The sequence below is a fragment of the Vigna angularis genome, chromosome 6 (assembly GCF_016808095.1).
Source record: "Vigna angularis cultivar LongXiaoDou No.4 chromosome 6, ASM1680809v1, whole genome shotgun sequence".
In the NCBI taxonomy this organism is placed as follows: Eukaryota; Viridiplantae; Streptophyta; class Magnoliopsida; order Fabales; family Fabaceae; genus Vigna; species Vigna angularis.
This window is the reverse complement of record NC_068975.1, coordinates 14,482,448-14,554,536: the sequence shown is the minus strand read 5'-3', so window position 1 is coordinate 14,554,536 and position 72,089 is coordinate 14,482,448. Positions and strand designations below refer to the sequence as shown.

Sequence of the window (72,089 nt, the reverse complement as noted above, 5' to 3'; positions counted from 1 at the left end):
ATGCAAAAACAGAAAATAAAATATGAATGCAAATTGATCAATAGTAGACTAACACAGAGATGAACGTATGTTGTTTAATATGAGATGAATATGTTGTTAGGGTTAGATTTCACCAAGTTCCCTCTCATGTATAAAAGATTTCCTCTTTATGCATTAAGGTTAACGTCACTCACTAAAGTACTTAGAACCCAATCCCTTGGCGCAATAAGCTTGCCTTAGATCCCAGTTCGTGCAATTCCTAGCGTTCCTAGAAAATTAAGTCTGAAGATCAAGAGCTTAAGACGACCAAGTACTCATACCCTCATCCCTGAGAAATATTACCCTTGGGAGAATTCAACAAGAACCTGAATTGTAAGGAACCTCTCAGCACTCATGCAATTCATAAATCATGCAACTAAATGAGTTAAATAGAGCAAGCATTGAAACAGATGAATTCCATAACAATTAATGAATAAAGCATATATGATTAAGAATCAATTCAAAAACATGAGAGTTCACAAGGTTACATCATTCCCCAACAACAAATAGAGTTTAGTTCCCCACAGACATGGAGAAACTAGATGTACAATGGAAGAGCATGACATAGTAAAACCATAAGAGTAGAAGAGGAAGCTCCTGCCTCCATATTCGCCTTTAGGGAGTAGAAGAGTGTGTTTTTGTGTTGCTCAAGCCAGAGATACCAAACCTAGAGCGTCGGGATCCTTTAAATAGAGTCGGAAAAGAGTAGAAACAGGGCCCAGTCCAAAGGAGTCGAAACAGAGCAAAAAATGGGCCTATTTCACGACGCATGACGCCCGGGCGCCGCTTTTTGGCCGCCCGGGCGGTGGGCGTCGATTTTTGGCCGCCCAAGCCTCCACTGGGCGCCCAAGCTTCGCGGTTGACTTTTCTGCTTGACTTTTCTACACTCTGGTTGACTTTTCTGCATTCCACCTATTTGGTACTTTAACTCTTCCTTCAAATCATTCCAATAGCCTACAAAATCAAGGGAATTTGTTCATAAAGTCATCAAGTATAACCTCAACTCTTTTATTCACAAAACTAAAGCAAAAAACATGAGTCAAAGCAGGTTTCTAAGTCAAAAAGGGTGCATTTAGTATCAAAATTACATTATAGATAACAGTATTTTAAACTGTTATCACAACCCCAAACTTAGAACTTTGCTTGTCCTCAAGCAAAACAAATTGTAACTTAGCTTTTCAGAATAATCACTACAATGACTCAACCTTTTTCAAAAACTTTTACTTCCAGGACAAGAGATCACTTTTATCAACTCAGCATAAAGATGTCAGTCAAGATGTGAAGATGTCTTAATTCAATTAAAATTAATGTGATGCTCATATGTTTCAATAGATGCTATTCTTAAGAATGATCAATCAACCAAGCAGAGATGTAATCAGAAATTCAGAGAACTACTCTTCACCAAAGAAAGTGTTTCACTAAAACACTCAAAAGTGTATCACTGAAGCACTCAAAAGTGTATAGTGAGGTGTTGGTGTTTCTTTCACTCTGCTATCACAATGTCGCACAAATTAATTTTTCCTTTCCTTTAACCAAAATCAAACATACTCACAAGCAGGTTTTTATCACAAGGGCTTTTCTTGGCTTATAACTTGGCTGGGCTAAGAAGAAACATGGTTTTTCAGGAATGCAAAATCCTTGAGTTAAGAGAGATATTTATGAATTTAACAATTACATACAGGTTCTCTTTTCAAGAAGATCTTTTTCTTATTCCCAACCTTTTCCCTTGTAGTGAGCTTTTCTTTTTATTTTTTCTTTTCTTTTGATTTGTCTTTTTCTTTTTCTTTGTGCTCACTGCTTATTTTTTTAGCAACCCTAAACTTGAACCTTTATCAATACCTCACAAATATTCTCAACTCAACTCAAGGTAAAGAATTTAAAACAGGGTTTTCAAAGCATGCTTAAGGCTAAAGGTTCAAAGGATGGAACAAACTGTTCTCTTTTTTATTTGGAAAAATTCATGAGTAGGTTAAAAAAATTAAGGGATACCAAAAGATGGCCTTGATCATATGAAACCTGCAAACCAGTAGTTCAATCACAGAAAATTTGGGCAAAATCATTCATGCTTCCAAAGTAATAACAATTCTGAAGCCCAAAACTCACACAGGTAAACTCTCAAGTCCCAGAATTCAGAAAAACATCTTGCTCAATATCTCAATTAAATTTTACCTCAAGCACATGTTTCATACTTTTTGAGCCATCACCTGTATATCAACACATCATGCATCATCTCAACATCAATCAATACACTAGAATATCACAAAGCAATACTTATCACAAAACAATCACAATTGAATCAAAGCAATGAAGTTCATTCAAGCAAAGTACAATAAATAAAAGAAAAAAAAATAAAACAGAAACAAAATACAATCAATTAAGGCTTTCCCTCTTTCATGACTCCCAATAGAGCAGGGGATATTGGAACTTCCCGGATCTTTAGCTTTTGGAGGAAGTGCCTTCTGCAAGATCACACTACAATTGCTCTGTTCCTCAATTGTTTCTTCCTCTGGACTTTTTTTCTTTTTGTTGAATTTCTTCAGGAAGTTAACATAACCGGGTACCTATTGCAATGTCTTAGTCACAGGAATTTTAATCTCAAATTCCTCGAAGATTTCCATGGATTGCTCAAACTGTCTTTCCTTCTCTTCCTTAGAATAATTCTTTGGGTAAGGAATAGGTTTTTCATATAATTCTTTCTTTTTTTCCTTATCCTCTTCCTCTCCTTTTTTCTTTTCTTCCCTATATTTTTCCTTTTCTTTTCTCTCACTCTCTTCTTCTTCTTTCTCTATATCTTTCTCTTTTTCACTCAAACTTTCTTTTTCTTTTCTCTCTATTTTTCTCTCATCTTCTTCCTCTCTTTTTTTCTTTTCTTCTCTCTCTTCTTCTTTTTCCTTTATCTCACCCTCTCCTTTTTCTTTCTCTACATCTTTCTCTTTTTCGCTCAAACTTTCTTCTTTTCTCTCTATTTTTTTCTCATTTAAAAACTTGCCACTTTCAGTGATTATGGCGTTGCACTCCTCTTTAGGGCTAACTTCCATATTACCCCAAAAATCATCCAACTTCTGAATTATGAACCTATGATAACAGTTGAAAAACTATTATTTTTATACTTAATTTTGACCTTAAAAACAACCTTTATGACTTAGAAATTAGCTTGGAATCATGATTTTGTTTAAGTTTTGGAAATAAGAGAGTTGACTGGGTTTTATGCTTGGTTTTCCTTGTTTTCGTAGGAATTAAGATGAATTAGATGAAAGAAGTTGAAATAGTAAGGAGCTAGACTCAGCAAAGGAAGTGAAAGTGCACAAAAGAAGAGTCACAGTCACCGCTGAGCGCCAATTTTATCGCCGAGCGGCATTCTGAACTCCCGCAGTAACCGCTGAGGGCCAAAACTGCAGTTGAGCGTCAATTCTGAAGACCCGCACTTACCGTTGAGCGGAAAAAGTGTCGTTGAGCGCCATTTATTTGGGCTCTAGCCTATTTTCTGTAATTCTGAATAAACTATATAAGGGTTTAGTCGACTGATAACAGTTGAAAAACTGTTACTTTCATGCTTAAAATTGCTACTAAAAGCAACCTTTAGACTTAGAAACTAGCTTGAAATCATACTTTTATCTATATTTTCAGAAATAAGAGAGCTGGACAGGTTTATGCTTGATTTCAGTGTTTTTGTGCAGATTTTAAGGTGAATTTAGTGAAAGAAGTGAAGAATGAGAGAGAGGGAATCAGAAAAGGAATCAAAGAGTGCAAAAAGAGAAGCCGCAACTGCCGCTCAGCGGCAGTTTACCGCTGAGCGGCACTCAGAAGCTCACGGGAGGACCGCTGAGGGGCAAAATGGCCGCTGAGGGGAAGAACCGAGCTGACGCACTTACCGCTGAGCGGTAGTTTACCGCTGAGCGGCACTTTAATGGGCTTGGACCTAAATTTTTATAATTTACGAATGATATATAAGCTTTAGGGTTTCCTAGGGTTAGGCATCTTTGGCAGAAACGAGGCAAACACTCTCTCTTCGACCCCTTTGAAGGAGGATCTTGGATGCTCAGGCTACCTCTTCACCTTTTTAGGGTTTATTCTTTCATTCTTTCATTGTAATTCGTCTAGGTTCACCATGAATATGGTGAACTAAACCTTGTATGTTTGTTGGGAATCAATGTAATCTCTTGAAGCTCTCATATATGGAATTTATGCTTGCATCTTAATCTAAGATTTATGCTTTCTTTCATCATTAGTTAGGGTTTTTCCTCTTATCTTAATGCTTGCATAGTTTAACTCATTCAATGCATGATTATTGGTTTTGTCGATACGGGCACGTACGGGGAAGTCTAGATCCGGGGAATTTCTCCCAATATTATATTGGTTGTCGTTAAGCTCTTGCACTTATGAACTAATCATTAGGAATGCTAGGAATTGTATGAACTCGTGATTAGGGAGAAGCCATCTAGAATGGTACTTTAGAGAGTGGCATTAACAATGATGATTTGAATGTTGAATTCCTAAAATGTATGAGAGTGGATGAGATGAAATTGACCCCAACAACATATTCATTCATATATTCCATTGAAAGTGTTTATCTTTTGTCTTTGCCATTGATCAAACTTCATGCATACATGTTTATTTTTTTCGTCTTGCATATAAAAATCCAAATATTTCGTCTTTAAGTCTTAGCTAATCAAGAAATCACATAATTAAACTAGGCCGTGAGTCCTTTGGGAAGAACGATACTTGGTCTTACCAAGTTTATTACTTGAACGATTCGGTCATACTTGCCGATTGAAAAACAAGTTTGTGACATCATATTTTGGTGCTTACAAATTTGTCCATCAAGTTTTTAGCGCCGTTGCCGGGGACTCGTGGTTTAACTGGTTAATTTGTGTGATTATTGATTATCTTTGACTTTAATTTTGAATTTCTGTTTTTATTTTTCTGTTTTTGTTTTTTTTTCTTTATTTTATTTTATTTTATTTTATTTTCTGTTTTTATTTTTATTTTATTTTATTCTCTGAATCTTATATCTTCTCCTATATCTTTTTGTGCTAACAATTGTTTTTAGGGTTTTGTGCCTAATGTCTGCAGAATGCAATTTGGTCAAGAATTTAACTATATGGGCACTCAATTCTTCCAAAGTAATCTCAACCACTGGTGGGAACCTCACTCAAGCATGGATCAAAGCCAATTTTGGCAAGCTGCTGGACAATTTGAGAACCAACCACAACAACAATGGCAGCGAAAACCCTCTCTATCAGAAAGTTTGGAGGACACCCTTCAACGATTTTTGAAAAATTCCGACTCTACTCAGAAAAGCATTGAAGAATCATGTAAAAGGATGGAGATGCACTTTCGTTACATTAGTCAGAGATTGAATGATGAGGTTAATACTGAAGTTAACCTTAAGGAGGAAGGGCAAACCAATGTCACTGAAAGTGACAAGATTCTTGATGAGAAAAAAATAGAGGGAGATGCGGAAAAGATAGAGAGAAAAGAGAAAGAAGAGTTGAGTGAGAAAAATAAAGATGAAGAAAAAGAGAAATAAGTGGTTGAGAGAGAAGAGAGAAAGAAGATTTGTGTGAAAATAAAGAAGTTGAAAAGAAAAAGAAAAGGGAAGAAAAAAATGAAAGAAAGGAAAAAGAGAAAATTTAGGGAGAGAAAAAGGAAGAAAAAGAAGATGAGAGGAAAGAAGAAGAAATCATATGAAAAATCCCATCCTCATCTAAAGAAGAATCATAGGAAGGAAAAGAAATTTAAGTGCTTAATGGAAATCTTCAAGAAATTGGAGATTAAAGTTCCTATGATTGAAACACTGCAACAGGTTCCTGGTTTGATCAAATTTCTGAAGAAGTTCAGTAGGAAGAAGAAAAAGAAGAAGGAACTTAAGCTTTACTGGGTCAAGCTAATGACGTTAAAAGAGCGCTTGTTGGGAGGCAACCCAGTGATTTAAGAACTTTTGATTTTATTTTGGTTTTGTAATTTTTAATTTGTGGACATTATTTTTGTAACTATTTTGTTGGATCCAGCATCTACTGAAGGATGCTAGGTGGTTAAGTATCTACTGAAGGATACTAGGGTTGTAACACCTACTGATGGGTGTTAGTGAGAAAATTTTGCATCTACTGATGGGTGCTGGTGAGTTTGAAACACCTACTGATGGGTGTTGGTGGATTTTGGGTCAGGCGCGTGACGTTAAACAAGCGCTACCTGGGAGGCAACCCAGTTGATTGATTGTTTCTGTTTGTTTATTTTAGTTAGGATTTGCATAAGCATTTTAAACATTGAATTGCAGGGAACCAGTGAGGGGCATGTATGGGAGGCACGTAGGTTAAGAAAAGAAGGAGAAGAGCACATCATAAAAGTGCCGCTGAGCGGTACTCTCGCAAATGGGCTTTAGTTCCCCTTAGCGGGACCCGAGCCCATTAGGGTATTTTTAAACCCTAAGCCGCGCAAAGTCTTATACTTTCTGGCTTTTCTCTGCACAAACACTTCCACACATCTTCTCTTAGGTTTTCCACATCTTTTCACTCTTACCTCTTAAGAAAAAAATCTCTTCCATTCACTTTTTCACTAGTGTGCCATCAAAGTTTGGGGTTGGAAGAGGACATTCTAGCTTGGAAGCATTCTCATTGCATCTAGCATCTCCACCCAAGTAAGTAAAATGCATTTTGTTCATTCTAGGGTTCTTGAATTTGAATGTGATTGTCAAAGCATGAATATTTAGGGGTTTTGATTTCTATGCATGATTTGATGATATATTTGATGTTTGAACCGATTAAACTGCATGATCATGAACTGGAAAACTGAAAATTGCATTTGGGTGGAGTTAGGACAGCTTTAAAATAGGTTTTTCAAAAATCTGCAGAGTTACCGCTGAGGGGTAATCTGCCGCTGAGCGGCACTCTGCCAGATTTGGTTTTTCTGAGTTTTTGTGTGTTGGACTGTGGCACTGGTGGCGCTGAGGGGAAATTCTGGCCCTCAGCGGTGGTTTAGCTTTGAAAGGAGTTGTGTTCTGTGTTTTACTAATGATTAACATCATGTTCTATGGTTTTGTTTGTGTTTTGAATGTAGGAATGGCATCTTCATCAGGAAAAAGATTGAAAACCATGGCAACCAAGAGAAAGGAAAAGGAACCAGAGCAACCCCATTCTGGCAGGTTCCTCTCTAGGAAACATGAGAAGCACTTTAGGGTGGTTCAGGATAGGAGACTTCTGATGGAGAGAAAGGTTGGAATGATACCTAACTTTGCTCCTCAATTTGGAGAGCAAGTGTTAGGGAATGATTGGGGAAAGCTAGCCACTTATCCTGCACCTGCCAACATAGCTGTGGTGAAGGAATTTTATGCCAATGCAAAGAAGATTGGTGATTATCCAGCTGAGAATTATTTGGGCTATGTCAGAGGCCATGCTATCAGGTATGATCCTGATTCTATCAACAACTTCCTGGATACTGTGTGACTGGTGAGCAATGTCAGTTTGCTCTTTGCATGGAGGAAGGTGCTGATTTTGAGGATGTGGAGAGAGTGTTGTGTATACCTGGAGGACACTTCCAAAGGAATAGATCTGGCTCAGTGGTTAACATTAGGAGGATAGATTTGAATCCTCTTGCAAAATATTGGATGGCATTTTCTCATGCCAACATTCAGCCATGTTCACATGTGTCAGATATTACTCTCAGCAGGGCACTATTCATCTACTGTGCTATCAGAAATTTGAATGTTAATATTGGGCAGGTGATAGCTGATGAAATTAGTGTATGTGCTAACACCTCAAACAACAAAGCACCACTAGGACATCCTTCTTTGATCACTCACCTTTGCAAGCTAGCTGGGGTGGACACTTCTGTTCCACCATTTGAGAGGCCAAGAAAAGCTATTGATGAGGCTTATTATAGACAGTACTGTGGAGGTGAGGATGTAGCTCAGCCAGTTCCACCACGCCGGGCTCGTAGAGAGAGAGGGCCAGCACAGAGCCAGACATCTGCTGATACACATGAAGCAGAACCATTCCAGATGAGGGACATGTATATGTCTCTTATAGGTGCTCAGTTGCAGTCCATTCACAGAGGACAGGTGGCCACTGCTGAGATGATAGTGGGGATGTATGATACACCTCCAGCCCACAGGTGGACTATGGATGAATTCCACAATGTAGTAGCTTGGCCAGAAGAACCAGTACATGGAGGAGGAGCTGGAGCAGCTGAAGCTTCAGCTAGAGATATGGAAGAAGATGAAGCTGAGGAGGAGGATGCATTTGATGATGATGAAGATGAGGAGGAAGAGGAAGATACAGAGGACAGCTCAGACTGAAGAGGAGCTGAGATAGCATTTACTGATGAATGCTATCATATGATTATGCTTTTGTGGTTTAAGTTTTCTGAACTTATTTGTTTTTGTTTTTAGATTGGGGTTTGATGTACTCTATTGAAAACCTGGTTTGTTATGATGGTTTGCTATTAACTGTGATTGTGTGATAAGTACTGCTTGATGATGCTTATTGATTGATTGATGTTGAGATAGATGTGCACATTAAAATGCTTATACAGGTGATTCACAAGCTTTGTGAACAAATGCATGATATTATGATTGTGATTGTGAGATTAAGCAGGATGTGTATGTCAAATGTGAATGAGCTTATATGTGAGGTTTTGAGCTCCAGAGTTTTTTGTATGATTGAATGCTATTACTTTGAAAGCATGAATGATTTTGCCCAGGTTTTCTATGATTGAATCAATTGCTTGTTTTGCATCATGTGATCAAGGCCATTTGTTGGAACCCTTTTTGTTGGCCAAATTCATAAAGTTAGCCTACTAAAAGAGAACACGTTGTGTTCTATCCTTTGAACCCTTAGCCTTGAACATACACTGAAAACCTTTGATTGAAAATCTTTACCTTGAGTTAAGTAGAAGATCTTGTATGGTATTGTTAAATGTTCAAGTTTGGGGTTGTTGGGAAAACATGAAAAGAAAAGCATTGAGCTAAGAGCTAAAAAGTAAGAATATGCAAAGAGAAAAGAAAAAGAAGTAAAGCTCAATGCAAATGCAAAGGTAAAAGAAAGTTGGGAATGAATAAGATGATTGTGTTGTTATGATTCTCTTAACTCAAGGATTTTGTGATCCAGAAAAACCATTTTTCTTGTTAGCCCAGCCACATTATAAGCCATTGAAAAGTCCTTGTGATGATGCATGCTTGTGAATGTTTTTGATTGTGGTAAAATGAAAGGCAAAGTTGATCCATGTGACATTGTGATAGTAGAGTGAATGAGTGATTACCTCTTATACACTTGTGTGTTGAGTGAAACACTTTACCTAGTGAGGAAATATTCCATAAGCACATGAACATCCATGCTTAATTGATTGATCATTCATGAAAAATAGCATGTGTTGGAATTTAAATGACTTTGTGAACACTAAAGCATGTGCACATCTTGAATGAACTCGTGGTCATAAGTTTGAGTGAAGTTGTTATTTATCTTGAAAAAGAGGATTTTTGAATGAGTGAACCATCATATGAATTGGTTGGAGATTGAGTTACATTTTGTTTGCTTGAGGACAAGCAAAGTTCTAAGTTTGGGGTTGTGATAACAGTTGAAAAACTGTTATTTTCATGCTTAAAATTGCTACTAAAAGCAACCTTTAGACTTAGAAACTAGCTTGAAATCATACTTTTATCTATATTTTCAGAAATAAGAGAGCTGGACAGGTTTATGCTTGATTTCAGTGTTTTTGTGCAGATTTTAAGGTGAATTTAGTGAAAGAAGTGAAGAATGAGAGAGAGGGAATCAGAAAAGGAATCAAAGAGTGCAAAAAGAGAAGCCGCAACTGCCGCTCAGCGGCAGTTTACCGCTGAGCGGCACTCAGAAGGTTACGGGAGGACCGCTGAGGGGCAAAATGGCCGCTGAGGGGAAGAACCGAGCTGACGCACTTACCGTTGAGCGGTAGTTTACCGCTGAGCGGCACTTTAATGGGCTTGGACCTAAAATTTTGTAATTTACGAATGATATATAAGCTTTAGGGTTTCCTAGGGTTAGGCATCTTTGGCAGAAACGAGGCAAACACTCTCTCTTCCACCCCTTTGAAGGAGGATCTTGGATGCTCAGGCTACCTCTTCACCTTTTTAGGGTTTATTCTTTCATTCTTTCATTGTAATTCGTCTAGGTTCACCATGAATATGGTGAACTAAACCTTGTATGTTTGTTGGGAATCAATGTAATCTCTTGAAGCTCTCATATATGGAATTTATGCTTGCATCTTAATCTAAGATTTATGCTTTCTTTCATCATTAGTTAGGGTTTTTCCTCTTTGCTTAATGCTTGCATAGTTTAACTCATTCAATGCATGATTATTGGTTTTGTCGATACGGGCACGTACGGGGAAGTCTAGATCCGGGGAATTTCTCCCAATATTATATTGGTTGTCGTTAAGCTCTTGCACTTATGAACTAATCATTAGGAATGCTAGGAATTGTATGAACTCGTGATTAGGGAGAAGCCATCTAGAATGGTACTTTAGAGAGTGGCATTAACAATGATGATTTGAATGTTGAATTCCTAAAATGTATGAGAGTGGATGAGATGAAATTGACCCCAACAACATATTCATTCATATATTCCATTGAAAGTGTTTATCTTTTGTCTTTGCCATTGATCAAACTTCATGCATACATGTTTATTTTTTTCGTCTTGCATATAAAAATCCAAATATTTCGTCTTTAAGTCTTAGCTAATCAAGAAATCACATAACTAAACTAGGCCGTGAGTCCTTTGGGAAGAACGATACTTGGTCTTACCAAGTTTATTACTTGAACGATTCGGTCATACTTGCCGATTGAAAAACAAGTTTGTGACATCATATTTTGGTGCTTACAAATTTGTCCAACAAGTTTTTGCTTTCAACTGTTATCATCGACCTAGGGTTAGTATCTTTCGATAGAAAGAGGCAAAATCGCACTTTCTTCACCCCTTGGAGGAGGATTTTGGATGCTCAAGCTCTATTCTTCAACTTCTAGGGTTCTATCTTTCATTCTTTCATTGTTTTTCATCTAGTTTCACCATGATTATGGTGAACTAAACCTTCATTGTTGTTGGGGAACCGATGTAATCCTTTGAAACTCTCATGTATTAAATTGGTTCTATATTCTATATGCTTTCTTTCATTAATTGTTAGGGTTTTTCTTCTATACTCTATGCATGCTTTGTTTAACTCATTCAATTGCATGATCATTGATGTTATTTGTATGGACACATATAAGTAAATCTAGAACTGAAGAAATTCTCCCAAGAGCAATATTGCCTAAACATAGGGATAGGAGGATTGGTTGCCTTTAAGCTTTTGTGCGAATGTAACGCATGAATAATTGCTAGGGAGACAAGACATTGTAAACTAGTGATTAGGAGTAGGCTTTCTTCACCGAGACATCGGGTTTAAGGTAAAATAGAAAGTGGCATTAACATAAATGAAGAAAGATGAATTCTTGAATACATGAGAGTGGACAGGATGAATCGGAAACCCCAACAACATAATCATTCATATTCTATATCAACCATTTTTGCATCTTTCAATTCCATTGATCAAAACCTTGCATTCATTTTTTTTTCGTAATCCAACAACAATATTTTCGTTTACAAGTCTAATTTAATCAACAAATCACATAACTGTTTAGGCCGTGAGTCCTTTGGGAAACGATACGTGGTCTTACCATTTTATTATTACTTGCTACGATTTGGTACACTTACCGAGTGTTAACAAGTTTTTGGCGCCGTTGTCGGGGATTAAAAATTTGTTTATCAAGTTTTTGGCGCCGTTGTCGAGGACTCGTGTTTTAACTATTATATTGGTGTGATTATTATTAGCTTTGACTTGATTGTTATCTTTTTATTTTATCTTTTTATCATTTTATCATTTTATCTTTTTATCTTTTTAGTTTATCTTTTATATCTTTTTGTGCTAACAAATATTTTCTAGGGTTTTGTGCCTAATGCTTGTAGGATGCAATTCGGACAAGAATTTAACTATATGAGCACTCAATTCTACCAAGTTAATCTCAACCACTGGTGGGAACCTCACTCAAGCATGGATCAAAGTCAATTTTGGCAAGCTGCCGGGCAATTTGAGAACCAACCTCAACAATAATGGCAGCAACAAAGCTCTCTATCAAAGAAGGATGACGTCTTTCAACAATTTATGCAAGAATCCATCTCCACTCAGAAAAGCATTGAAGCATCATGTAAAAGGATGGAGATGTAGATTGGTCACTTAATTCAAAAGATTGGATGATTTTGGGGTTAATGCTGAAGTTAACCCTAACGAGGAATGTAAAGCCATTATCATTAGAAGTGACAAGACTTTAGATGAGAAAGAGATAGAGAGAAAAGAAAAAGAAGAGTTGAGTGAGAAAGATAGAGATGTACAAAAAAAAAGAGAAGTGGTTGAGAGAGAAGAGAGAAAGAAAATTTGTGTGAAGATTAAGAAAGTGAGTGGAAAAAGAGAAGGAAAAAAGAAAGTGAGAGAAAAGAAAAAGAGGACGAGAGGAGGAAAGAAAGAATCATATGAAAAACCCCTTCCTCATCCAAAGAAGTATCATAGGAAGGAGAAGGAATTTGAGCACTTTATGGAAATCATCAAGAAATTGGAGATTAAAGTTCCTATGATTGAGACATTGCAATAGGTTCCTGGTTTTATCAAATTCCTGAAGAAATTCAACAGAAAGAGGAAAAAAAAAAAGGGAATATCCAGAAAGGAGAACATCAACATTGAAGATGGAACTTGAGCTTTATTGGGTCAAGCTAGTGACATTAAAAGAGCGCTTGCTGGGAGTCAGCCAGTGATTTAAGAACTTTTAATTTTTGGTTTGGTGATGTAATTTTGAACTTTTGGTAGTTTTGTTTTGGTTATAAGTTTGTTACAGGGTTTACATCTACTGATGGATGTTAGGTTGGTGAGTATTTACTGAAGGATACTCAAAAAGTACACCTACTGAAGGGTGATGGTAAGATTTGCACCTACTGATGGGTGTTGGAGGATTTTGGGTCAGGCTCGTGACGTTAAACAAGCACTACCTGGGAGGCAACCCAATTGATTGACTTTATCTTTGTTTGTTTGTTTTAATTCTGCTTTAGTTGCATTATAGGGATTGAATGTTTGAGTGATGTGAGAAACTAAAATGCATTGGGTTAGTGAGAGGCATTGGTAAAGGACACCTAGGGCAAGCTAGGAGGAAGAAGAGTTGGTGTCGCAAATGTCGCTCAGCGGTAATTACCACCGAGTGCGACCGCTGTAGATTGGGTGGACTGTTTTGTTTTTATTGGGCTTAGCGGGATTTGGCCCATTAGGCCTCTTTTATACCCTAGGGTGCGTTTTGGCCGCCACTTTTAGATTTCACTCTTCCCACACACTCTCAAGCACTCTCCAAAAAGTAATCTACACTTTTCCCTTCTTCCCCCTTCACAAAACCCCTCTTCCATTCACTTTTGCATCAAGTTTCCATCCAAGTTTGGGGTTTGGTGAGAGCATTGTTGTTGGGGGCTGATTTCTTCACATTCCTAGAGCATTTTTCACTCATCTAGCATCTCCACCCAAGTAAGTACAAACATTTTACATTCTAGGGTTTTTGAAAGCATGAATTGGTATGAACATGGTTGTCTAAGCATGATTCTTGAGGGATTTTGATTTTTATGCATGTCTAAGCATGATTCTAGTCAGCAAAATCCTTGAGTTAAAAGAGATATTTATGACATCATCATTCAAGTACAAACTCTTTTTCTTTTTCCCAGCTTTCCCTTGCATTGAGCTTTTCTTTTCTTTTCTTTTCATCTTTTTCATTCTTTTGCTTTTGCTTTTCCTGTATTCACTGCTTAGCTCAATGCTTCTTCTTTTCCTTTTTCAATCTTTTCAGCAACCCCAAACTTGAACCTTTATCAATACCTCACAAATGTTCTCAACATAACTCAAGGTAAAGATTTTCACAAAGGGTTTTAAAACATTCATAGGGCTCAAGGTGCAAAGGTTAAAACAAATTGTTTTCTTTTCAGTGGACAAAAATCATTTGAAGGCTAAAATAATGAGGGATAATAAAAGATGGCCTTGATCATATGGAACCTGCAAGCAAATAGTTCAATCACAGAAAATTCGGGCAAAATCATTCATGCTTCCAAAGCAATAGCAATTATTCACAAAAACTCTGAAGCCCAAAACTCACACAGGTAAACTCTCAAGTCGCAGAATTTAGAAAAACACCCTGCTCAGTATCTCAGTCAAGTTTTACCTCAAGCACCTGTTTCATACACTATGAGCGATTACCTATATATCAGCACATCATATATCATCTCAACATCAATTAGCACACTAGAGTATCACAAAGCAATACTTATCACAAAACACACTATAGTTGAACCAAAGTAATGTAGTTCATTCAAGCAAAGTACAATTAACAAAAAAGTTGACTAAAAGTAAGGGTTTAGAAAGTTGGGTTGCCTCCTAGTAAGCGCTTCTTTAACATCACTAGCTTGTTAACCCTCGGCAAGTGTAACCGAATCATATCAAGTAATAATAAATGGTAAGACCAAGTATCGTTTCCCAAAGGACTCACGGCCTAAACAATTATGTTTATTGTTGATTAAATTAGACTTGTGAACGAAGTCTTGTAGATTTAAATGCAAATACTAAAAAGTAAATATGAATGCATGTATTGATCAATTGGACAAAAGAAGCAAAACGTGATTGAAAAATATGGAATGATGATGTTGTTGGGGTTTTCAAGGCACCTGATCCACACTCATGTATTCAAGAATTCATTTTCTTCATTAATGTTAATGTCACTTTCTAATTTACCATAAACCAGATGTCTCGGTGAAGAAAGCCTACTCCTAATCACTAGTTTACAATGTCTTGTCTCCCTAGCAATTATTCATGCATTACATTCGCACAGAAGCTTAAAGGCAACCAATCCTCCTATCCCTATGTCTAGGCAATATTACTATTGGGAGAATTTCTCCATGTCTGGATTTATCTATATGTGTCCATACAAATAAAATCAACGATCATGCAATTGAATGAGTTAAACAAAGCATGCATAAAGTATAGAAGAAAAACCCTAACAATTAATGAAAGAAAGCGAATGGATTAACGAACCAATTCAATACATGAGAGTTTCAAAGGAATACATTGATTCCCCAACACAATGAAGGTTTAGTTCACCGTAATCATGGTGAAACTAGATGAAAAATAATGAAAGAATGAAAGATAGAACCCTAGAATTTGAAGAGTGGAGCTTGAGCATCCAAAATCCTCCTCCAAGGGGTGAAGAAAGTGTGATTTTGCTTCCTTCTGCCAAAAGATATTAACCCTAGGTCGACTAAAACCTTATATAGACTCCTAAAGATTACAGAAAAGTGGCCCAAGGCCCATTAAAATGGCGCCAAGCGGTAATTACCGCTCAGCGGTATGTGCGGTTCTTCTATTAGACACTCAGCTGTAGTTTTTCCCCTTAGCGGTGACTACGGACCTTTAGAGTTCCGCTCAGCTGTAATTTCCGTTGAGCGGTAATTTCCATTGAGCGATACTTGCGGCTCTTCTTTTATGCACTTTTTCTTCCTTTTCTGACTCCAACTTATGGCTACTTCACTTCTTCCATTCAATTAATCTTAAAACCTGCAAAAACAAGGAAAACCAAGCATAAAATCTATCCAACTCTCTTATTTCCAAAACATAAGCAAAAGCATGATTACAAGCTAGTTTCTAAGTCATAAAGTTTGTTTTTTATGTCAAAATTAAGTCTAAAAATAACAGTTTTTCAACTGTTATCACTTGACACCATAAAAATCAATTTGGATCAACCAACTCCATGACTGTGGAAAGGCGTTGCAGCTCACCACCCAAATAATTCTTGAGACGTTGTCCATTGACTATCCAACTTCTTTGTGGGTCTTCAGAGGATGGATCTGTCAACTCAACTTCTCCATGTGGAAAGACATTCTTGACCATAAACGGACCAGACCACTTGGACTTCAACTTTCCATGGAAAAGTTTTAGTCGTGAATTGAACAATAACACTCGTTGTCCTAAATTAAAGACTTTTTTTATCAGCTTCCTGTCATGATAAAATTTCACCTTTTCTTTGTAATTCTTGGAAGAATCATAGGCATGCAGCCGCATCTCCTCAAGCTCAATAATTTGCTTTATCCTCTTTTCTGCAGTATCACAAGGATCATAATTCAAGAATTTTAAGGCCCATAGAGCTTGATGTTCCATCTCCATCGGAAGGTGGCATGCCTTTCCATACACCCTTTGGAAAGGAGATAATCCAATAGTTGTCTTCATTGCGGTTCGATATGCCCAAAGAGCATCATCTAACTTCTTAGACCAATCCTTTCTTGATAAAGCAACTGTCTTTTCTAGAATCCTCTTTATTTCCCTATTAGAAACCTAAGCTTGCCCATTTGTCTGTGGATGATAAGGTGTAGTTACCTTGTGTCTCACACCATAGTGCTTGAGTACCTTTGCAAGCTGAAAATTGCAAAAATGAGATCCTCCATCACCATTGAGTACTCTAGGTGTTCCAATCCGGGAGAAAATTTGCCTTTTTAGAAATTTAATAGCAGAATCATTCTTGGGACAAGCTAGAGCTTCAACCCATTTACTCACATAATTCATTGCTACTAGTATGTATTCATTATTGAAAGATGGTGGAAAAGGTCCAATGAAATCTATGCCCCAACAATAAAAAACTTCAACCTCTAATATGCCTTGCAGTGGCATTTCATGACGTCTGGAAATAGTACTTGTCCTTTGACACTTATCACAGTTCCTGGCATGATTATGAGCATCTTTAAACAGAGTAGGCCAATAAAATCCTGACAGTAACACTTTTGCAACTGTTCTCACTCCACTACAATGCCACCCATAAGGTGAGTCATGATAGTGCCATAAAATTCCTTCCACTTCTTCCTTAGTCACACACCGCCTCAGAAGATTATCTGCTCCAATTTTGAACAAATAAGGATCATCCCAAATGAACTGTTTGGCATCATGTAAAATTTTTTTCTTTGTTGTCAATTGAGATCTTCTGGATTACTCGTGCAGCTTTGAAATTAGTCATATCAGCAAACCACGACCTTTGTTGGATATACATGAGTGTTTCATTTGAGAAGGATTCCCAAATTTCTGCTTCCTTGCTTGTGACTTCACTATTAACCAATAAGGATAAGTGATCAGTGATGAAAAAATCTTAAAGCCCCAAAAACGGAGTAAAAGACTTGTTAACCCTCGGCAAGTGTAACCGAATCGTATCAAGTAATAAACCTGGTAAGACCAAGTATCATTCTCCCAAAGGACTCACGACCTAGACACTTATGTGATTTATTTATGAATTAAGACTTGTGAACAAATTGTTGTAAGTTTCAAACGCAAAAGACTGAAAAGTAAATATGTATGCATGTGATGATCAATGGGCAAGAAGAAACAAAACACGTGAATTTAAATATATGGATGAATATGTTGTTGGGGTTTATCAATTTCCTCCTATCCACTCTCTTGTATTTAGGAATTCATCATTCTTTTCATTAATGTTAATGCCACTTTCTAAATTACTTAAAACCCGATGTCTCGGCGAAGAAAGCCTATCCTTAATTATGAGTTCATACAATTCCTAGCATCCCTAATAATTATCTCTGAAGCACAGAAGCTTAAAGGCAACCAACTATCATACTCCTATGTCTAGGTTAGTAATATACTTTTGGGAGAGATTCCCCAGATCTAGATTTCCCCATGTGTCCATATCGAAAAAACCAATAATCATGACATCGAATGAGTTAAACAATGCATGCTTTGAGAAAAGAGGAAAAACCCTAACTATTAATGAAAGAAAGCATGTATCATAAAGATGATCTTGAAGAACAAATTCCATACAAGAGAGTTTCTAAGGATTTACATTAATTCCCCAACAACAAAATAAGTTTAGTTCACCATATTCATGGTGAAACTAGATGAACTACAATGGAAAAGTGAAAGAATGGAAGAGATAGAAAAACCCGAGAAAGAGAAGAGGAGAGTCGTCACCATCTCCAATTCTACCCCCAAGGGGTGAAAAGTGTGTTTTTGCTTCGTTCCAGCCAAAGATCCAAACCCTAGGACGTCCTAAAGCTTATATACTATTCTAAAAATACAGAAAAGTAGGCCCAAGCCCATAAAAGTGCCGCTCAGCTCTCCACATCATTAAAATCAGTGCCTTCCTCCATACAAAGAGCAAACTAGCACTGCTCTCCAACCCATTCAGTACCCAAAAAGTTGTTGATAGAGTTAGGATCATACCTAATAGCATGGCCTCTAACATAGCTTAGGTACTCCTCAGCCGGATAATCACCCAACTTTCTTGCATTGGTGTAAAATTCCTTCACCACTGCCGTGTTGGCTGGTGCAGGGTATGTGGCCAATCTCCTCCAATTTCTTCCCATCAGTTGTTTTCCAAACTGAGGAGCAAAGTTAGGTATCATTCCAGCTTTCCTCTCCATCAGGAGTCTCCTATCGTGAACAATCTTAAAATGCTTCTCATGTTTGCGAGAGAGGAGTCTACTAGAATGAGGTTGTTCAGGTTCCTTGTCTTTCCTCTTGGAGGCTGTGGTCTTCAATCTTTTGCCTGAAGAGGATGCCATCCCTACATTAACAAAAATTACAAAACCACAAAACATGTTGTTAATCATTAGTAAACCATAAACAACATCCCAAATCCATGCTAAACCACCGCTGAGGGTCACAAAAACCCCTCAGCGCAACCAGTGCACCAAGCCAGCAAGAAAAAGAAGCCAAAAACCAAGTCTGGCAGAGTCACGCCCAAGGGTAATTACTGCTGAGCAGCGATTCTGCATATTTTGAAAAGTTTCATTTTTACACTTCCTAACTCCACCCACAAGCAATTTTCATACTTCCAGACCAAAATCAAGCATTTTAGTCGGTTCAAATATCAATTAATTCATCAAATCATGCATAGAAATCAAAATCCCTAAAGAATCATGCTTTGAACATCCAATTTCATACCAATTTATGCTTTCAAGAACCCTAAAATGAAAAATGTTTGACTTACTTGGGTGGAGATACTAGATGAGTAGAAAATGCTCAACAAATATGAAGAACTCAGCCCCAACAACAATGCTCTCTCCAAACCCCAAACTTAGGTGAAAAACTAGTGAGAAAGTGAGTGGAAGAGGGATTTTGTAAAGGGGGATGAAGGGAAAGATGTAGAAAACTCTTAGAAAAATGTTTAAAAGTGTGTGAGAGGAAATCAATCTGAAAATGAACCCAAAATCGCACCCTAGGGTATAAAAATACCCTAATGGGCTCGAGTCTCGCTAAGGGCGACCCAAATAAAGTTCTGCATAAGTACCGCTCAGCGGTAATTGGCACTGAGCGGCACTTGCGTGAATTGCTCTCTTTCTTCCTAGCTTGCCCTAGGTGCCTAATACTCATGCCTCTCACTCACTCCCTGCATTTAAGTTCTCGAAACACTCATGCATTCAATTCCTATCATGCAACTAAAGTAGAATCAAAACAAACAAACAAAATATAGTAAATCAACTGGGTTGCCTCCCAGGTAGCGCTTGTTTAACGTCACGAGCCTGACCCAAAATCCACCAACACCCATCAGTAGGTGTAACAAACCTGTTAATAAACCTAGTATCCTTCAATAGATACTTAACCACCTAGCATCCATCAGTAGATGCTAACCCAAAAAGTTTCAACATAAAAGTAATGTCCAAAATTAAAAAAAAATTACAACCAATATCAATATAAAATAATGTTCTTAAATCAACTGGGGTGCCTCCCAGAAAAGCGCTCTTTTAACGTCATTAGCTTGACCCAATAAAGTTCAAGTTCCATCTTCAATGTTGGTGTTCATCATTTTGTCATCACACCAACTCATCAACTACTTCCGGTCCACCTTTTTTACTCTTCTTGAATGTGGAGATTCAATTTCTATCACTCCATCTTTCTTATAGTCTTTAACAATCCGCAACCTGTTTTTGAATTTCACATGTTTACCAGGTTTAGGTTGTGCTTGCCTTGAATCATCATGAACCGTCCTTCCTTTGCTATCTTGATCTTCTTCCCTATCCTGAAATAAGAAACAATTTTTACCTTTGAAGCTTGGCTTTGCATCTTGAGGACTAGTCATGAGTACATCTTGATATGTAGGTTTATAACTAGTCTCTGTCTGTTGTTCCTCTTTGAAGACATCAATAACCACATTTTTATCTCGGTCTTGAAACACCACTATTCCTTCATCTACATCAACGATGACTTTAGTCGTTTTCATAAACAACCTTCCAAGAATAATAGGAACCCTTTCATCCTTTATCTCTATCACCACAAAGTCAACCAAGAATTTTAGTTCTCCAACACAAACCATAACATCCTCTGCTATACCATACGGATTCTTTGAAGAGTCATCCGCCATTAACAGATTCATCTTTAAAGGCTTGACTTTAAGATCACCCATTTGTTCAAGTAAACAATAAGGCATTAAATTAACGCTTGACCCTAAATCAAGTAGGGCTTTATTTACCTTTTTCTTTTCTATGATACATGGAATAGTGAAACTTCCTGGATCTTTCTCTTTTGGAGGGAGTAGCTTTTTCTTGACCGCTTTGTAATCATTTGTCTCCTCTACTCTATGTCTTTTCTTTGTGGAGACTTGTTCCATGGGCTTCGTACAATTTGCAATTTGTTGCAATATCTCCTTCAAAGGTAAATCACCCTCCAATTGTTTGAATATTTCTGTAAAATGCTCAAATTGTCTCTCTTTCTCTAATCTCTCATAATCCGTTGGAAAAGGAAGAATATCTTCAATTTTTATCTCTTTTCTCTCTTCTTTCTCTTTTCTCTCTACTCTCTTTTATTTCTCTTCTTTCTCTTTTCTCTCCACTCTCTCTTCTTTTTCTTCTACCTTATTTTCTTTCTCTTCTTTTCTCTCTAACTAAACTCTTTCAACATTCACACTCACTACAACTTTACACTCTTCTTTAGGGTTAACCTCAGTATTAGTCCCAAAACTCTTATCAGGCCTTTCTTCCAACTTCTTAGTTAACTGTCCGATTTGCATCTCCATACTTCTAAGAGTTGCTTGAGTACTGTTATGATTGGAGATGGTTACCTGCATAAATTGGTTAAGAGTTTCTTCCAACTTTGTATGTTTTTCAGTGAGTGTAGACATCTGTTGCCATAATGATGGTTGTTGTTGTGGCCTATTAAATTGTCTTGATTGCCCAGCTTGTCCAGATTGTCCCTGACCTTGACCCATGCTTGGGTGAGGTTTCCACCGTTGGTTGAAATTACCTTGGCGATATGGAAATTGATTATTCATGAAATTTACATCTTCTAGGGCCTCCACTGGAAAAGCACATTGACCATTGATATGGTCACCACCACATAGTTCACACATTTGTTGTTGAACTTGAGCAACAGTTTTTAATTCCTTCGACAATTGAGCAAGTGTCTTTGCTAGATTTTCCAACTGTTGAGTTATAACTTTATTCTGAGCAAGCAAGGCATCAGTTGACTGCAATTGTAGAACCCCTTTCGGTTGAATAGAGGCTCCTCTTTCACTGTGCACTTTGTCATTTGCAGCCATGTTCTCTATCAATTCTATTGCTTCCTCTAGAGTCTTACATTTAATATTACCTCCAGCTGAGGCATCTAACATCAACTTGGTTTGTGAACCAAGACCTCCAAGGAAAAGTAGAACTACTGCTGCTTCATCAAAACCGTGCATGGGAGTTTTTCTCAAAAAACTTTTGTACTTGTCCCATGCTTGACCTAATGTCTCCTCCATGCCTTGTCTGAAAGAAGAGATCTCTTGCTTCCCTTTGTTAACTTTAGATTGTGGAAAGTATTTGTTTAAAAACTTTGCAACCACAGCTTCCCATTCTGTAAAACTACCTTCTGGATAAGAATTCAACCATAACTTAGCATTGCCTCCCAATGCGAAAGGAAACAAGCTAAGCTTGATTGCTTCATCTGGCACTCCATTTATCTTTACGGTGTTACAGATTTCATTGAAGGTGGTGAGATGTTCATACGGGCTTTCATGTGATAGCCCATTAAACTGATTGCTTTTCACCAACTGTATCAACGCTGGTTTCACCTCCATGTTTGTAGCATTGACCCTCGGTCTTGCTATACTATTAAAATGTTGAGGGCCAACAAAAGTGGTGTAATATGCAAGAGTCCGTCTACCATTATTCTCCTCTGCCATATTTTCAGTGCTATGGTAAGACCTTTGTGGTGAAGATTGTAAGAGTATCTCAGGAGAAGGGAATAGTTCTCTTGAAGTTCGAACTCTCCTCCTCCTTCTACTTTCGTCCAGGCCTTCAAGAAGAGGTTCAGAAATCTTTTTGCTTCTAGTCTGAATATTACCCTGCATACACAAGGAAACAAAACCCTAGAAAAATTTTGTTAGCACAAAAAGATAGAAAAGAGAAGAGATAATCAAAAGATATAATTGAAAAGATAAGAAGATAGAAAATAAAAACATAAAATAAAAATCGAAAAAATAAAAACAGAAAATAAAATAAAATAAAATAATAACCGAAAATAAAAACAGAAAACAAAATTCACAACAAGTCAAAAATAATCAAACATCACATAATAGACTAGTTAAACCAAAGTCCCCAGCAACGGCGCCAAAAACTTGATGAACAAATCTTAAAGCCCCAAAAACGGAGTAAAAGACTTGTTAACCCTCGGCAAGTGTAACCGAATCGTATCAAGTAATATACCTGGTAAGCCCAAGTATCGTTCTCCCAAAGCACTCACGACCTAGACATTTATGTGATTTATTGATGAATTAAGACTTGTGAACAAATTGTTGTAAGTTTCAAATGCAAAAGACTGAAAAGTAAATATGTATGCATGTGAATTGAAATATATGGATGAATATGTTGTTGGGGTTTATCAATTTCCTCCTATCCACTCTCTTGTATTTAGGAATTCATCATTCTTTTCACTAATGTTAATGCCACTTTCTAAATTACTTAAAACCCGATGTCTCGGCAAAGAAAGCCTATCCTTAATTATGAGTTCATACAATTCCTAGCATCCCTAATAATTAATTCTGAAGCACATAAGCTTAAAGGCAACCAACTATCATACTCCAATGTCTAGGTTGGTAATATACTTTTGGGAGAGATTCCCCAGATCTAGATTTCCCCATATGTGTCCATATCGATAAAACCAATAATCATGACATCGAATGAGTTAAACAATGCATGCTTTGAGCAAAGAGCAAAAACCCTAACTATTAATGAAAGAAAACATGTATCATAAAGATGATCTTGAAGAACAAATTCCATACAAGAAAGTTTCTAAGGATTTACATTGATTCCCCAACAACAAAATAAGTTTAGTTCACCATATTCATGGTGAAACTAGATGAACTACAATGGAAAAGTGAAAGAATGGAAGAGATAGAAAAACCCAAGAAAGAGAAGAGGAGAGCCGTCATCATGTCCAATTCTACCCCTAAGGGGTGAAAAATGTGTTTTTGCTTCGTTCCAGCCAAAGATTCAAACCCTATGACGTCCCAAAGCTTATATATTATTCTAAAAAATACAGAAAAGTAGGCCCAAGCCCATAAAAGTGCCGCTCAGCGGTATTAGCACGTTTCACTTCTTCCCCTCAGTGCCAGTTCTCCCCTCAACGGTGCCAACGGGTACTGAAAAGTGCCGCTCAGTGGTAATGGCGCTGAGCAGTACTTGCTGATTCTCTTCTTTTGCACTTTTTGTGTCCTTTTCTGTCTCCATCTCTTTCCTACTTCACTTCTTTCATCAAATTCATCTTTAAACTTGCAAAAACAAGGAAATCAAGCATAAAACCTGTCCAACTCTGTTATTTCATATAATTCAACAAAATCATGAGTTCAAGCTAATTTCTAAGTCATAAAGGTTGTAATTGAAGTCAATTTTAAGTATAAAAATAACAGTTTTTCAACTGTTATCAATCAGCAATTACATTTTCACTTCCCTTCTTGTCACAGATTTCCACATAAAATTCTTGTAACAAAAGTACCCATCTAATCAATCGTGGCTTGGAATCCGGCTTGGTTAGCAAGTACTTTATAGCTGCATGGTCAGTGTAGATAATCACTGGTCGGTGTAGATAATCAATGGTCGGTGTAGATAATTACTGGCATCACACATCAACTCAAAATCTTGATTCCAATCAGGAGCTACAATTACTAGAGCAGGAATCAATTTTTTCTTCAAAACATCAAATGCCTTAAGGCACTCATCATCCATCACAAATGGTGCGTCCTTAATAAGGAGGTTGCTTAGTGGTTTGGCAATCTTTGAGAAGTCTTTGATGAATCTTCTATAAAAGCCAGCATGTCCCAAAAAGCTTCTGATTCCCTTCACATTGGTTGGTGGTGGAAGTTTTTCAATGACCTCCACTTTGGTTCTGTCAACTTCAATTCCCTTGGAAGAAATTTTATGACCCAAAACAATGCCTTCTGTTACCATAAAGTGAAAATTTTCCCAATTGAGAACAAGATTGGATTGGGTGCATCTTTTAAGTACAACATCTAGGTTAGACAAACACTCATGAAAGGAACTGCCAAACACTGAAAAATCATCCATGAAAACTTCAATACATTTTTCTATTAAGTCTGCAAAGATTGCCTGCATACACCTCTAAAAAGTAGCTAGAACATTACATAACCCAAACGACATTTTTCTGTAAGCAAAAACTCCAAATGGGCAAGTGAAAGTCGTCTTCTCTTGGTCCTTTGGATCCACCACAATTTGATTATATACAGAATATCCATCCAGAAAGCAATAGAAAGCCTAACCTGCTAATCTCTCCAGCATCTGATCCATGAAAGGAAGGGGAAAGTGATCCTTTCTAGTAGCATTGTTCAACTTTTTGTAGTCAATACACATCCTCCATCTAGTAATTGTGCTTGTAGGTATGAGCTCATTAAACCACTGTCATCCCACCTTTCTTTGGTACCACTTGTACTGAGCTTACCCATGCACTGTCAGAAATAGGATAAATAATACCAGCCTCAAGTAACTTTAGCACTTCTTTTCTCACCTACTCCTTCATCACTGGATTTAACCTTCTCTATGGTTGAGCAACTGGTTTGTAGTCATCTTCCATAAATATTTTGTACATGCAATAAGTCGGACTTATGCCTTTGAGATATGAGATTGACCATCCAATAGCTCCTATGTTGGCTTTTAGTATCTCAACCAACCTTTCTTCTTCTTTGGGAAAGAGATAATTACTGATGATAACTAGTTTATTCCCCCTTTCTTCTAGGAACGCATACTTCAAGTGTGGTGGTAACATCTTCAGCTCCAATTTGCTTTCCTTGACTTTTTCTTTTGTATTGATCTCTTCCACCTTATATGATGATTTTCTTGTGTAAAATAATTTCTAACCAGCTAATAAGTGTGAGTACATTTTAATTGAATTTTAAAAGTAATTATCACAAAAGTTAACAATTTTATCATCAACCACTCTCTAGTATTAAATGATAATCATGTAAAATATTTATTACCTTTCTATAAGCGTAAAATATATCTATTACTTTGTCTGCAGTCAACAAGCAAATGAAATCACAACTTTTTCTATCAAACATACATAAAATTGAATTATTTTTACTTAATTTTACGATTTTTTTTACATATATATTTTACTTTTAATTAATATATGCTATAAATATGATAGCTCCAGGTCGAGGCAGATCGGCGAGGAACCATGGAATCTGGCGCGGATCGAGCTAATGAACCGAGAATCAGTCGAAGAAACGATTTGAACCGTGAATCCTTAGGTTTAGTATCAGAGAAACAATGGAAGACGAACATGAAGATAACCCTAGATTTAATGGTTTGATCAGTGTAGATTCTAGGGTTGGGCGTTTGGGATGTTTTAATCGGTGGAGAGAGAGAATTCACCGATTGAATCGGTGGAATGGAAGAGATCTTAGTTCTAATTGGTCAAAAGTAAGGATAGGATTCGGTGAGGGTGAAATCTTGAGAGAAAAGCAAAGAAGATGGTGAAAAGGTGCAGAACAGGGTGCTTACAGTGGCAGAACTCTCTCGAGAGAGAAATGGAAGACAGAGACAAGAGCTCGCGATGGTGGAATGAAGATGTGGCTTGAATGAAGACGTGGAGAATGTATGACGCGAATTTAATTGGAAACGCGTGGCTAATGGATGCAGTGAGGACGTGGTTAAGGTGTTGGAGGCCGTGGATGACACAGGCCACGAGGAAAATGAAGATTGGAGGAAAATTCTTTAATAGAGAGGTTGAGAATCTAATTATGGAAAATGAGAGCACGAATGGTGTGAATGGAAGGTGGCTAGAGGGAATACTTTGGGATTCTCTAGCCTTGACTTTCAAGGTAGAATTGTTCTGGAGTATTCTCAATAGAATAACAATTCATTATACTCAAAAGTTCCTTACAAGAGGTGGTGACATGTCTATGTATAAGACTAAAAGTCTCTCTTATCTATCACATGTCTAACACTTTTTATATATGCTTTAATCAAATAAAAAAAATAAGTCTCTCTTATCTTAGTATAATTGGGCTTGGGCCTGTCTATCAAAATATGTCATTTTTTTTACTGATTTCTATTTTACAAAAAGATATCATGCAATTTGTAAAATTTAACACAACTAAACGTGAAATTAATTATTTTTTATAAAAGAGAATGAAAAACACTTTTTTTAATTATTATATATAATATTTAAAGGAAACTGTAAGAAAATAACGTAGAATGGCCACGTTAGCCATTGCTGCTCTCACTCTCGCTCGCATTTCTTCTTCTTCCAACTTCTTTTTTTCTCGCACCTTCAATCATTTCACTACAAAGTGCGTACCTTTCAGAATCCTACATCAACGACGTCGTTTCTTCTGCCACAACTGCAAAAGGGGAATAGCATCTTCACCAGTCACCATCCCTTCCATTTCCGATAAAATGACCGCACCCTATGGTTCCTGGAAGTCCCCCATCACCACTGACGTCGTCTCCGGCGCCGCCAAGAGGCTCGGAGGCACGGCCGTAGACGCCCGTGGACGTCTCGTCTGGCTTGAATCACGTCCGGCGGAATCAGGGTATGTTTGAGTGCTGTTTGGATGATTTAAAATCACGTTGGAATAGCCGCTAAAGTGATTTTAGGTAAATGTTTGGGGTCAGTTTGATACAAACCTAGAAATGTTTTTGAGAGCTTTATTACTGTAAAAAACACTGTATTTTTATGACAAATGTTCTCAAAACACTTGTAACTTGCATCTAAACATGTTCTTGGTTTTAGCATGATATGTCCTTAGTTTCGTTAACAGGGATTGATTTCGGATATTTAAAATTGATTTTGAGAAAGAAAAAAACGTTGCTTTGTGTTGAATAAAACAATTTGTATTTATTGACTAATGTTAAGTTCCTTTTAGAATAAATAATCTACACCTAAATTACTTCATTCCAAAATTAGTTGTAACTAAAATCAGTTTTATAAATTTAATTTAATTGAAAATTACTTCTCCAAATAGTCGTCCAAACAAACTAACTGACAAATACCAAGTGCCCGCCCTTCGGCTTATTAGCTTGGACAAAACCTCGATAAAGTTTTAGGTGTTTTTGGTGATGTTTTTACCAATAAAGTTTTACATCGAAGTGATGCAATTTGCAGACCTTATTACACGCTGATTACATTTAGAGCTCTAGTCCTAATTGAAAAGTAGCACAAAAATACCCAAGCATTTTACCTTTTGGAGTTTGGAAGTTGGAAAATGTGAAAATTTTAAACTCTTGGAGTTTGCAAATTCACCCATTTATTTTGGCTATTTCCTGTTTTTCAGACGGGGAGTTCTTGTGGTTGAGGCAGAAAATCCGGGAGGTGAGGCTGTGGACATTACACCTAAGGAGTTTGGAGTGAGAACATTGGCTCAGGAATATGGAGGTGGTGCTTTTACTGTTTCAGGGGATGTTGTCTTTTTTGCAAATTACAAAGATCAGAGATTGTACCAGCAGTCCATCAGTTCTCTGGGTTAGTATTGCAAGCATATAATTTCATTATCAAATGCCATATTTTCCAAAACAATGTTATGGCATGTTATTTGACTGGTGGAATGGAAAGGATCAAAAGGAATAAGGTTAATATTTTATGATGGGATGGTGGAATAATTAGTTGTTTCCGTTTCATACTGGCCTAATTGGAGAAAAAGCAAATAGAAGAATTGGATGGAATGGGATTGAATGGATTCTTACTTTTTTTATTCCATTTCTTCCTATTTTAAATGATCCAAACATCAACAATTAATGTAACCATCTGAAATTCCTCCAATCCACCACTTTCAGTAAACATAAATGGCATTTGTGTTTGTGCCCTTTGGATTAATATGTAGACTTACTCTTATATGTCTGCAATATATTGTCATTAAATTTTTATTTATTTATTTATTTGTGTTGTATTTAACTTTGGTTAACATATACAGATTCATCAGAGATTATCTGGAAATATTGATTTAGTGTCATGTCATGTTATCGTCAAGGGTATATATTTAAAGCAATCTTCTTACTAGGGCTGGTATTTTATGCTTAATTCTCTAACAGATGTGCCTCCCATACCTCTTACTCCGGATTATGGGAGCCCAGTAGTCAGCTATGCTGATGGAATATATGATGGACGCTTTAACCGTTTTGTCAGTGTAAGGGAAGGTAAGCAGTCCAGAAAAAAAAAAAAATAATGTCGTTGACTTATGTCAGAATGTTCCTGATGTTTTTATTTGTTAAACCATTTATTTATTTGGTCCTAAATGTATGAGCATCTTGCTAGATCGTCGAGAGAGTGCTCAAAATCCATCTACAACAATTGTATATGTAGCACTTGGAAGCAAAGATGTTCAGGGTAATAATTTGTTTGTTCTAGTGAATTTATTCTGTGAATAATGAGTCCTCAATAATGGCCTGTTCAATTTGAGAAAACATTTTTATTTCAAAATTGCTGAAAATATTATAACATTTTCTTTGTTTCCTGTTGTCAATGATTTATATAGGAACTGTTGAAAGCAATTTTTTTTCTTTCTTATTACCTTTTCCTATACAAAGAGAAAAATAGGAGGACAACAATCAATGATAGCTAAGAAAATTATAAATGGGACGAGGGTTTCGAGTGGAACAAGTACCTTTTCTAAGAGCAATAGGCCATGCTGAATCATTTGCACCAGAAGGCGTGGGAGGAGACGACTAGGGAGAAGAATCTAAAGTAGGAGATTCACCATTGTCTTGGGGAGGCGGACTATCCATTGGAGCCCTGTGTGGCATGATCTCAGTATGTGGAGAAACGAGTTCAGGAGGATTGTGATCAAGACTTGGAATGATAGAGATAGTGGAACTATTTGACTCAGCCATGGAATAGGAAGGACCTGTTGGAGGATAGAAACATCCTGAACAGATGGAGAGAAGTAAGGAGTTTGTTCAAAGAATGTGACATTGGCAAACATGTAATACTTCTTAGTTTCAGGAGAGTAACACCGATATCCTTTTTGAAGTCGAGAATAGCCTAAGAAGACACATTTGAGAGCGCGAGTAGAGAGTTTGTCTAGACCTGCAGACATGTCATGAACAAAACATACACAGCCAAACACTCGGGGAGATGTATGAAAGACATGATCATTAGGAAACATAATGGAGAAAGAAATTTTATTATCAAGAGAGGAGGAGGGCATCCTATTAATAAGATAACATGCAATTAAGATGGCATCCCCTAGTGATGGACAAGAATATGGGCACTAAGCAAAAGGGTACGGACAGTTTCAACCAAGTGTCTATTTTTTCGTTCTGCTATACCATTTTGCTGCGGTGTATAAGGACAAGTACACTGATATAAGATACCATGGGAACTCAAGATGGCAGAAAAGGAGGATGAGAAATAGTCTTTTGCATTATCACTTCTGAATATTTTGATTACTTGACCAAATTGATTCTTATTTTATTCAAAAAGATATAAAGATGGCTAACAATTAAGAACGATTTTTCATAACATAAACCCAAGTACATCTTGAATATTCATCAATGAGGGTAACAAAATATCTAAAACCAAGGAAGGAGATACGATTAGGTCTCCACATATCAGAATGGATGATGGAAAAACTAGAATTACATATTGATTGAGACCTTTTAGGAAAGGAAGATCTAACATGTTTTCCTAATTGACATGACTCACATTCTAAGCTCTGGAGACTACTAAGTTTAGGACACATCTTTTTTAATTTGGACAAATGAGGATGGCCAAGTTGATCATGTAGCAGTTTAGGATTAGGAGCAACAACACAGGACACCCTTGGATGAGGTCCAAAATGGTATAATCCACCAGCTTCATATCCTTCTCCAATCTATCTCCCCGAACCGCGCTCTTGTATAACAAGATTTGTGATCAAAGGTTATTAAACAATTTAACATTTTGGTCAACTGGCTTAGGGAAATTATATTAAAAGGACAATTAGGGACAAAAAGAACAAAGTTGAGATTGAGGGAGGGAGACAAGGAAACATGACCGACTCCTTTGAAGGAAGTTTTAGATCCATTTGCAAGGGTTATGAAATGAGGTTTTTCTCGAAAGGAAATAGATGAGAACAAAGAGGTATTATTAGAAATGTGATCAGAAGCACCTGAGGCAATTACCCATGAATTTTGACCTTCCATTGATTGAGAAACGCAGGTTGTGGATGTACTGGGAGATTGAGATGGTTGTTCCAAACTGTCAGACTTTAACCTTAAATACTCTTGGTATTCATCCTTGGAGAACTTAGAAGTAGAATTTTCAGTCTTCGTGGAAGTTTCAGTCTTCGAAATATTGACAGTTTTGGAAGGGAAACCATGTAAGAAGTAACAATTCTATTGAGTGTGACCCATCCTTTTACAGTATGTGCATTGAGGACGTCCACGACCTCCTCGTCCTCCTCCTCTAGTGCCATGTCCTCCTTTTCCTTGTTTGGCAACCATGACAGATGGTTCCACTAGTATATGCCCTTCTTGAGTTTGAGGTACCGGGACACGCAGAAGGCGAGTGGTCAATGTTTTCATGGAGGGGATCTCATGACTGATCAGAAGTTGATCTCTGAGATGATCAAAATCGAGATGTAGGGCACGAAGAATCTACACACCATGTAAAATTTGTGTAGTTTCATTTTGACATCCTCTAATGGGTCCGCTTCTATAAACATCCTGAGTTCTTCGACAACAGATTGGGCTTTAGCCATGAAGGACACCATATCACGATTTGCCATTTTGAGAAATGCAAGCTTGTGTGCAGTGTCATAGAGACGTTGAATATCGTTGGCATAAATGCTTTGAGCTTTCTTCCAAAAGGAGTGACAAGTTTTTGAAAGCCCTTAGAGATATAAGAAGTTTGGGTTCCACTGATTGCCATAACCGGGCACACAACTGGAAATCTTCTTGTTTCCATTGATAAACTTTTTCTGTAAACACATGGCTTCCATCTTGCTCAAGGTGATCATAATGCCCTTGGCCAAGGAACCACATTTCAACTGCAGCAGACTATGATAAATAATATTTTCCATTTAGCTTCTCGGAGGTAATTGATGGACTTCCGGAGAAGGAAAGAGTATTGCCAGACGTCATTTCTAAAGAAGACGAATCGTACCAGCGAGGAACACGAAAACCCTAAGGGTTTAGACAGACGGAACTATGACGGTGGCTTGCAGCAGCTGGCTGCGGACGGTGGTCAGTGGTGTTGGACGGCGGCGGCGGACAGTGGTGGCCGATGGCGGGCAACGACGGACGGTGGCGGGCAGCAGCGGACTGTGGCGCTAGACAGATGCTACGAGACAAACACCAGAGCGGGTCCCGCTCTGATACCAACTTGAGAATTAAAATGTAAAATAATTCTAGAGGGTTTGATTGATCCCTCTCATAATCTTCTATTTGTAAGAATAAATTGATACAAGAGTACATGATAAATAGGGTAACCTTAGACACAATATAATCATGATAAGTAGGGTAACTCTAGATACAATATAATCATGATAAATAGGGTAACCCTTGACAAAATATAATGATGATAAAATAGGGTAACCCTTGACACAATATAATGATGATAAAATAGGATAAATATCCTAACAAAAATAAAGTGAAATAAGGTTTCATTTTTCATTGTTATTTTTGAAAATAATAAATGAAACACTGTCCGAAACCAAATAGGGGTAAATGCTGTGGACAACAAACCTCTCTTGTGAGCAAACTTGATTCATCTCTTGTTTTATTCATGCAATCAACAATCGAATTTGTAGACCTACAATTTTCTAACCATTGTAGTCAAACTAGACAAATTCAGCTATAATCGACTAACCCATTAATTACCCATAAGTGTCTAACGGATGATATATTAACTACCCATAAGACTCCAATGGCTAATTCATTAACCACTGCCCAGTTTATTTTAACAAAACTCTCTTGTAAACTTAAATGTTTCTTTTACTCTTCATCTCGATTTTTCTATTCTTCATCCCGACTTCCCAAGTGTAGTAATTCCTCTAACACTGTGCTTGCTCCTATCATGACTAGTCAGGTTCTTTGCTTCTTTCATGACTGACTTATCCCTAACCAGGTTCTCTTTTGTCTCTATGGACGACGTGTCATTAACTAACTTCTTGTCAATAGGTCTAGCTCCTTTTGAGAGATTGAACCATGCCCATGTATTGTTACGCTCAATCACATTGATCTCCTTGTCCATTTCAAGTTGCTTCTTCTTATCTTGTACTTCCAGTGCAACTCTTACATCTTTTCAGTGCTTTCTTCTCTCTAAGTTAGCTTGTAAGATTGCATTGCCTCTAACCTCCTTTTCAATTCTCTGTTGCAAATCACTTTTTTCAATCCTTAACCATTGTCTTCGCACATGTTCGAGTTATTCGAGCCGTACAAATGCACCACTGAGCTTTCTAGACACCTCACTAAGCTATCCGAACTCTACACTTGCTCCACTGACTTATCCAAGTTATCTACATGCTCCATTGAGCTACCTAGGCTCCCCACCAAGCTATCCGGGTTGTTTACCTACTCCATCGAGCTATCCAAGCACTCCATTTGCTCCACTGACTGAAATGAGCTATGTAGACACCCTACCAAGCTAATCGAGCTGGCCTCATGCTCCACTGAGTTGTCTTGGCTATCTAGACACTCCACCATGTTGAACGGGCTATCTACATGTCTTGACGGTCCAACCTACTTGGTTATCTTGTCGAGTTCTTCAGTTTCATATGCTCGGCTCCCGAGCTATGTGCCATCATCAAGAATGCCACTTTTTCTTCAACATCTTCTGTGAGGTTGATTGTCTCTTCCTTTCTATTCTCAGATCGATAATCTTTTGCAAAATGTCCGGCCTTTACCACACTTGTGATGGAAACCCATCTAGGGAGCTTGATGGAGATCCATCCAAGGAGCTACAACTTGAATCGGGCTAGGAGAATGGAAGAAGAAGAAGAACTTCTAATCTTGTGGAGAAAATAGATGCCTATAGTTAAATGAAAGCCCTTTGAGTCTAGTTTGCAATTAAAAAACAATCAACTCATTTGGATTTCTGTGAAGAAAGTGATGGAGACCTTTGCAAGCAACTTGATGAAGCCTCCATGGAGATGAAGATAAATGAGTGGAAGCCATGAACTGATGAAGGAATTGGTGCGTATAGAGTGGTTTTGGGATGTTCTTGAAGGAGGCTAGGCCAACCTACAAGTAAAAGGGTTAGGAAGAGTTTTTGTAGAAGATAACCTAACTGAACTTAGAAGAAGAGAGAATGCAATTTGGCATAATTTCACTAATGTTTATTTCCATGTTCAGTTTACAAATGGTGGAACACTCATTTTATAGGTGAAGGAGAGACTCAAGGAAGGAACTAAGTACATGAACCTAAAAAGAATACATTGAACTAAAAAGGTTCTTGAAGCTTCCAATGTCCAAGGGGGATGAATGGGAGCCTTCATCTTTGAAAGAGACTAGATACAAATCATGGGAGCCTTCTCTCTCTTCAAAGGTAAGCCTAAAATGTGCGCTCTCCTCCTCCAAAAACCATATTGACGAAAGACGCTCAAGAACTAGCCCAATTGACAACATCTTGGCAGTTATGACATTTACTGATTGTTTTACTCATAACTTTCTTCACAAAACTCCAAATCAGCTAATTGTTTTTTTTTTGTTGGAAACTAGACTCAACGAGCTTCCATTTGACTATAGGCACGTATTTTCTGGACCTTTGAGCTGAATGCAGTTAAATTTCCAAAATCGTTGACATTTACTAAGTTCCCTAGATGGGTAGGACCTTGGCCCAAATGCAAGGTCTAAAGAAAGACATATGTACATATTTACAAGGCTTAAGAGAAGGGAAAAACAAGCTTGAAACACCATCTCCACAAGATTAGAAGTCCTTGAAGTCTTTCTTCTTCTTCCATTCTCCTAGCCCGATTCAAGTTGTAGCTTCTTGGATGGATCTCCATCAAGCTCGCTAGACGGGTTTTCATGAGAAAGTTAAGTAAAATAGCCAACAAAGGTCAGAGCTGCTTGGTTGTTGTCAATTGGGCTAGTTCTTGAGCTTCTTGCGTCAATATGGGCTTTGGAGGAGGAGAGCGCACATTTTGGGGTTGCTTAAGTGTTAAGGTTCTTCTAAAAAGATGGAGAAGGCTCCCATGCTTTGTATGTAGTTTCTTTTAAAGGGATTGGCTCCCATTCATCCCCCTTGGACATTGGAAGCTTCAAGAACCTTTTTAGGTCAATGTATTCTTCTTAGGTTCATGTACTTTAGTTCCTTCCTAGAGTCACTCCTTCACCTATAAAAGGAGTGCTCTACCATTTGTAAAATGAACTTGGAAATAAATATTAGAGAAATTATACCAAATTGCATTCTCTCTTCTTCTAAGTTCATGTATGTTGTCTTCTACAAAGGCTCTTCCTAAGCCTTTTACTCGTAGGTTGGCCTAACCTCCTTCAAGAACATCCCAAAACCACTCTACACGCACCAATTCCTTCATCAAGTCATGGCTTCCACTCATCTATCTTCATCTCCATGGTGGCTTCATCAAGTTGCTTGAAGAGGTTTCCATAAATTTGTTTGAGTAACAGCCCTTTGCATAGTGGACATACTTGCCACACTTGAAGCACTCAACATTTGAATTGCTTGACCGACATTCTCTCCCTGGACCTCGTCTTCTTCCGTGCCAATTTTGTTGACCAGATTATCCTTTCTCTTCTTTGTGTCCTCGACATCTACCACCAGGACCAATCCCTCTACTACCTTGATATCATCCTTTGCCTTAAGTATTCTGAGCCTCTCCCTTCATGAGTGTCGATTAAGTGGCTCCACCTTCTTCTTCCATTGCTCATGTGTCTCAAGCGACCTGACAAGCTTTTCAACCGTGAGTGTTAACAGGTTCTTGGACTTCTCAATTGCGCACTCCACGTTCTCGTAGTCGTTTGTCAACAACCTCATAATCTTCTGCACAACTCAACTAGGGGGCAACATCTATCTGTTTCTGCTGAGTTGGTAACTTGAGTTATGTACTTGGCTACTACTTCTGTCTCCATCCTCATGCTCTCCAACTCACTCCTAAGTGTTTGAAGCCACACCTACTTCACTCGGTCATCCTCCTTATACGCCTTCTCTAATATATTCCACAGTTCTTTTGAAGATTTTGCACTTGTAATCTTCTTAAAGTCGAACTCATCAACAACCCAATACAAAAAGTACAATGCTTCCTTGTCCTTTGTGCATGTTGCTCTGAATGCATTATTCTGGCATTCATATAACCCTCGGTGCTTTTTGGTTCTACGTGGCTATTTTCAACCATCTCCCAATTGTCACACTGTTTGTAGGACCGGTTATCTCACTCTTTCTTTTTCAAATGCTCAAGCACTCTTTTTTTCCTACTCAAGAACTCGAGTTAACTAAACTTTGATTTACCTCTTCTTCTCTTCGTTGTTTTATTTATGCAATCAATAATACAATTTATTGACCTACAATTTTCTGATCGTTGTACTCAAAAATAGAAAAAAACGGCTATAAACGACTAACCCATTAACTACCTATAAGTCTCCAACTACTAATACATTAACTACCCATAAGACTCTAACATTAACTACTGTCCATTTAAGCTTATTCTAACAAATATTTCATTATCGCTTGTTAAAAGTTTTCATATATTGGGTAGTTTCCCTTTCTTGATGACTGTTTGGTCATGTAATCAATATTATGTCTAACTAGATTGTGTGACATTCAGAAGCCCAGGTACTAGTTAGTGGAAGTGACTTCTATGCTTTCCCACGTCTTGATCCAAAATGTGAAAGAATAGCTTGGATTCAGTGGAGTCATCCATACATGCCATGGGATAAATCAGAACTTTGGGTTGGCTATATTTCTGAAAAAGGGTGAGTAGAACTCTAATAAAATTGAAATTTGAAAAAGTTAAGTTTTCTTATCATGTTTGTCACGTAATTGAAGTGACAATGAGATACTCTTTAAGTTCATATAATGTGTGAGATTTTAGTTTCTTTGTATTGATTACAAGTCTATTTATGATACTGATAGGGGATTAAAAGTATATGTAAGAAGGAATAAAAAAGGCGGGAAGTAAAGAAGTCAGTTAGGAGTTTGTTAGAAGTATATGAGAGTATAAATAAAGAGTTTGTTGAGAAGGGCGGAGGAGGAATGGTTTTGTATTGTTTAGTGTGGGGGGGTGGGGGGGTTGGGGAAGATTAGGCTTCCTTGATAGCTGTGGGAACAATTGTATTCTTTCATTCACTAAATACAATCAGAGGTTATTCACTGTGTTGAGTTTGTCTGGTGTGTGTTTTTACTCATTTTCTTGACTTCTTGATTAAAGAAGTCCATCAGATACAGTTTCTTGTAATATGAACAACTTATATTTTTTGCAGATATTCAGTTCTTTTTTGAATCACACAGTGCTAATTTATCACTTATTGATAAAATTGATACTCTTCATAATTTTCATGCAATTTTTTTCGGATATGATGATTCATAGATTTTGTTTCTTCCAGAAGATTTTTCCTGTTTCCATCCATTTCCGACTCTTCTTCTGGATCTATTTTCCTAGTTCCATGTTATAGTTGGAGTGGTTGTTTTCTTATTATATACCATGTTTCAACTTGAAGCTTAATCATCTTATGGTTCCATGCAGAGAGATCTACAAGCAGGTGTCTGTTGCGGGGAATGATCCTGCACTGGTGGAGTCCCCAACTGAGCCCAAGTGGTCTTCTGATGGTAAATAAAAATGTTATTTTTAGTTTTTGTTTATCAAATAATTTATTTATGGGTTCTTTTGTCATTGAATGTTATTAATTCAGAGCTTACCAATTGATTTGAATGGAAACCTTTGTTATGATCTATCTGCGCATTGTGATTTATTTTATTTTTAATTGAACAGGGGAGCTGTTTTTCATCACGGATAGGGAAAATGGTTTTTGGAATCTCCATAAATGGGTAATTCTGTAACTTTTATTTCTCGCAAAAGCATTTGTGTATATAGTGGGTTTTTATTTACTTTTGGTTCTCTAATTTGTACACTGATAAATACACATTATACTCTGGATAATTTTATATGGAAGGTCGAGATATATATTTTTTGGTGGCTTGATGGATACAAATTGTTATGTTACTCGTAAAGTTCATTGAACAAGTTTATGTTTTTGTAATGTAGGTTTGTTACGTTTCTAATTAGGAAACCCAACCACAATGCACTCTCACACACACAGAACACCAGAAAGAATGAAAGAATGCTGTTATTCACAAGTAATCTCAATGTACAATGAATGTCACGAGAGCATAACCTCTCTCAACAGAGTTCCTAGAACCTATTATGTATCTTACAATCACCAAAAGTCCTCTACCCTTTTCTAATAGAGGTATTTATAATACCAGCTCTTCCCGCCCACTTACTAACAACCACTTAACCATAAAGACAATTAAGTCATCTAGTTCTCTCCCTCCTCTTGTAAACTAACCAGGGTCTATCATTACCCACCGCCCCATGTTCAACCTTCTCCTCAAGGTTGAATTTTGGGTATTGATCACGTATGGTAATGACATCCTCCCATGTTGCTCCATCACGGCCTCCTTCTTGCCACTCAACCAGCACTTGTGGAACTTCCTCGTCTCCCCTTTTTATTTGCCTTCGGTCAAGAACCTTAGTAGGCCAATAAGATGGCCCTTCCCCCTGCAGATATTCAGGCAGCTCCTTCTCCACAGTCCTTTCTCCCACAACCTTCTTCAACTGGGAAGCATGGAAAACCGGGTGAATACGAGTTGATGTTGGTAGCTGGAGTTTATAAGCCACTTTCCCCACCTTTTGTTCAACCTGATACGACCCAAAATATCGGGCCACCAGCTTAGCGTGCAGTTTAGATGGCATCTATGTTTGTCTATGTGGCCTAATCTTGAGATATACCCAATCTCCCTCTTCAATATCTGCTTCCCTCTTCTTATTGGCTTGTCTGACCATGAGTTCTTGTGCCCGTACTAAATGAAACTTCAATTGTTGCAAAGCTTTGTCTCGTGTCTATAATTCTTGAGCAACTGCTTCCACAGCCGTTTCCCCTGGGATAAACCTGTGTAATGATGGGGGCTGTCGGCCATAAACCACCTCGAAAGGAGTACATTTCGCAGCTCCTTGGAAACTGGTGTTATACTAGTATTCCACCCAGGGTAAAATCCCACTCCACCCCTTCGGTTGTTCCGAACAAAAGCAACGTAAATATCCTTCCAGAACTCTATTTAATACTTCTGTCTGTCCATCTGTTTCTGGATGGTAAGCCGTGCTCATTTGCAGTTGAGTTCCTTGTCTCTTGAATAATTCTGTCCAGAAAATACTCATGAACAAAGGGTCACGGTCACTTACCACCGAAGCTGGTATTCCATGTAATCGGACCACTTCCCTTATGAACACATTAGCTATGGTACATGCCGAATATGGGTGTTTGAGTGGCACGATATGGCCATATTTGCTTAAGCGATCTACTACTACCATTACTGCATCATACCCATTCGACTTTGGTAGTTTAACTATGAAATCCATACTGATTTCTTCCCACACAACATTTGGAATGGGTAGTGGCTACAACAGACCCTGAGGGGAAGACGTGAGATACTTATGCTGCTGACACACTACGCAACCCGCCACATAATCTGCACTGTTTTTTTCATTCCCACCCAGTAAAGTGACTGGGCCACCCTCCTATAGGTTCTGTATATCCCTGAATGTCCCCCAGTCTGGGTTAGGTGGAACTCGTCTAGTAGTTTTGGAATCCACGTTGACTGAGCTGACACCACCAACCTTCCTTTGTAATGCAACCTCTCATTTTCTAGCGTGAAAGAAGGGTGAGTCTAGGTCTTTCTTGATGTCTTCCATTATCTTCCTCAGATAAGCATCCTCCTCTACCTCCTTCATCACCTCTTCAAAACTCTGCCAATAGGGTTTGGACAGCACCTTCAGTTCTTTTTCCCTTTCCTCTGATTCCTCCATTCTCCTGGACAGGGCATCTGCTGCTCTGTTAGTCTTGCCGGCTTTATAAACTATTTCGAAATCATACCCAAGTAGTTTGGCCAGCCAATTTTGCTGGTTTTGGGTCGTGATTCTCTGCTCCAACAAATGCCGCAAGCTCTTTTGGTCGGTGTACACTACAAACCGCTGTCCCAACAAGTAAGGTCGCCAATGTTGTGTGGCCATCACCAGTGCCATAAGCTCTTTCTCGTAGATCGATTTGTTTAATGATCCAGTAGATAAAGCTTTGCTAAAATACGCTATAGGCCTCCTGTCCTGTGTCAAGACTGCTCGACTCCTCCTCCCGAGGCATCACATTCTATGTGGAATGGCTTCTGAAAATCGGGTAATATCAGTACGAGTGCTGTGGTCACTACCTCCTTCAATCGTCTCATCGGCTCTTCCGCCCTCTCATTCCACTTGTACTCTCCCCTTTCTTCAATAATTCGGTCAAGGGTTTAGCCACCTTGCGATAGTCTTTGACAAATCGACGGTAATATCCCGTCAATCCCAGGAACCCCCTCAATGCCTTCACATTCCTCGGCCTTTCCCACTCTACCACTGCTTTAACTTTGCCTGGATCCATCTCTACCCCCTTCTCTGAGATCAAGTGGCCTAAGTATCAAATCTGGACTCTTCCAAATTCACTCTTCTTCTGATTGGCGACCCAGCAATTCTCCTCCAACCTCCCCAGCACCATCCCTACATGTTTCATATGCTCAGCCCATGTTTGACTATAGACCAGAATATCGTCGAAGAAGACTAAGACAAATCTCCTTATGTAAGGTTGCAGTAACTCGTTCATGGTGCTTTGAAAAGTCGATGGGGCATTGGCAAGCCAAATGGCATTACCACAAATTCATAATGCCCCAAATGTGTTCTAAAGGCTGTCTTCGGTATATCTTTCTCCCCCATGCGTATCTGGTGATATCCATATTTCAGGTCCACCTTAGAGAAGTACTACGCTCCTCTCAACTCGTCCAACAACTCTTCTATAACTGGGATGTGAAACTTGTCGGGGATCGTGGCGAGATTCAAGGCTCTGTAGTCCATACAAAATCTCCAAGAGCTGTCCTTCTTCTTCACCAGTATGACAGGACTGGAATATGGGCTGGTACTTGGCCGAATTACCCCAGTTTGTAGCATATCAGGCACCTGTTTTTCTATCTCATTCTTTAGGATATGTGGGTATCTATAGGGTCTTACATTTATCGGGTCTACTCCCTCCTTTAGGGGTATCTGATGTGCCATACGTCTTTCGGGTGGCAACCCATTAAATTCTTGAAACACCCTTGCATGTTGATTCAACAGTTCATCCATCTCCCTTCTCTGGTCCTCTGTTATTCCCTGTTCGTCAATTTCCCCATCCCCCTTCTCCATCTCGCCCAATTCCCAGACTAACATCCATGCCTCTGCCTCCTATATTTTTAATAGCGCCTCCGAAGTCACCAAGCTTCTGGCTAGTTTAGGATCCCCCTTGATAGTCACCTCCTTACCCTCTTGGTTGAAGGTCATCGTTAGGTTGCTCCAATCCAGAGTCACCTTCCCAAGCGTAGCTAGCCATTCTACCCCCATAATCACATCCACACCTCCCAAGTCAAACAAGTGTACTCTCGTTGTGACCTCCACGTCCCCTATACGAATTTGCACCCCTTCACAGCAACCTCGGGTCTCCTTCTTCCACCCATCCCCCAGACTAACCATGTACGGCTTAGTGTCCGTTGTAGTCAATCCCAGTTCCTCCTCTATTAATGAAGTTGTGACTAGCTCCGCTATCAACCAATACTATCACCCTTCTCCCCTTGATCTCTCCCTAGATCTTCATCGTCTTGGCGTGCGTTAGGCCCTCAGTAGAACATGCCGAGAGTTCCATTTGCAACTGAGTCACTTCCGACTCACTAGCGGTTTCGTTCTCCTCTTCGTCCTCCACCAAGATCAACATTCTCAAGCTCCTTTCTGGGCATTGATGTCCAGGTCGGAAAGGCCCCCCACACCTAAAACACTTGCCCTCTTCCTTGCGTTTCACGTACTCCGCGTAAGGTAAGTTGCGGAAGTTTCGGCCTCTGTTTTCGACGTTGTTCGATGCCGCTACACTCGCCTGGGTTACTTCTCTACTCACTGACCCTCCACTCTCTGCTGGACCCGTTCGGCCCGAGTTTTGACGGACGGTTTCAACTCGCGACACCGTCCCGATCGGCCTAGTCCAGTTCGACATGCCTCTCCCCATTCCTTTTGTTTTCGTACCCCCATGCAAGGCTTCCCCATCGCGTGCGATACGTATTGCGACCATCAACTCCTAAGGGTCTAGTAATCGCACTGGCTACGTATCGATTCCTGTAAACCACCCATGAAATACCCAGCAGAATCTCCTCTGGTAGCTTCGACGTTTGTCCTACCAAGATTTCGAATTCTTTGATAAATTCGTCCACCGTCCCGGTCTGCTTGATGGTGGTCAACCTTTCAAAAATGGTTCCCCTGCTTCTTTCCCCAAATCGCGCTACCAATGCTTCCTTCAGCCCCGCCCAGACCAGTTCTTGGCCTTCTCCTTCCAGAAGTGGAACCAATACCCAACACTGCCCTCCATACTTATGTATGCCAGCTGCAATTTCTCATCATCTTCCTCTACCCCTTGTAGGTCAAAGAAACGATCTGCTCGGTTGATCCAATTGAGTGGATCCGGGCCTTCAAATGTGGGTGGGTAATTCGACCCTCTTCCTCCAATTCGGAGGGTGCTCGTGTTTCCCGATTCTTCCTCCCCCCTCGTTCTCGTCTTGCTGTACATTTGCATTGACCGAAGACTGACTATCCTCCGTCTGGTGCTGTCGTCCTCCCAACATCCTCATGATTTCCTTCAATTCTGACGAATCGCAACCGTATCTTGGCGTAGCGCTCCCGTCTCCGCCTTAATCCCGTCAACTGCAAGTTCTACTGTCTCCAACCGTCCCTCCATCACATCGAATCTTCCGTCAACCCTTCCCTCCATGTTAATTTTCTCGCACCTCGTCTCAGATCTGGCAGGTCGGACCAAAATGTTACGTTTCTAATTAGGAAACCGAACCACAATGCACTCTCACACAGAACACCAGAAAGAATGAAAGAAGGCTGTTATTCACAAGTAATCTCAATGTACAATGAATGTCACGAGAGCATAACCTCTCTCAACAGAGTTCCTAGAACCTGTTATGTATCTTACAATCACCAAAAGTCCTCTACCCTTTTCTAATAGAGGTATTTATAACACCAGCTCTTCCCACCCACTTACTAACAACCACTTAACCGTAAAGACAGTTAAGTCATCTAGTTCTCTCCCTCCTCTTGTAAACTAAAAACTAACCAGGGTCTATCAAGGTTCCTCACTGGGTAAATTTCCCACGACCTATTTGACTTTGCCGTTTTTCACAAAGCAGAGTTTCTTTGCGATTTATCATTTTGACGACTTTGAGGATGATGTCTAAGAGAATCCTATAATGGATAGTAATCATATTTTACACAAAGCTAGCATATGAATTTCATGATTTTTTTTCCTGAAAATAGTCAGGCTTTGAATATCTTTCTGCCCCAACATATACGTAAAACAATGTTTTGAAAAACAGTAGAGGTGTTATAGTTGTCTTTTTTTGGGCATTATCCCGTCACTGAGGTTAAATATCTATATTATGCTTGTAACAATAGAATACAAATGCTTGCTTTTTAAAATTTTACTTTTTATATGATAATCTGTTCCTTTGGTTTGTCTTGGATTCTGATAGGAGGCTGAGAGTCTATGAGAGGAGAAGGAAGAGTTAGTAGAGTTAGTAGAGTTAGTTACTCTAACTGTCTTAACAATTAGAAAAGGCCTGGGATAAACTTGTATATATAGGAAGTAGTTATATGTTGAAGGGGACTTTTGATTACTTGCATTCTTTGAACAGGAAACGTTATTCCTGTGGGGGAGGTTAGGCTCCCATAACTACTCTGTATATGACTTTCTTACTGTGAATACTAAGTGTGGAGGTTAATTCAGTGTTCAGTTGAGTGTTAGTGAGATTCTTCCTTAGGTTTCCTAATTGGAAACCTAACAATTTGGTCCGACCTGCCGGATTCGAGAAATGGAGAGTGCAACGGAGGCGAGATTGGAAGCGATTGAGATAATGATGGAAGGGATGAAGGCGAAATCAGTGGCGGTACGGCGGGACTTACAACAAATCATGAAGATGTTGGGGAAGCAAGTCGTTCAGGAAGAAGGCAGTTCCGATGATAGTTCCGTAAATGACAACCGACAAAGAGTCGGGAGGGAGATCGGAGACGGAGGAACCAACGATAGGAGTGATGAACAGAAACCGTGGAGAAGAAGGGTGGAATTGCCCTCTTTTGATGGGGCAAAACCACTGAGTTGGCTCAATAGAGCCGAGAGATTTTTCAATATACAGAAGGTGTCCAACGACGAGGAGAAAGTCGAAATTGCGTACGTCAGTATGGAGGGGAGTTCGGCGTATTGGTTCACCTTTTGGAAGGAAAAAGCGAGAAATCGATCGTGGGAAGGACTAAAGGCAGCCATGATCAACCGTGTTGGAGGAGTATTTAGGGGAACGGTGTTCGAGAGGTTGGCGACTTTACGCCAGACGGGTACGGTGGAGGAGTTCGTTCGTGATTTTGAGGTGTTGATGGGGCAGACGAGGGGCATACTTGATGAGCAAGTACTGGGTTATTTTCTGGCGGGATTGCGTGACGATGTAAAGGTCCAGGTGCGAATTCAAAATCCATCGGAATTGATGGAGGCGATGCAGATTGCTCGGGATGTCGAGGGGGCTATCATGCAAGCACAGGGAGGATACGGGAATGGGGTCAAAGTTAACCTGCTGGGAACACGTTCAACGGGGAGTGTGCTGCGATCGGAACCCAATCGAAACGCGACTCCACACACGACGAGAACGGAGAGTACAGGATCGGGGAGAAGAGATGGGGTGACAACGCATGCAAATGCGAGAGTGGGTGCACTCGCCGGGAACGAAAACAGAGGGAGGATGGTGAGAAATCTACCATATCCAGAATTTCTCAAAAGAAAGGAGGAAGGTCGGTGCTTCCGTTGTGGAGGACCGTTTGCACCAGGCCATAGGTGTACTAAGAAGAGCCTGCGCGTGTTGCTATTAGCCGAGGATGAGGAGGAAGATGAATGCGAAGAAGTGGGAAGCCTAGAAGAGAAACCCATGGAGTTATCCGCCTGCTTTGTTGAAGGATTAACAACACCCAAGACCCTGAAGTTGAGAGGACGAATTGGAGAGAGGGAAGTAGTGGTACTCATAGATAGTGGCGCAAGCCACAATTACATTAGCCGGAAGTTGGTGGAGGAGTTAGAACTGCCTATGATTGACACGCGGCCATATTCGGTTAGTTTAGGGGATGGACATAGGAGGGTGACGCGTGGTCGTTGCGAGAAAATAAGAGTGGAATTGGGAGACGCCACAGTCGAGGAGGAGTTCTTTGTCTTTGAACTAGGAGAAGTGGACGTCATTTTTGGTGTTGCATGGCTGGGAAATTTGGGAGAAGTGAGAGTTAATTGGGGAGAGATGACCATGATCTACAACGTGGAAGGCAGGAAGATTAAGATACGAGGTGACCCAACATTGGCGCGACAGCTAGTAGAGCCTAGAACATTGTCCAAGATAGTGGATGCTGAGTCATGGGCATTAGTGTGGAGTCTGAATGTGGTGGAGCAGGAGAGAGGTGACGGGTGGAGCGGTGATTTGACGGGAGATCAGAAAGCAGAGTTGGAAGTGCTGTTACAGGCGCACTATGGCGTTTTCCAAGAAACAAAAGGGTTACCCCCATCACGTGACAAAGAGCACAATATTACACTTAAGGAGGGAGTGGATCCTATAAATGTCCGCCCCTATAGGTATCCACACTTCATGAAAAGTGAGATGGAAAAGCAAGTGACAGATATGACAAAAGCGGGGCTCATCCGACCCAGTTCTAGCCCATTTTCCAGCCCCATAATATTGGTGAAGAAGGACGGTAGTTGGCGTTTCTGTGTAGACTACCGAGCCTTAAACAGGGCCACTGTCCCTGATAAATTTCCCATCCCAGTCATAGAAGAGCTGTTGGACGAGCTGAAGGGGGCGAAGTACTTCTCCAAAATTGATCTCAAAGCGGGGTACCATCAGATTACAATGAATGAAGACGATGTACCCAAGACTGCCTTCCGCACTCACCAGGGACATTTTGAATTCTTGGTGATGCCCTTCGGACTAATGAATGCGCCAGCCACCTTTCAAGGAGCGATGAACAAGCTGTTCCAAAACTATCTCAAAAAATTCGTGTTAGTTTTTTTTGATGATATACTGGTGTACAGCCCCACATGGAGAGACCATTTAGAGCAGCTGGGGTTGGTGCTGAGAATATTGGAACAACAACGGTGGGTAGCAAACAGTAAGAAGTGTGAATTCCGGAAGCAACGAATTCGCTATCTGGGCCACCAAATTTCTGCAATGGGGGTCGAAATCGCTATCTGGGCCACCAAATTTCTGCAATGGGGGTCGAAATGGATGTGGATAAGGTGAAAGCAGTGTTAGAGTGGGGCGAGCCGAGGAGTTTGAAGGAGTTGCGTGGGTTCCTGGGTCTCACAGGATACTACCGGCGTTTTGTGTCGGGGTATGGAAGGATAGCGAAACCACTGACCGATTTATTGAAGAAGGGTCAGTTTGCTTGGTCAGAAGCAGCAAGCACAGCCATGGCCAAGTTAAAAGCAGCTTTGACCACGGCTCCCGTGTTGGCATTGCCCGATTTCCAGCAAGCTTTCCACATAGAATGTGACGCCTCAGGTGGGGGCGTAGGAGCGGTGTTAACCCAGGAGGGCAGACCCATTGCTTTCTACAACAAATCATTATCTGCAGGATCACTGAGCAAATCAATTTATGAAAAAGAATTGATGGCTTTAGTCATGGCCATTCAGCATTGGCGTCCCTACTTAGTTGGGAGAAGGTTTATTGTTCATACGGATCAGCGAAGTCTGAAATACTTCCTAGAGCAGCGGATAGTCACCCAAAACCAACAGAATTGGTTGGCTAAATTGATGGGGTATGATTTCGAAATAATCTACAAGAAGGGAAGCACAAACAGAGCGGTAGATGCTCTATCTAGGAGAGAAGAGGGTAATACGGAGGAAGGGGAGCTGCACTTGCTATCCAGGCCATTCTGGCCAGATTTTAATGAAGTTTTGAAGGAAGTGGAGGAGGATGAAGTATTGAAGAGGCTGATTGATGAGATTAAGAAGAACCCCGAGAGTCATCTGGCTTATACAATGAAGAATGATAGGTTGCACTACAAGGGTCGAATGGTAATATCGGCGAGTTCAGCATGGATCCCTAAGCCGCTAGCTGAATTCCACGTAACTAAAACAGGGGGCCACTCTGGAATTTACCGCACTTATAGAAGAATCGCCCAGTCTCTATATTGGGTGGGTATGAAGAAGATGGTTACTGAGTACGTTGCTAGGTGTGAGGTGTGTCAGCAGCATAAATACTTGGCTGCTTCTCCTCAAGGGCTGCTACAACCCTTACCAATTCCACAGGTGGTATGGGAAGAGGTGAGCATGGATTTCATAGTAAAACTGCCAAAATCACACGGCCATGATGCAGTTCTTGTGGTCGTAGACAGACTGAGCAAATATGGCCATTTCATTGCTTTGAGACACCCTTACTCGGCCAAGACAGTAGCGGAAATATTCGCAAGGGAAGTCGTAAGATTGCATGGGATTCCCGTGTCGATTGTGAGTGATAGAGACCCCATCTTCTTAGGCATATTTTGGAAGGAGTTGTTTAAGTTGCAAGGAACGCAGCTCAAAATGAGCATTGCATACCACCCCGAAACGGATGGGCAGACGGAGGTGGTGAATAGGATTGTTGAGGGATATCTGCGTTGTTTCTATTCGGAACAGCCAAAGGGGTGGTATGAAATGTTGTCTTGGGCAGAATACTGGTATAACACCAGTTACCAGGTATCAGCATGCTGCACACCGTTTGAAACGGTGTATGGTAGGCCCCCTCCATCATTTAGCAGATTTATTCCTGGAGAAACGGCTGTGGAAGGGGTGGCACAAGACTTGATGACGCGTGACGAGGCACTTACACAATTAAAATTCCATTTGAGTAGGGCCCAAGATCGAATGGCGCACCAGGCCAACAAGAAGAGGAAGGAGATTAGCTTTAGGGAAGGTGATATGGTCTATTTAAAAATTAGACCTCATCGTCAGACCTCCATGACAAGTAGAATACATCCCAAGCTTTCGGCCAGATATTTTGGACTGTATCAAGTGTTGCAGAGGGTGGGAAAAGTGGCCTATAAACTCAAACTACCAGATTCAGCTCGTATACATCCAGTATTTCATGTGTCTCAACTAAAACAAGCAGTGGGTGACAGATGGGCAGAGAAGGAATTACCTGTAGAACTCCAGGCAGAGGGGCCAACCTTTTGGCCAATTCGGATTATAGAAGAAAGGCAACTACAGCAAGGAGAAGATGTAGTACACTAGGTCCTGGTCGAATGGCAAGAAGGTGGGAGAGAGGGTGCTACATGGGAAGACAGATTGGTCATCCAAGACCAATATCCGGAGCTCAATCTTGGGGCCAAGATTGTTGAAGAGGGAGGGGGTAATGATAGGAGGCTCAGAGTCTATGAGAGGAGAAGGAAGAGTTAGTAGAGTTAGTTACTCTAACTGTCTTAACAGTTAGAAAAGGCGCGGGATAAACTTGTATATATAGGAAGTAATTATATGTTGAAGGGGACTTTTGATTACTTGCATTCTTTGAACAGGAAACGTTATTCTTGTGGGGGAGGTTAGGCTCCCATAACTACTCTGTATATGACTTTCTTACTGTGAATACTAAGTGTGGAGGTTAATTCAGTGTTCAGTTGAGTGTTAGTGAGATTCTTCCTTAGGTTTCCTAATTGGAAACCTAACAGATTCCCTTGTTCAACAACCTGTTCATCCTTGAACACATATTTTAGCTGGACATGCAATATGATCTAAGTATTTAATTGATTGTTTTTCTTTTTCTTTTTGTAACTGATTACAGATTGAGTCTGAGAACAAGGTCTTGCCAGTTTATTCTTTGGAGGCTGAGTTTGCAAGGCCGCTGTGGATTTTTGGCATGAATTCTTATGAATTTCTTCAAGGTCATATACAAAAAAACTTAATTGCTTGCACTTACAGGTAATTCTGTGTCTGCTACCTGAAAATTTCTTGTGCTCTCGGCTCCAGTCTAGTGCATTCAATCAAGGTTTTGGTTGTTTGCAGACAGCAGGGGAAGTCATATCTTGGAATTATTGATGATGAGCCAGACTCAAAGCTAACTCTGCTGGATATCCCTTTCACAGATATAGATAACATTGTAATTTCTAAAATTGTTTCCTTGTTTTTGTTTTTATGGTCTAAATCAATTCTTGAAATGCATTATCAGTCTTATTGTGCAATCACACCATTGCAGACTTCTGGTAATGATTGCCTCTATGTGGAGGGAGCGTCTGCTGTTTCTTCATCATCAGTGGCCAAGGTGCTTCCTTCTTCCCTCTATTTTTCTCTTTAGTTATTTCCATGCATCGCTTGATAGCTGTCTTACTTTTCAGGTGACTTTAGATAATGATAAATCTAAAGCAGTTGACTTCAACATTATTTGGTCCTCCTCCCCTGATAGTTTGAAGTATACTTCTTACTTTAGTAAACCTGAGTTGATTGAATTCCCAACTGAAGTTCCTGGTCAAAATGCTTATGCATACTTTTACAAACCATGTAATCCTGATTTCCAAGCTAGTGCAGAAGAAAAGCCTCCATTATTATTGAAGAGCCATGGTAAATCTTGATGTTGTATACTATACGGACTGATCACATTCTATTTCATAATCTAACTTATTTGAAGCTCTGTTGTTAGGAGTTGGAGAGTCTATGAAAGGAGGAAGAAAGTAGGGAAGTAAGAGGGAATACCTGACTGCTTAGGCAGTTAGGAGAAGGTGGGAAGGGTGTCTTTATAAGAGGACCCATTCGTATTTTCTGTTAGTTAGTTAACTACATTCTTTGTACAGACAGGTCTTGGACCTTGTGAGGGGGGTTAGGCTCCCGAATTCATTATTGTATTCGTTGATCTTTGTTGTGAATACAATTCGATTCATTTGCTCTTTCTTGTTTGTGTGCCTTGGTGTGAGTGGGTAAGGGAGATTGAGAGGCTTCTTACTCGGGTACCTATCAAAGTGGTCCAACCTTCCGGATCCAATTAAGAGGACTTTGTGATGGAGGGAAGACTTGATGGACGCCTCAATATGGTAGAGGGCCAGCTGGAAGCGGTGGAGATTGTTGCAGTTGAAGGAATGAAGGCGGAAACAGCGACACTTCGACAAGACTCGGCAGGCATACTCCAAGATCTTCACGAAGTGATGCAAATACTGGAGGACGACACCGCAACCAAGAGGAACAGTCCGATGGCAGAGTGGCCTCCGTGAACGCCAATGGGAGGGCAAGGCGCAAGGACGAAATTTAGGGCAGAGAAGGTAAGCTGCTGGAAGGGCAATTCAATTGGAGGAAGAGGGTGGAGTTACCAGTGATCGAAGGAAAAGACCCATTGAATTGGATCAATCGGGCTGAGCGATTCTTTGAATTACAACGAGTGGAGGAGAACGAGAGAGTAAGCCTGGCATATCAAAACAATGAAGCTACAGAAGCAGACCCACAGAAGTAGCTGGGGCTGTCAACTTTTTCAGCAGGGGGGCTGATGCAAATCAAAACAATGAAGCTACAGGGGAAGCTAGGAGGGAAGGAGGTGTTGGTCCTCATCGACAGTGGCGCGAGCCACAACTTCATATCTAGGAGTGTGGTCGAGGAGATGGGGTTGGCCGTGGACGACACCAAGACTTATCATGTTAGCTTGGGAGACGGACAACGAAGGAAGACACTGGGTTGTTGTACAAGAGTGATGTTGAGGTTGGGGGAAGCAGAGATCACTGAGCAGTTCTATGTCTTCGAGTTGGGAGGTGTAGATGTGATCCTTGGGGTAGACTGCTTAGCCAAATTGGGAGAAGTGGTAACCAATTGGGAAAGTTGACCTTGGGGTTTAAGCAAGGAGGAAGAGAGATAACTATCAGGGGGGACCCAACGTTAGCTCGAGAAGTAGTTGCTCCAGAAGCATTGCTCAAGATCACTGAGGTGGAAGCAATGACGTTAGTATGGAGTTTGAGGTCAGTTGAGGTAGCTGGGAAAGAGGCGGAGGAGTCAAGGTTGACTGAAAAGCAGGAGGAAGAACTGGAAGAGGTGTTGGTGAAGTACCCGCAAGTGTTCCAGGAACCTCAGGGGTTACCTCCAGATCGTGACAGGGTGTATAAGATAACCTTGGAAGAGGGGCTTGGGCTTATAAATGTCCGCCCATATAGATATCCCCTTTGCTGAAAGGGTAAATAGAGAAGCAAGTGGAGGAAATGCTGAAAATGGGGATCATCCGACCCAGTACAAGCCCCTATTCCAGCCCAGTTATACTTGTCAAGAAGGTTGAGAGTTGGCGTTTTGTATAGATTATAGAGCCCTCAATAGAGCCACTGTCCCGGATAAGTTCCCCATTCTAGTGATAGAGGAACTACTTGATGAGTTAAGGGGGGCACGTTATTTCTCCAAAGTGGACCTCAAGGCAGATATCATCAAATAAGAATGGGGGAGGAGGATGTCCAACATACTGTGTTTCGGACACATTTGGGGCACTATGAATTCTTGGTGATGCCCTTCGGCCTCACCAATGCCCCTGCCACCTTTCAGAGTGCCATGAATGATCTGTTCAGGCCATACTTGAGGAAATTTGTGCTGGTGTTTTTTGATGACATCCTAATCTACAGCCCCACCTGGAGAGATCATTTGCAGCATGTGGGAAGCGTGTTGGACATGCTATTGCAGCAACAGTGGGTAGCAAACCGGTAGAAATGTGAGTTTGGAAAGACCCATATCAAGTTTGGGCATGTAATAATGGAGAAAGGGGTGGAAATGGATAGGGAGAAGGTGGAGGCGGTCCTAGAATGGGAAGAACCAATAACTATCAAGGCCCTAAGGGGATTCTTAGGGTTAACTGGGTACTACAAAAGGTTTGTGAGGGATTATGGCAAGATTGCGCGCCCTTTGACGGATATGTTAAAAAAGGGAAATTTTGTATGGACCGAGTTGGCTAGGAAAGCGATGGATAGATTGAAGGAAGCAGTGACGACAGTCTCGATGTTGTCACTGCCTAATTTCACCCAACCTTTCCATGTGGAGTGCGATGCCTCTGGTGTTGGAGTTGGGGCAATGCTTACTCATAATAGGCGGCCTATTGCCTTCTTCAGTAAAGCACTATTGGACTGATCGTTGGGAAAGTCCATATATGAGAAGGAGCTCATGGCTCTAGTGATGGCAATTCAACATTGGCGCCCCTACTTGCTAGGCCAGAAGTTTGTAGTGCACACTGATCAAAAGAGTCTGAGATACTTGTTGGAGCAGAGGATAACAACTCAAAATCAACAAAATTGAATTGCCAAGCTCCTAGGTATGAATTTGATATTTTGTACAGGTCTGGGTCTACACACAAAGTGGCAGATGCTTTGTCCAGGAAGGGAATGGAAGCTGTGGAGGAGGGGAAGGAAGTATCCGAGGGCCAAGATGAGGAGGAGGAGAAAGAATTGAGGGAAGTAGCCAGGCCTTACTGGAGGGATTTTCAGGAAGTCATAAATGAGGTTGAAGGGGATGAAGAGCTTAGAAGAATTGTGGAGGATATTACTAAGGATCCAGAAAGGCATCCAACTTTTACCTTGGAGAATGGAAGGCTGCACTATAAAGGGAGACTGGTGTTGTCTGCCAAATCTGCATGGATCCCAAAAATCCTGGCAGAATTTCATGCATCCCCCACTAGAGGGCACTCGGGAGTGTACCGAATCGTATCAAGTAATAATAAAATGGTAAGACCAAATATCGTTTTCCAAAAGACTCACGGCTAAACAGTTATGTGATTTGTTGATTATCTTAGACTTGTAACCGAAAATATTGTTGTTGAACTGGGAAAAATAAACATGAATGCAAAGTTTTGATCAATGGATTTGAAAGATGCAAAAACGGTTGATGTATAATTTGAATGATTATGTTGTTTGGGTTTTCGATTTATCCTATCCACACTCATGTATTCAAGAATTCATCTTTCTTCATTAATGTTAATGCCACTTTCTAATTTACTTTAAACCCGATGTCTCGGTGAAGAAAGCCTACTCCTAATCATTAGTTTACAATGTCTTGTCTCCCTAGCAATTATTCATGCATTACATTCGCACAGAAGTTTAAAGGCAACCAATCCTCCTATCCCTATGTCTAGGCAATATTGCTCGTGGGAGAATTTCTTCAGTTCTAGATTTACTTATGTGTCCATACAAATAACATCAATGATCATGCAATTGAATGAGTTAAACAAAGCATGCATAAAGTATAGAAGAAAAACCCTAACAATTAATGAAAGAAAGAAATAGATTAAAGAACCAATTCAATACATGAGAGTTTCAAAGGATTACATCGGTTCTCCAACAACAATGAAGATTTAGTTGACCATAGACATGGCGAAACTAGATGAAAAACAATGAAAGAATGAAAGATAGAACACTAGAGGTTGAAGAATAGAGCTTGAGCATCCAAAATCCTCCTCCAAGGGGTGAAGAAAGTGTGATTTCGCCTATTTCTGTCCAAAGATGATAAACCTAATTCAGCTAAAACCTTATATAGCTTCCTAAAAATTACAGAAAATTGGCCCAAGGTCCAATGAAATGACGCTCAATGGTGGTAATTACCGCTCAGCGGTAAGTGCGATTCTTCTATTTTGACGCTCTACTACAGTTTTGTCCCTCAGCGTTGACTGCGGGACTTCAGAGTGCCGCTCAGCGGTAAAGGTGGCGTTGAGCAGTACTTGCTGCTCTTCTTTTGTGCACTTTTCCTTCTTTTTCTGAGTCCAACTTCTAGGTACTTCACTTCTTTCATTCAATTTATCTTAAAACCTGCAAAAACAAGGAAAACCAAGCATAAAACCTATCCAACACTCTTATTTCCAAAACTTAATCAAAAACATGATTCCAAGCTAATTTCTAAGTCATAAAGGTTGTCTTTAAGGTCAAAATTAAGTATAAAAATAACAGTTTTTCAACTGTTATTAGTGTGCCAGCAGCACAAGTATTTAGCAGCATCCCCACAAGGATTGTTGCAACCCCTACCCATTCCTCAAGCAATTTAGGAAGATATCAGTATGGATTTTATTGTTAGGCTTCCAAAGTCTAAGGAGGTTTGATGCAATATTAGTAGTGGCGGATCGCCTAAGCAAGTATGGACACTTCATTCCATTGAAGCATCCATATACAGCGCGAACGTTGGCAGAAGTGTTTGTGAAAGAAGTGGTGAAACTACATGGTGTGCCTAAGTCCATAGTTATGATAGGGATCCTTTATTTCTGAGTTTGTTTTGGATGGAGTTGTTTAAATTGTAGGGAACTAGCCTCCAGATGAGTACAGTGTACCATCCAGAGTCGAATGGCCAGAAAGAAGTGCTGAATCAAGTGTTGGAGGGGTATTTGAGGTGTTTCTGCTCGGAGCAACCGAAGAGCTGAAGTGTGATCCTTCCCTGGGTAGAGTATTGGTATAACACGAGTTATTAGGGGCTGCAAAGTGTACCCCATTTGAAATAGTCTATGGGAGAGCACCCCTAGCATTGGTAAGGTTTATTCCAGGGAAACCTTAGTAGAGGTTGTAGCTCAAGAGCTCCAGACAAGAGATGAAGCTCTTCAACAACTCAAGTTCCATTTGGCCCGAGCTCAAGACATGATGGTGAAGCAGACAAACCGCAAAAGAAAACCCGTAACTATCAAAGTGGATGATTGGGTGTACTTGAAGATTCAGCCTCATGACAATCCTCAATGCTAGTAAGAATGCACCCGAAATAGGCAGCAAGGTGCTATGGGCCATTCAAAGTGGTCCAACAAGTGGGTGAGGTAGCATTCAGACTGTTACTGCCAGATACTGCGAGGATCCACCCTGTATTTCACATGTCCCAACTCAAACTGGAAATAGGAGCAAATAGGGTGGAGAAGGAGTTGCTTGCGGATCTGCAGATGGAGGGGCCATCCTGCTGGCCGAGTAAAGTTTTGGATAGAAGAATACACCAACAGGGAGAAGACAAGACAGGCGTGAGCAGGTCCTGATTTAAATGGCAAGGAGGGACTGATGGTGCAACCTGGGAAGATAGGATAACCATACAAGAGCAGTTCCCTGAATTCAACCTTGGGGACAAGGTTGATTTTCAAGGGGGGAGTAATGTTAGGAGCTGGAGAGTTTATTGAAAGGAGGAAGAAAGTAGGGAAGTAAGAGGGAATACTTAACTGCTTAGGCAGTTAGGAGAAGGCGGGAAGGGTGTCTTTATAAGAGGACCCATTTGTATTTTCTGTTAGTTAGTTAACTACATTCTTTGTACAGACAGGTCTTGGACCTTGTGAGGGGGGTTAGGCTCCCGAACTCATCATTGTATTCGTTGATCTTTGCTGTGAATACATTTCGATTCATTTGCTCTTTCTTGTTTGTGTGCCTTGGTATGAGTGTGTAAGGGAGATTGAGAGGCTTCTTACTCGGTTAACTATCATCTGTGGAGTGGGGTCTTGCCTCTGCAACTGTTAGTCATATGTATTTTGTTATCTCATGATCTATGATAATTGAAAATGGATGACCTTTAAAATGTTAGAACTGTATGCTAATACGCTGTATATTATGGAGGTTGTGGATGGATTGTAATTCTAGGTACTAGTTAGAACCTTTAAAATGTTAGAACTGTAGTACTAGTTTTGATTTTACATTGTTGAATACATACTGACTTTGGTTTAGTTATGTTCATCAAGAAATGTTAATGAAAAATTGATGTCCACAGTAATATGCCCAAACCATTCTTTGCTCTAACTTTTCCTGAATGTCGAAGTCTAAATTTTATATTGCCTGGTTTGTTAACTTTTTCTCTAACACAAAATGTTTTGAAAACGTATTATGTAATCCTTCTCTAAATTGTGATGTCTATCGCCTTAAAGACATGTTTCACGGGTTCGTAGTCTAATGATTTCATACAGCACACTTTTATAGGCACATTGTGTTTGAATATTTCAGGAGGACCAACCGCTGAAGCGCGTGGAATTTTAAATTTGAGCATTCAGTACTGGACTAGTAGGGGTTGGGCTTTTGTTGATGTTAATTATGGTGGAAGCACTGGTTTGTTTCTCACCTTGCCTACAAAATTATATTCTGATTTCTTAATTACCTATTCTTCCTGATATTTTTGGTTTTTGTAGTTAGAACTCGTAATTCTTTCTACTCAAGTTTATTGGTTTTTTTTGGCCATCCTTGGAGCTTAAGGTTATTTATTATTCACTATTTTAATTTGTATCACTTGAGATAAAAATATGTTCTTGAGGGCTTGAAAGACACCTCTCATTTTCTGTTATTTATATAGATAAAGAGTTGATACAATAGAGAGATAGAATGTCAAGTCACTATCCTAGACTGCTAGGTACAATGATTAGAGATAACCCAACACACTACCTCCAATTTTAGTCCTACTGACTACACTAACAAGTAGACTTAGTAATTATTCTAACAGTATCATCTGTTGTGTATGTTAGTCATTTCACTTTTTGAAAGGATGGAAGTCAATTTGTCTAACTAGAATGTTATTTGGAAGGTTATGGCAGGGATTTTCGCGAACGGCTTTTGGGACGTTGGGGAATAGTTGATGTCGATGACTGTTGTAGTTGTGCTACATACTTGGTATTTTTGTAATTTTTTCCCTAATTTGTAATTGAAGAATCTGTTGTAAGATTGGTAGTGCAATATGATCTCTTATGTAGGTTAACAGTGGAAAGGTAGATGGGAAGCGGCTTTGTATTACAGGGGGCTCTGCTGGTGGGTATACCACCTTAGCAGCTCTTGCTTTTAAAGAAACTTTTAAGGCCGGTGCTTCTTTGTATGGTGTGAGTGAAACTTCTTCTGATAATTCAATTTTGCCCTAAAATATTTTAACCCGCTCTATGTTTCTACCATATATTGGATTTCTGATTTGTCCTCAGTTCATACTATTTGGCGTTGGAGCATGTGATTTACTTTCACTCTTTTAACAAAGATAATATATAGAATGTCAAAAACAATTTTGTTTTTCAGCTAGAATATTCTTCTTAGTGATTGCTTCTGAATTCTTATAATCGCTTTAATTGCTTACAGCTAAGATACTAAACATGTGCCTTTTTCAACCAGCTTTTTATCAAAATGAAGTGTAACGTAGTGGATGTTGTTACAACTTTAACAAAGAATAAAAGTTTAACAATGGAATTTATTTGTCAACTGGTGTCTCAAACAGGTAGCTGACGTGAACTTGTTGAGAGCGGAAACTCATAAATTTGAATCTCATTATATCGATAGACTGGGTGGTAAGTTAACAATGAACCATTTAATGTACTTAAAATTTCTTTGGTTTGTTTCTTTCATTCGATTTGATGCTCAATCTGTCTTAACTGATTGTAGGAGGTGAGAAAGGGTGCTATGAAAGATCACCAATCAATCATGTTGACAAATTTTCTTGTCCCATAATTTTATTTCAGGGGTTGGAGGACAAGGTTAGTAGCAATGCAGTTAAAATTTTTCTCTTTGACATATTTATTGCTTAAAGGATTTTGGGATGGAAATTGTCAGCCTTTTCTTAAATCTTCTATGTCTTTGTTAGAATTTAATCTGATAAATATATATCTTTTGGTGTACCCAATAAATATATTGTGTACAATGCAGGTTGTACCACCAGAACAAGCTCGAAAAATTTACCAGGCTCTAAAGGAAAAAGGTGTGCCAGTTGCTCTTGTTGAGTATGAAGGAGAACAACATGGTTTCCGAAAGGTATGCACCACTTGAAGTAAACTTTTAAACTGAAACAGTGATTACAACCAATAACGGGTTTGATGCAGGCTGAGAACATTATGTTTACACTTGAACAACAAATGGTCTTCTTTGCACGATTGGTTGGACACTTCAATGTTGCTGATGATATTACTCCCATCAAAATTGACAACTTTGATTGAGAATGGCATTTTCAGTGGTACTGATGTTCGCCTTCTCTGCATCCATGTTGAAGCAAGTCTTGAAAAATCTTTAGTTCTCAAATCCTTTTAGTGCTTAGCTGAAATTCAGGTTTGGTTGAATTTATTGCACTCACGAGCCTCTTCTGCCACAGCACAAACTACCCCATAGCCGTGGTAGCCTTCTTTTGGAGGTCTATTTTTAGTGCTCTTTGCCAAAAGTTTGCAATTTGAGAGTTTCTACCGCATCAAATTTTCATTGGGGTCAATTTAGGCCATAATCTTGTATTACGGTTGAGTTTATATTTTGGACCTTTACTGAAAGTTACTGACAAGTTTGTTTTGGATAATATATATGTTCTGCATAGATAAAGATAGACCATAAACTGTGATGTTATTAACTTACAAGCTTAATAATACTATACCACTGTGCATTGTGGTTTTATCTGATCCACCAGTACCACAAATTGTAATTGTATGAGTTGGAGTTCATGTGGTAACTACGTAATCCAATATCAATGGAAGCTCAATCTGTACCTTATTACCAAAGAAGTCAGTAATGGCAATGGTCTATTTCAAATTCTATCACGTCAACTCCTGTTTACAAAAATAATCTTGTTATTTCAAACCAACATGATGCCTCTTAACTCCAAGATATCAAAGTGAGTGTTTAGATATGCAAATGGCGACCAATGTTGTCCAATGATTTTGACAATATTATTGTAATTAATCTCAAATCTTTGCAGGAACTAAAATTGTGTTGTTTCACTCCACCGTAAGCACTAAAATCGTGTTATTGCAATTTTTGTTAAGTATGAATGCTAAAAGCTGAAGTTTTTACAACTATAAGAATTAATTGAGTAATTAAATCTAAATTTTAAAATGTTAAGAAATTGAAAACTGTTTTTAAGAGATGAAAGGCTAATTTACAATTTTTGCAAATGCAACTTTAGTAGTACCAACAGATTATTTAAGATTGAGAAAGTAATGATTTAAATGGTGTAATATTAATAGCAAGAAAATAAATACTATTTATAGTTGAGTAAATTCTGGACAATGAGAATTTAAAACAAACTTAATTTTAATAGGAAAGGGATTATTTTCATTTCAGTTAATTCGGGAAAATAAGAATTTTTTTAATAGAAGAAAAATATTCATTATAATTAGATAGATCAAGGGAAATAAGAATTTAAAATAAAAGAAATTGGTAAGAGTGCTTTTAGGTTTTGAATTCAACAAGCAATAACATAAGTTGAATTAATTCGTAAGAAGGAAGCAACATTGTTCAATATTTTTCATTCAGAATTTTTAATCTAGGGTTTCCATTATAAAAATTATTCGAATCTCATTTTTTAAGAAATTATTATTTGGTTTAGCTAAAATTTAAGTTTATGATAAATTTAGATATTTTCAATTAAATATTTATTAAATTTTATTTTCAATTCACTATTTAAAATTTTTAAATTTTTCAATTAAATATTTGTCGTTTAAATTTTTTCATTATTTGTTTTTGTTTTATATATTAAGAAATACGAGTTTTTTTTTATATTTATATTAAACACAGTGATTAATTTAAATGATAAGTAATTTTTAATACTTTCTATTTTTTATATTAATTCAATATTTTATATTTCTTAACACAAAAAAAAGAAGGATGACAGAGTAGTAAAATAATAGTGATATTAAACTGGAATGAACTTAAGTAAAATATCAAAGGTGATTATTCAGTAAAATAAAATAACAAACTCAATTCAAAATATTCAAATTTATTAAGAAATTATACTTAACTAAGTCTTATTATTTTTATCTCAAATTAACAACTCTAACTTTTTTTAGTTGAAATTAAATATAAATAAACATTAACACTGGAAATCTTAAATGGGACTGGCTATATGTGAGATCTCGGAAATTTAAACCATGATTATACTGTCAAATCTGTTATTATTGCACTGCTGAGTCACCTGGCTGCTTCCATAAATGCACCACGCCACACGTCCAGTGTATTAAAAACGCACTTTGCACTGCATGCACGAGCGCCATGTGTCACGTAGAAGCTTCGGAAGTCAGAAGTGAGAGTGCAGGTGTCAGCAGAGGAGACGCTCGTTCGTTTGGGCGTGAAAATTAACAAAATCTGAGTTTCGAAAAACGCTCTCTCACCTGCACGCACTCTTCTTCTTCCTCAGAACCAAAACCCTTCATTTTCTCTAACTTCTCTTTAGAACCAGTTCACCTTCTCTCTACTGTAACTCACTATCTCCTTCTCCGATCACGTTTCAGAACCGTAGAAACACTCCTGGAGACATGAGCGTCATTCTGGACCGAACAGAATTTGGATCGGAACTGGTAAGTCCTTGTCGCTAACCGTTCGTTCTTTTGGTTTCATGCGAACCCTAGTTCTGGTTGCATGCATGAGTTTTAGGTCTGAGTCGTTTATGATTTTTGGTGTTTTAGATTAAGTGAAAGTTGTTGAGCGAAACCTGAGGGTAGGACGCTGTTAGAGGAAACACTAAGTCTTGCTTGTTGGGAGTACACTGCTATCCAGGTAAGGGAAGCTTAATAATTTAGTTATACGTATATGATTGTGTGCGAGCATGATAGAAATAGAATGTATGAGATGTATGCTGTGGTTGAGTATGCCTGAACGATCGCTGTTATGCCTGAGTGAATATGGTATGTGTTGATTGATACGCATGAATTGGATAATGGATGATTATTATATAGTATGAGTTGTTAATATGAATTCTATAAAGTATGTGAATTAAATGATGAATCGGAAATTATAAGATTATGAATCGTATGAGAAATGTTGAGTTAAAATAGATGAAAAATCTGAATCTGATAAGCCTTTCTATGATAAAATACGTTCGTCATCGTACGGTCTTATACCGTTCGGTTTCTAGTCAATTGCTTAAAAAGGAATTCATTTATTTGAAAAGAGTTCTGAAATTTAACGAGCGTCCCATGAAATACTATGTTGAGCGTCCGGCTCAGCCTAGTGGTAATCTTGTAAATTAAATTAAGTTATTATCCCTTATATTTATAAAACGGTAGCGCTCGGTCTTACACTGAGCGTTCGTCCTAAATAGCGCTCGGTTTTACACCAAGCGTTCGTTCTAAATAGCGCTCAATCTTATATCTAGCGTTCGTCCTAAGAAGTGTACGGTCTTATACCGAACGCTCGTCCATACCTTTGAATTGCCGAACGTACGTAAATAGCGTTCGTCTCAAATTACCAGTAAATGAATATTCACTTTCGGTCATTGACTGACAGTCGATCCTGTTGAACAAATTGTCCTCGTTATAACTAGATAATCTTCTTTTGATATCTCTATCCATTTAAATTGGTCTAAAGTCTTTGAACCTCAATTATTTTTTTTACATTATGTTATATCTCTAAGAGTCGGTTCATTCAACTGATTCTAGTAGTGGTCACGTTCATCATGTAAAATGCGTCAGCTTTATTCTTTTGAAAAGAAGACCTTTCGGTCTCACTCTTGACGTTCGTCCTCGTTGTGTAGAGGATTGAACGCTCGTCTTTTTATGAAAGTGGAACATAGAATGAAAATGTAAATAAAAGAAAGTATTAAGATGTGCGAACACTATAAGAATGGAAATTATGATTGTGGTATTTGAACGAGCGTTCCATGGAGGAACGACTCTTATATATATTGAATATTAAATTTGGTAAAGTATGACTGTGGATAAGTTAAGACTCACTGTCCATCCTGATGTTCCGTGAATACTATCTTCATGTAGAGGAAGTATGTCATGTGTGGGAACGGCAGGAGGTCCTTAATCCATAAGTTAACATGGGCGACGTAAGAACGGACTGACCTCGAGTGGCAGCTGTTTGGTGTATCCCAGTTACTACATCACTCGGGTGCAAGGACGCTTGTAACTACACAGATTCATACAGTCCGGACGATCGGTCTATATATATATATAAATATGAATATATGTTGGATGATGATTTATGTTGATTTATGTGTTGAATGATTTGAATTGTTAGTATATGTCTTGACGTATGAATTAAATTACTTAAGCTTACCCTTCCGTTTTTCCTTGTGTTGTCGTCTTGTCTATGTACGTTCGTCCTGTCATTGCAATGATCATCCGTGTGGGTGTGAGCAGATGGAGGTGCGTCACTTGAAGAGATGCTGGAAGAGGAAAATTTGGAAGACGCTAACCTGGTGGAAGTAGAAGTTAAAGCCGAGCCTTAGAGCGCTCGCGTGTTTCTATTATTAGTTTATTTGTTTTATTTTGAACGTTCGGTCATAGTTTTGTAAGACCGTTCGTCTCTGAACTTCTGTCTTTATCGCGTTCGTTTATTTCTGAATGTTAAGTCGTTCGGCTTTTGACGCTCGTTCAGATTTGTAAGACTGCACTGTTTTATTGGCTTAATGTAATTAATTCTAATTATGGTAATTACTATATTTTGGGATGTTACACTATACATTAACCGATTTTAGTCTAAAGAATTTCTAGTTTCGTAGGTAAGAAATATATCAAGTTTTTTTTTTGAAATATCTAGTCGCCAATGCAACACTAGTACAATAAAAGATGAGATCGTGTCATGTTTGTCCCTTTTACTTGTTTACTCTTATCCTTCATTTCTCATCAATGTCTCGCTATCTTTTTAATGTGGAATTATTTATGATTTTAAAGATTTTTGTTGTGTTGTGATATTTGTTTTCTGATGTGTAACTCAATAAGGATTTTCTAATGTAGAAATTTTGGGATTAAAGTTTATTAAAAAAATTAACACATGAATGTTTACAAATTGAGAGTTTCGAACAGAAAAGAAGATAAGCGAAATTGCGGATTTTGAACAGAAAAGAAGACCAACAAAATTGGAGATTTTGAATAGAGAAGAAGAGAAGTGAAATTGAGGATTTCGAACAGAGAAGCAAAATTGAGAATTTTTAACATAGAAGAAGAGAAGCAAAATTGAGAATTTTGAACATAGAAGAAGAGAAGCAAAATTGAGGATTTCAAACAGAGAAGAAGTCAAAGTGCAAAATCAACATTTCTTTAACAACAAAGTGGGTTCCATTGAAAGTGGAAGGTGTATATTTGTTGAATATACATGATTATGTGTGTTTACTTTGGGTTTTTGGAAGTGTTGTGGTGTTGCAATGATTGGACAATTTAGGGCTTTTAAAGTTGTGGTTTTATTTTAAATGTTTTTGAATGTTGTGCTCCTTCTAATTTTGTGTGAGACGTGGTCGATTGCATATTTGTTTATGGAATTACTTATGGTGGTCCCCCATTAAGTCAAATGTTGTTTTTGTTGTGGTCCCCCATTATGTGCGATGGTGTTTTCGCTTTGGTGCCTATTTGAAATTGTTGTGTTAATGTTTTAAAGGTATGGAATGTAATATGTCTTATATTCGTTGGTCATTTTGATATATGACATGGTTAAATATATAGGCATATATTAGTTGATGTCGAGGGTCAAGGTGAGGTTCATTTGGAGGGAGAAGGTAATTGTAAAGAAGTAAATGTGGATGGTGAAGTTGAGGTTGGTGTGGATGAGGTTGTTGTGGATAGAGAGGGTAATTGTGAAGTAGTAAATGAGGATGGTAAAGTTGAGGGTGTTGCGAATGAGGTTGTTGTTAAGGGAGAGGGTCTACATGAGGTTGGTGTAGAGGGACATGGTTTAAATGAGGTTGTTGTGGAGAGGAAGGGTGGGGGGGTCAGAATGAGATTGCTATGGAGGGAGAGGGTCTACATGATGTTGGTCTAAAGGAAGATGGTTTGCATGAGGTTGTTGTGGAGAGAGAGGGTGAGGGTCTAGATGAATCTGATGTTGGTAGTTCCAATGGGTTCGAACAGGACATGATGGAAGCGACTCCAAGCTTCAAGCTCAAGCAACTCCATGACTCAAAGTAACGCAGCGGAATGAGATGCTGAAAGAAAACAGAGGTGCACACCAGGTGTTCGATGGAAGCTTCGGTGCGAGTTTGGTGTGTGTTTGAAGCCTCACAAGCTAAGAAAGCCTTCCAAGAGGGAAGGAAGCTGGAGGAAAATGTGCTAAAGAGGCACAAGTGGTGAACTCGAGAGAAGTGGCTGGATTTCAGCAGCATTTCACTATTACACTCAAGTTAAGTTTTACAATGGATCAAGCTCTCTTTTATAGATGAAGAGAAGCTTGAGAATGTGCAAGGAAAGCTGCAAATTACAACGTGCATGAAGTAAAGTGGAATGTGCAGAAGCTGCTTCCCAAAGATGGTTGTGTGTTCCATGTGATAATTGTTGAAAACATGTGTAATTGAATAAGCTCACGGCTGGTGTGTTCCATGTGGTAAATGTGCTTCATGATTGGCATGTGTTCCACATGAAAATGATGTCAATTGTGCTCCAAAGAAAGAAGATGCACAACTGCATGTGCTTCTCATGGAAAATGTGGAAAGTGTGCTCCAAAGAGAAGAGACTTCATGACTTTCTTGTTTCCTCTTTACTTGGTAAGCTTCCTAGGATCCTTCCGACCTTTATTGTCATACAAAACAATGGAATTAGTTAAAGAGAATCTATCTAAGACTTAGATAAGGAAAGAGCTTTAGCAATCTTTATTCTACTTCCCTTTCTTTAGTCTTAGTTTTAGTTGATACTTCTTTGGATGGGAAGTCCCTAAAGGGGTTGTCATCATTCCCTCCCTCTTTAAAAACGAATTGTCCTCAAATCGGGAAGAAAGAAAGAAGCACAACTTTGGTTTTTATTTTCCTCCTGGATCAAAAATATATCTACAATACACATGAAATATATTTGCAATTAATATCGCTCCGAGAAATAATTTTTCTATAAAACCAAGAGAATAAGGACTTCTTATATTTTGGTTTATAGTTTTGGAAAAATTTAGAAGTCCATATTCACAAGTTTTTTTACTTTTGTCTTGAGTTACTTGTTTCCGCAAGGGTAACATTAACTCAAGAGTCGAATTGCCATAATTTGAAAAGGATTGTACAAAATATGGAATGACAATGGATTTAAAAGAAAAATTTATAGTTGAAGAGTGCACTGTAACATCCCAATATCTCACACTGGATAATTCATAATTTATATATTGTAACATTTCATTTACGGTAACATCCCGTAATCTCACACTTAAATATTCCTAGTTGATATATGTCTATACATGTTTTAAACTTAGATTTCAACTATAAACTCATAAATATGATTCGAATTCTTCTAACTTATTCTTCGATCTCTTTCTTCACTGGTACTGGATCAGATGACATTCCTTCATCTACTCCCATATAACGAATTATACGATCATCGTACATACCCAAACACAAACAAGTAGGGTGAGCTAACATGCAACAAATCATTTATAAAACATACATAATTGCTTTGATACTAACATCATATAATAATTATGTCATATACCCTCATACCATCATACCACAATTTTTATTAGACACTCGTCCCACAATACCCAATAAACACCACAATACCCAATAAACACTCATTCCACAATACCAATTTGACACTCATTCCACAATACTTATTCGACACTCATCCCACAATACCTATTTGACACTCATCCAGATGATACGTTGATGAGCGGTCACGGGAGGTTATGCACTTGTGATGACTTCTGCTTCTTCTTACAAATACAGTTCCAAAAATACTCCATACCATTCACAAGGTTAGTCCTCAACACTATGTCCAAAACCGGCACATAGACCAGGACCTCCTGCCCCTCTCAGTACATAACTCATCCTTCTCTACTTGAGACTGGATGATTATTAGAGTATCAAGATAACCTCCAACTACAGGACCCTCAACATCAACATATACACAATTACCACATCATTACAAAATCTCTCCACGAGACTCATACAATGCTCACATTCCTCAACTCATATTATACCATTACGAAATCTCCCCATAATACTCATATCATGTTCAGACGCATAAATTCAAATCCAATATAATAAATTACAATCATCACAATTAAAATTCATAATTTCGTATCTATCACAATAACATGAATTCATTCCAACGAGGTATATTGCTTAATAGTTTAACAGTACATTATCTGTTCAACAAGATCTAAGTTAAAAGCTTGTCGAGTAGACTTCCAAGAAAGAGAGGTGCGTCACAATGGACAACTTAAGTACCAAGTCTTTCCTTAGCCAAAGTGTTCCTCAACTAGTTTTAACAAATTTCTTATTTACAGATTCAAAATAACAGCACATAATATTAACACAGAAATTCAATATAAATAAATATACAGTAAGCATTAACAGTATTCTCACATAATTTCAAGACATGCATACTAATAAACAATACTAAATCAGAATATAAAAGCTTAGAAAGGTTAGCTCCCCTACCTCTATTCCAGACTTCTCTTGCTCCGAATTTGTTTCCCCGAAAACTCTTCGGAACTTCTACTCTTCTTGCAACTAAACATTTCTCTCTAACTCTTTCTTCTCTATTTCTCAAGCTCTCACTTGATTCTTCTTCTTCTTGGTGTAGAATACCCTTCCCTCCCATGGCTATTTATAGGTAAATTTTTTTACTATTCATTAATTTTTTAATATTATTTATTATTTTAATATTATTTTAAAAATAATATTTTAATCATCAACTTGATCAAATCTGATCCTAACTCCTTCCATGCTACGTAGGAATTCTTATCCTTTCAATTTTTTTTTACTATTCACTTTTTACTATTCACTATTCACTACTCACTTTTCACTATTCACTATTCACTTTTTACTATTCAATTTTCTAAAAAAAATCCTAAATAAGTTATCAAAAATTTGAAACTCTCCTTCTAGAATTAATATAATTTTATATCAAAAATTTTAATTTTTCTACCATAATTTTCTATTTAATTATATTTTCTATCCATTAAAATTATTATTACTAATAAAATGCTAAAATTTACTATTATAGATATTTTTCATGGGTCTTACATGCACAATGATTGGAAAAGAAGTAAAGAATGAGAAACCTTCTTCGCTTTTAGGTTCCATGGTTATGGTAAGAGTAGGAGTTGCCATCATTAGCAAGAGCTCCTTCTCTTTACTTTCCGCTTCTTTCATCGTTTCTTCTTCTCTTTTCTTTCCCTCTTTCCTTCTCTCTCTTTCTTGTCTCTCTTCTTCTTCTCTCTCTTTTTCTTGTCTCTTCTTCTTCTCTCTCTTTTTCTTGTCTCTCTCATTCTCGTCTTTGTTCCTCCTTTTGTCTCTCGACATCTCTTTTTAATTTTAATTCTATTTCCTTAGCTTGCAGCTCCTTGAGGTTAATCTTAAATTCTAGTTCTGTAATAAGGAAACCATTGTCATTTAAGCTTTCAAGAAATGTTTTTCCTTCTTTAATGTAATCTCTCAAGAATTGGAGGTTTCTCTTAATATGTGAAGGCACAAACTCTTTTCTTATGCAAGATTTTAATTCATACCAATCACGAATGGGGGACGTTCTACCTATCCTAACATGATATTGTCTTTCCTCCCACCACTCTCTTACATGCACTTCAAATCTAGATGTGTAGAGACGAAGGACATAAGATGTACTATTGCTAGAATGGAAATAGGATTCAAGTTTACTTTTTCTAGCAATGAATGGATGCATGTCATCAATTTCTCTTTCCCAAGCTAGGTATGTTAATGAACCAATATCATGACCAAAGAATGGAATATTTGCCCTAGCTTGTTTATACAACTCATCCTCAATCCGATCAAATTCATGAAAGGTACAAGTTCTTCTTCTAGCTTCATCAAGTTTTCTTTTAATTTCTTTGAAACTAATGGATTGATCAAAACTAGAAGATCGAGAGGACCTATATGAAGAAGAAGACCTATAGGAATCATAACCAGACATCAAACTTTTTAGATTTTTGTGAAAGATTTCTATAAAGATTCTAGAGGTAAAATGAACCAAATAGCTCCCAGGAAGGAGAGGTGAGTCACCAACGGACAAGCTTAAGAACCTTGTCCTTCCTAGCCAGAGTGTCTTTGGTTGTTTCTTACCTTAGTTTCTAGGTAGAAATCTTTCAAAAGCTTTTTTGAATGCAAGATGAGATGCACCTAGAAACCAAATGAAGGTTTATGTAAATGAGACACGCTCCTATGTATCACGAAGACTTAAAACATAAAAACAAGCAAGCAAGGTAAAGTAAACAATGCAAATGGAAAAATGCTAAACGGTCCTAAGTGAAAGTGCAAGTGACACTTTGAGCCCCTTGACACACTTTCATACTAAGAAGTGGAAACTAAGCTATTACAATGTTTGATGGTGCACTTGGAATTGCTTGAAAAGCATTTTTCCAAGCCACTTTAAGTTGTAAATGGAAAAACAATTAAACCTCAAAGGTTCCGTGATACAATGTTGGAAATGACTTGAAACTATGCTTAAAATTGTACAAAAGATGAAGCATTAAAATGTGGAATGTGGTTGGTCCAAAACTGTTTGATAAGTTTTGTGCAAGGTTGATAAAGTGCTGCTGAATGCTGAAGCAAAAATGCAACTTTGAGTTCCACTTTTGAAGCCAATTCAACACGTTCTCCATTTCCTAGTATGCTACTGATAATAGTTGAAAAACTGTTATTTTCATGCTTAAATTTAATACTAAAAGCAACCTTTAACACTTAGAAACTAGCTTGAAATCATGCTTTTGGTCATATTGTTAGAAATAAGAGAGCTGGACAGGTTTATGCTTGATTTCAGTGTTTTATTCAGGTTTTAAGGTGAATTTGGTGAAAGAAGTGAAGAAGGATAGAAATGGAATCAGAAAAGACATCAAAAAGTGCAAAAGGAGAAGCCGCAACTACCGCTCAACGGCAGTTTACCGCTGAGCGGCACTCAGGAACCCACGTTGGCTCCGCTGAGGGGTGAAAAGGCCGCTGAGGGGAGGAAAACAACTCACGCACTTACCGCTAAGCGGTAGTTTACCGCTGAGCGGCACTATTTTGGGCTTGGGCCTAATTTTCTGTATTATTACGAACAATATATAAGCTTTAGGTGTTCCTAGGGTTTGTATCTTTGGCTGGGACGAAGCAAACACTCTCTTTTCCACCCCTTGGAGGAAGATCTTGGATGCTTAGGCTACCATCTCATCTTTCTAGGGTTTTATCTTTCATTCTTTCATTATTGTTCATCTAGATTCACCATGAATATGGTGAACTAAACCTTGTATTGTTGTTGGGGAATCAATGTAGTCTTGTGAAACGCTCATATATGGAATTTGTTTTAACATCTTACTTTAAGACTTATGCTTTCTTTCATCATTAGTTAGGGTTTTTCCTCTTTGCTTAATGCTTGCTTTGTTTAACTCATTCATTGCCATGATTATTGATTTTGTCGATATGGGACGTACGGGGAAATCTAGATCCGAGGAATTTCTCCCAATAGCATATTGGTTGCCTTTAAGCTCCTGCACTTCAGAATTAATTACTAGGAATGCTAGGAATTGTATGAACTCGTAATTAAGGATAGGCCTTCTTGACAAGGTGATTTAGAGAGTGACATTAACATTGATGAAAAGAATGATGAATTCCTAAAAGTATATGAGAGTGGATAAGATGAAATTGATAACCCCAACAACATACTCATCCATATCATTCATTACGTGTTTGTTTTACTCTTTTTGTCATTGATCAAACTCATGCATACATGTTTAATTACTGTCTTTTGCATTTAAAACTTACAATCAATCGTTCACAAGAAGGAGTTCTACAGCTGCAATCCCATGACGCCTTGCTAGCACAAAATAAGATACTAACTCAACAACTGGAGACTCTCACAAAAACACTTGCACAATTGCCAAAAGAGTTAAAGACTGTGGCACAGGTTCAATCACAGTTGTGTGAATTATGTGGAGGTGACCATGTAAATGGTCAATGTGCCTTTCCAGCAGAAGCTTTGGAGGATGTTAACTTTATGGCCAATCAATTTTCGTACCATCAGGGGAATTTCAATCAAGGGTGGAAACCACACCCAAGCATTGGTCAAGGACAAAGTGGGCAAGCTGGACAAACTGGGCAATTTAACAAGCAACAACAACAACCATCCTTATGGCAACAAATTTCTATACTTAATGAAAGATCCATAAGGATGGAAGAAACTCTTCATCAATTTATACAGAAAACTGAATCTTCTCAAAAGAGTACTGATGCTGCTATAAAGAATTTGGAGATTCAAATGGGTCAGATTACCAAGCAAGTGGAAGAAAGGCCTGACAGAAACTTTGGGGCTAATACTGAGGTTAACCCCAGGGAAGAATGTAAAGTGTTGGAGAGTACAAATGATGAAATTGTTGAGTTAGACAAAGAGAAAGAAAAAGGAGAGGAAGAAAAAGAAAAAAAAGAAAAGAGAGAAAAAGAAAAAGAAGAGAGAAAAGAGAAAGGAGAGAGAAGAGAGATAAAGAGTAATGATATTTTTCCTTTTCCAATAAATCAAGAGAAACAATTTGATTTTACAGAATTATTCAAGATGGTGGACAATGATGTACCTTGGAAGGAGATATTACAACAAATTGCAGTTTATACTAAACCTGAGGAAGAAATCTCTACAAAGAAAAGACGTAGAGATGATGATACAAAGAAGTATAAAGCTGTTAAAAAGGAGCCATTCCCTCCAAAAGCAAAAGATCCAGGAGGCTTTTCCATTCCATGCACAATAGGGAAGAAAAGGGTTAACAAAGCTTTACTTGATTTAGGATCAAGTGTTAACTTGATACCTTATTCTGTATTGGAGCAAATCGGTGATGTTGATGTGAAGCCTATAAAAGTTAATTTAGTAATGGCAGATGAATCTTCAAAGGAACCCTATGGAATAGTAGAGGATGTTATAGTTTGTGTAGGCAAACTCCAGTTCTTGGTAGACTTTGTGGTGATGGAGATGGAGACTGAAAAGATACCCATTATTCTCGGAAGACCGTTTATGAAAACGGCCAAAGCCATCATTGATGTGAACGAAAGTATAGTGGCGCTCCAAGACCGAGAAAAAAGGGTTGTTGTAGATGTCTTCAAAGAAGAGAGACAGATGCAGGAGGAAGAAGCTAGTCATAAAGCTGCATTTCAAGATGTACTCATGACTAATCCTGAAGATGAAAAGCTCAAGGGTAAAGGTAAACATTGTTTGTTGTTTCAGGTACATGAAAAAGAAAAGATTGGCAGAGGAAGAAAAGTTCCTGATGATTGGATGAAAGAGCAACTCCAACTTGGTACACCTGTGAGATTCAAAAACAAGTTGTGGGTTGTGAAAGGCTACAAAGAAAAGGAGATGATAGAGATAGAGTCTCCATATTCTAGAAGAGTCAAAACAGTACACCGGAAGCAATTGAGGAGTTGGTGGGATACGAACATCAACCATGAAGAAGGAACTTGAACTTTATTGGGTCAAGCTAATGACGTTAAAAGAGCGCTTGCTCGGAGGCAATCCAGTGATTTAAGAACTCTTTAATTTTTGGTTTGGTGATGTAATTTTGAACTTTTGGGTATTTTTGTTTTTGTTATAAATTTGTTACAGGGTTTACATCTACTGATGGATGTTAGGCAGAAGAGTATCTACTGAAGGATACTATGTTTGTATACACCTACTGATGGGTGTTGGTAAGAAATATTTGCATCTACTGAAGGGTGCTGGAAGGTTTTGGGTTAGGCTCGTGACATTAAACAAGCGCTACTTGGGAGGTAACCCAGTTGATTGATTTTATCTGTATTGTTTGTTTTGATTCTGCTTTAGTTGCATGATAGGGATTGAATGTTTGATTGAACTGAGACCTTAATTGCACTGAGCCAGTTAGGGGTATGTTTAGGACGCATTTAGGTTAAGCTAAGGAGAAGGAGAGCACTTCCCGTAAGTGCCGCTGAGCGGCAAACTACCGCTGAGCGGTAGTGTCGCAGACTGGGCTTAGGTTGCCCCTTAGCGGAACCCGAGCCCATTAGGGTATTTTTATACCCTAAGTTGCACCTTAGTTTCTCTTTTCATACTCTTCTCTGCACACACACTCCTACATTCTTTTTTCAAAGGATCTTTACAACTTTTCCCTCATCCCTCTTGAGAAAATCTCTTTTCCACTCACTTTCTCACTTGTTGTCCATCTAAGTTTGGGAGAGAGCATCATTAATGGGGATGAGTTTTTCAAAGCACTAGAGCATGATTTGTTTTATCATTCACTTTTGTTTTTAGAATAGGGTTTGATGTACTCAATTGGAAACTTTGTCTGTTATGATGGTTTGCTGATGATTGTGATTGTTTGATAAGTAATGCTTGAATGATGCTTTGATATAGATTGATGTTGAGATGTGCACATTACATGCTTATACAGGTGGTTCACAAGCTTTGTGAACAAATGCAAGTTATTGTGATTGTGATTGTGATATTAAGCAGGATGTGTATGTCAAATGTGAATAAGCTTATATGTGAGGTTTTGAGCTCTAGAGTTTTTGTGATTGAGTGCTATTACTTTGAAATCAAGAATGACT

General features: G+C 38.6%; 2 protein-coding genes across 2 annotated transcripts; one reads left to right on the top strand and one right to left on the bottom strand.

Annotated features, from left to right (window-relative positions):
• Window positions 1–15,819: 15,819 nt before the first annotated feature.
• Window positions 15,820–16,650, bottom strand: LOC108347795 (uncharacterized). Its single transcript, XM_017587210.1, has 2 exons — window positions 16,465–16,650; window positions 15,820–16,422 (listed from the first exon to the last, which is right to left on the bottom strand). The coding sequence occupies exons 1-2, from the start codon at window positions 16,648–16,650 to the stop codon at window positions 15,820–15,822; spliced, it is 789 nt and encodes a 262-aa protein (XP_017442699.1).
• Window positions 16,651–26,771: 10,121 nt separating this feature from the next.
• LOC108347796 (dipeptidyl-peptidase 5) lies at window positions 26,772–58,104 on the top strand. Its single transcript, XM_017587212.1, has 18 exons — window positions 26,772–27,109; window positions 27,851–28,038; window positions 28,605–28,709; window positions 28,828–28,899; window positions 36,275–36,422; window positions 37,193–37,275; window positions 37,439–37,494; window positions 48,604–48,740; window positions 48,825–48,918; window positions 49,015–49,080; window positions 49,154–49,376; window positions 55,703–55,804; window positions 56,274–56,359; window positions 56,440–56,562; window positions 56,946–57,015; window positions 57,110–57,201; window positions 57,371–57,475; window positions 57,544–58,104. Exons 1-18 carry the CDS (start codon window positions 26,772–26,774, stop codon window positions 57,655–57,657), a joined length of 2,202 nt encoding a protein of 733 aa, XP_017442701.1. The 3' UTR covers window positions 57,658–58,104.
• The last annotated feature ends 13,985 nt before the right edge of the window (window positions 58,105–72,089 follow it).

Bases quoted from the DNA above. Each gene is read 5' to 3' on its own strand.
- LOC108347796 (XM_017587212.1), top strand. From the start codon at position 26,772: ATGGCCACGTTAGCCATTGCTGCTCTCACTCTCGCTCGCATTTCTTCT. The intron at 28,710-28,827 runs GTAAGCAGTCCA...GCATCTTGCTAG, and splicing joins TTTTGTCAGTGTAAGGGAAG to ATCGTCGAGAGAGTGCTCAA. The intron at 49,081-49,153 runs GTGCTTCCTTCT...CTTACTTTTCAG, and splicing joins CTTCATCATCAGTGGCCAAG to GTGACTTTAGATAATGATAA.
- LOC108347795 (XM_017587210.1), bottom strand. From the start codon at position 16,650: ATGAATTATGTGAGTAAATGGGTTGAAGCTCTAGCTTGTCCCAAGAAT. The intron at 16,423-16,464 runs GTAACTACACCT...GGGCAAGCTTAG, and splicing joins ACTATGGTGTGAGACACAAG to GTTTCTAATAGGGAAATAAA.